Source organism: Ciconia boyciana, unplaced genomic scaffold (assembly GCF_034638445.1).
Source record: "Ciconia boyciana unplaced genomic scaffold, ASM3463844v1 HiC_scaffold_38, whole genome shotgun sequence".
Taxonomy (NCBI): domain Eukaryota; kingdom Metazoa; phylum Chordata; class Aves; order Ciconiiformes; family Ciconiidae; genus Ciconia; species Ciconia boyciana.
In genome coordinates this window covers 415,486-484,090 of record NW_027328406.1, presented here as the reverse complement: position 1 = coordinate 484,090, position 68,605 = coordinate 415,486, and the positions used below count along the sequence as shown (strand labels likewise).

Here is a 68,605-nt window from a genome sequence, read left to right as displayed (position 1 = left end):
CCAGCCCCAGAGCGTCCCCCAGACCCATAGCCATCTCCAGCCCCATAGGCTCCCCCAGCCCCATAGCCACCTCCAGCCCCATAGCCACCTCCAGCCCCATAGACTCCGCCAGCCCCATAGCCATCTCCAGCCCCATAGCCTCCCCCCAGCCCCATAGCCACCTCCAGCCCCATAGACTCCCCCCAGCCCCATAGCCACCTCCAGCCCCATAGCCATCTCCAGCCCCATAGCCTCCCCCAGCCCCATAGCCACCTCCAGCCCCATAGACTCCCCCCCAGCCCCATAGCCACCTCCAGCCCCATAGGCTCCCCCAGCCCCATAGCCACCTCCAGCCCCATAGGCTCCCCCAGCCCCAGAGCGTCCCCAGACCCATAGCCACCTCCAGCCCCATAGACTCCCCAGCCCCATAGGCTCCCCCAGCCCCATAGCCACCTCCAGCCCCAGAGCGTCCCCCAGACCCATAGCCATCTCCAGCCCCATAGGCTCCCCAGCCCCAGAGCCACCTCCAGCCCCATAGCCACCTCCAGCCCCATAGACTCCCCAGCCCCATAGCCATCTCCAGCCCCATAGCCTCCCCCAGCCCCATAGCCACCTCCAGCCCCATAGACTCCCCCAGCCCCATAGACTCCCCAGCCCCATAGCCATCTCCAGCCCCATAGCCTCCCCAGCCCCATAGCCACCTCCAGCCCCATAGACTCCCCCAGCCCCATAGCCACCTCCAGACCCATAGGCTCCCCAGCCCCATAGCCATCTCCAGCCCCATAGGCTCCCCCAGCCCCATAGCCACCTCCAGCCCCATAGCCGCCGGCGGGCCCATAGACTCCCCCAGCCCCATAGCCATCTCCAGCCCCATAGCCACCTCCAGACCCATAGCCTCCCCCCAACCCCATAGCCACCTCCAGCCCCATAGGCTCCCCCAGCCCCATAGCCACCTCCAGCCCCATAGACTCCTTCCAGCTCCATAGCCACCTCCAGCCCCATAGCCACCTCCAGCCCCATAGACTCCCCCAGCCCCATAGCCACCTCCAGACCCATAGACTTCCCCAGCCCCATAGGCTCCCCCAGCCCCATAGCCACCTCCAGCCCCATAGCCACCTCCAGCCCCATAGACTCCCCCAGCCCCATAGCCATCTCCAGCCCCATAGCCTCCCCCCAGCCCCATAGCCACCTCCAGACCCATAGCCTCCCCCAGCCCCATAGCCCCCACCAGCCCCAGAGCGTCCCCCAGCCCCATAGACTCCCTCCAGCCCCATAGCCACATCCAGACCCATAGACTCATTCCAGCCCCATAGCCACCTCCAGCCCCATAGCCACCTCCAGCCCCATAGCCTCCCCCCAACCCCATAGCCACCTCCAGCCCCAGAGCATCCCCCAGCCCCATAGACTCCCTCCAGCCCCATAGCCACTTCCAGCCCCATAGACTCCTTCCAGCCCCATAATGCCCTCCGGCCCCATAGCCACCTCCAGCCCCATAGCGTGTTCCAGCCCCATAGCCACCTTCAGCCCCATAGTCACCTCCAGCCCCATAGTGTCCCCCAGCCCCACCTCCCAGCCCCATAGCCACCTCCAGCCCCATAGCCTCCCCCAGCCCCACAGACCCACAGCCGCATATCTCCCCCAGCCCCACAACCACCCCAGCCCCACAACCTCCCCAACCTCATAGCCCCCCCACAGCCCCACAACCCCCCAGCCCCATAACCAGCTCCAGCCCCCCAGCTCCCCCGCCCCACAACCTCCCAGCCCCATAGCCACCCCCTAACCCCATAGCCCCCCACAGCCCCATAGCTCCCCCGCCCCACCCCCCAGCCCCATAAGCACCTCCAGCCCCCAGCCCCACAGCCACCCCCTAACCCCATTACCCTCCCCAGCCCCATAGCTCCCCCAGCCCCACAACCACCCCCAGCCCCCTAACAACCTCCAGCCCCATAGCTCCCCCAGCCCCACAGACCCGCAGCCCCGTATCTCCCCAGCCCCACAACCACCCCAGCCCCATAACCACCTCCAGCCCCCAGCTCCCCCAGCCCCACAGCCACCCCCGAACCCCATAGCCCCCCAGCCCCACAACCCCTGCTTCCCCACAAGCCCCACAGCCCCCCAGCCCCACAACCACCCCAACCCCATAACCACCCCTCCAGCCCCATAGCCCCCTTCTCCGCAACCCCCAGCCCCATAACCACCTCCAGCCCCCCAGCCCCACAAGCACCCCCGAACCCCATATCTGCCCCCTTCCCCACAACCCCCCAGCCCCACATCCACCCCCAGCCCCATAACCACCTCCAGCCCCACAGCCCCCCAGCCCCATATCTCCCCCAGCCCCCCACCCCCTTTCCCACAACCCCCAGCCCCATAACCACCTCCAGTCCCCCCAGATCCCCCAGCCCCACAGCCACCCCCGAACCCCATAGCCCCCCCAGCCCCACAACGCCCCCAGCCCCATATCTCCCCAGCCCCACAGCCACCCCTGAAACCCCCCAGCCCCATATCGCCCCCAGCCCCGCAACCACCCCCGAACCACCCCAGCCCCATATCTCCCCAACCCCACCCCCCCGCAGCCCCCAGCCCCCCAGCCCCACAACCCCCCAGCCCCACAGCTCCCCCCCAGCCCCACTCACGCCTCCAGCAGGTTATGGGGCGAGGCCAGCAGGCTGTGGGGGTCGGCTCGGGCCCGCAGGACGGGTCCCAGCCCCACAAGTACGGCCAGGACCAAGGCGTGGGCCCGGGGGAAAGCGGGGGACCCCAGGACGGCGGCCGCCCCACGGCTCAGGGCCTGCACGGCTGCCCCACACCACCCCATGGCCGCCCCACGGCCGCCCCACGGCCGCCCCACGGCCTCCTGGGAGAGCGGCGGTGGGGACAGGTGGCGGGGAGGGGACAAGGACACGGGGAGGACACGGGGGGGGAGGGGGACCCTGAGGGACGGGGACGGGGGACGGGGGTGGGGGGAGATGTGGGGCACGGGGGACAGGGGACATCAGATGTGGGGCACGGGGGACACAGGACGTGGGGACACAGGGGATGTGGGGCACATGGAGATGTGGGGCACGGGGGACGTGGGGACATGGGATGTGGGGCAGGCGGGGACACAGGTGGTGGGGACGTGGGGACACGGAGATGTGGGGCACGGGGGACGTGGGGACACAGAGATGTGGGGCACGGGGGATGTGGGGCAGGTGGGGTCATGGAGATGTGGGGCACGGGGGACGTGGGGACATCAGATGTGGGGCAGGCGGGGACATGGAGATGTGGGGCAGCGGGGCACACAGGCCACGGGGACTTGGCAGATGTGGGGCAGGTGGGGATGTGCGGCACATGGGGACATGGGATGTCGGGCACGTGGAGACGTGGGGCACGTGGGGACATGGGGATGTGGGGTGTGGGGCACGTGGGGACGTTGGGGACAGAGGCCATGGGGACGTGGGGACATGAGCGGACATCAGCTGTGGGGACTTGGGGTCACGGTGAGACTTGGGGTCACGTAGGACTTGGGGTCACAGGGGACTTGGGGTCACGGGGGACTTGGGGGCCACGGTGAGACTTGGGGTCACAGGGGACTTGGGGTCACGGTGAGACTTGGGGGTCACAGTGGGACTTACTTGGGGGTCACGGGGGACTTAGGGGTCATGGGGGACTTGGGGGTCACGGTGGCACTTGGGGGTCACAGGAGGACTTGGGGTCACGGGGACTTCGGGGTCACAGTGGGACTTGGGGGTCACAGCGGGTCTTACTTGGGGGTCACAGGGGACTTACTTGGGGGTCAGGGGGACTTGGGGTCACGGTGGCACTTGGGGTCACAGGAGGACTTGGGGGTCACAGGGGACTTCGGGGTCACAGTGGGACTTGGGGGTCACAGGGGACTCACTTGGGGGTCACGGGGACTTGGGGGCCGTGGGGAGCCCAGGGTGTCTCGGGGCCGCCCCCCCCGTCCCATCCCCCCCAGTGACCACCCCGGCGGCACTTGGGGGTCCCAGCGGTTTTATTGGGGGGCGACGCCGTGGGGCTGGGCGGGGCTCCCCCCGCGTCCTCGTCCTCGTCCTCGTCCCGCGGCTCCCGGTAGCCCCACAGGCGGACGCTGCCGTCCCACTGCCGGGGGGGGGGGGGGGGCAGCCCGCCCCATAGCGACCCCCAGCCCCACAGATAACCCCAGCCCCATAGATAACCCCAGTCCCATAGAGACACCACCAGCCCCATAGATAACCCCAGCCCCATAGATAACCCCAGAACCATAGAAAACCCCAGACCCATAGCGACCCCCAGCCCCACAGATAACCCCAGCCCCATAGATAACCCCAGACCCATAGATAATGCCAGCCCCATAGCGACACCCCCAGCCCCATAGCGACCCCCAGCCCCATAGAGACCCCCAGCCCCATAGATAACCCCAGCCCCATAGCGACCCCAGCCCCATAGCGACGGCCCCAGCCCCATAGAGACCCCCCAGCCCCACAGAGGCCCCCCAGACCCCATAGGCACCCCACAGACCAGCCCCATAGGGAACCCCCAGCCCCATAGCCCCACCCTGGCCCCATGGCTCCCGCCCAGCCCCACAGCGCCCGCCCCCGAGGCCCCGCCCCTCCCCCAAGCCCTGCCCACCGAGGCGCTGGCCAGCGTCCCGTCGTGCGGGTGCCAGCAGACGTCACGCACGCAGGCGCTGTGATTGGTCAGCCGCCGCACCGGCCGACCAGTCAGCACGTCGTACACTGCCGGGGGGCGGTGGGGGGGGGGGGCAGGCCACGCCCACCGCCCGCGGGCCACGCCCCTCCCGCGAAAACCGCCCACTCCCCCTGCCCCTTACAGCCTCTGGCCACGCCCCCTCGGCCGAAGCCACGCCCCCACCTCCCAGCCACGCCCCCCCATCGCGTCCCTATCCACGAGCCACGCCCCCGCCCGCGCCTCCGGCCCTCAAGCCCCGCCCCCGGGCGTGAAGCCACGCCCCAGCCCTTCCCCAGCCCCGCCTGCCTCAAGCCCCGCCCCCACCCAGCCCTTCCTCCGGCCCTCAAGCCCCGCCTCCCGGCCTGAAGCCACGCCCCCAAGCCCTTTCCCCAGCCCTGCCTCCCGGCCTGAAGCCACGCCCCGAAGCCCTTTCCCGAGCCCCGCCTCCCGGCCTGAAGCCCCGCCCCCAAGCCCTTTCCCCAGCCCCGCCTCCCGGCCTGAAGCCACGCCCCGAAGCCCTTTCCCGAGCCCCGCCCCCCGGCCTGAAGCCCCGCCCCAAGCCCTTTCCCAGCCCCGCCCCACCCCTTTCCCCAGCCCCGCCTCCCGCCCTCCCCCGAGGCCCCGCCCCTCCCCCGAGGCCCTCCCCGAGGCCCCGCCCCCCGGCCCCGCCCCTCACCGAGCACCGCCCCCGAGGCGCACCCCGCCCCCAGGTAGAGGCCGCCGCCCCGCGGGGGGAGAGGCGGCAGCGCAGGAGCGTGTGCAGCACCGCGTGACCGCGGTACGTCATCAGCGAGCTGTCGCCCGGCAACGGCGCCGTCGCCATGGCTGCGGGACGGGACACGCCCACCGTCGCCATGGCGACCGCGGGAGGGCGGCGCCACCCCCCCCGCCGCCCGGATGCGCCTGCCCCCCCCCCCCGTCGCCATGGCGACCGCGGGAGAGGCCTTCCCTACAGCCCTGCCCCTTTTCCTTGTGACCCCGCCCTTTTCCCCTTCCCCACGACCCTGCCCCTTTTCCCCGTGACCCTGCCCCCTCTCCCCTGACCTCGCCCCTTCCCCCCCACAGCCCCGCCCCTTCTCCCTGTGACCCCGCCCCCTTTCCCCTCCCCTCCCCACAGCCCCACCCCTTCTCCCTGTGACCCTGCCCCTTTTTCCCTTCCCTCTCCACAGCCCTGCCCCTCTCCCCTGGCCCTGCCCCCCTTTTTCCTTCCCCTCCACACAGCCCCACCCCCTTTCCCCACGACCCCACCCCTTCCCCTCCCTCCCCACAGCCCCGCCCCTCTCCCCTTCCCCTCCCTCCCCACAGCTCCACCCCCTCTCCCCATGACCCCTGCCCCTTCTCCCTGTGACCCCGCCCCTTTCCCCTCCCCACGACCCCACCCCTCTCCCCACGACCCCCCTTCCCCTCCCCTCCCTCCCCTCCCCTCCCCCGGCCCCGCCCCTCCCCCTGCCCCTTTCCCCCGGCCCCGCCCTCACCCCGCCCCGGGGCCGGCTGCCAGCGGTAGTCCCAGGCCTGCTGGGCCACGGCGCGGCGGGCGGCGGCCAGCGCGGGGGGGCCGCTGGGCCGGCGCAGGTCCCACAGCTTGGCCGTCTGGTCCTTGGAGTTGGACACCAGGTAGCGGCCGTCGCCCTGGGGGCGGGGCCGGGGCGGGGTCGGGGCGGGGCCGGACCACGGCCCCGCCCACCCGCGGGCCTCTGCGGACCGGCCCAGGTGGCCCGGCTGCACCGCAGGGCCGGCCCAGCTCTCCCCAGTTGCTCCCAGTTGCTCCCAGTTGAGCCCAGTTGAGCCCAGTTGAGCCCAGTTGCTCCCAGTTGAGCCCAGTTGCGCCCAGTTGACCCCAGTTGACCCCAGTTGCTCCCAGTTGACCCCAGTTGCTCCCAGTTGCACCCAGTTGAGCCCAGTTGCGCCCAGTTGACCCCAGTTGACCCCAGTTGACCCCAGTTGCTCCCAGTTGAGCCCAGTTGAGCCCAGTTGCTCCCAGTTGAGCCCAGTTGCGCCCAGTTGACCCCAGTTGACCCCAGTTGCTCCCAGTTGACCCCAGTTGCTCCCAGTTGCACCCAGTTGAGCCCAGTTGCGCCCAGTTGACCCCAGTTGACCCCAGTTGACCCCAGTTGCTCCCAGTTGAGCCCAGTTGAGCCCAGTTGCGCCCAGTTGACCCCAGTTGAGCCCAGTTGACCCCAGTTGCTCCCAGTTGCTCCCAGTTGAACCCAGTTGACCCCAGTTGCTCCCAGTTGACCCCAGTTGCTCCCAGTTGAGCCCAGTTGAGCCCAGTTGAGCCCAGTTGACCCCAGTTGCTCCCAGTTGACCCCAGTTGCTCCCAGTTGACCCCAGTTGCTCCCAGTTGAGCCCAGTTGAGCCCAGTTGACCCCAGTTGACCCCAGTTGACCCCAGTTGCTCCCAGTTGAGCCCAGTTGAGCCCAGTTGACCCCAGTTGCTCCCAGTTGAGCCCAGTTGAGCCCAGTTGCTCCCAGTTGCTCCCAGTTGAACCCAGTTGACCCCAGTTGCGCCCAGTTGAGCCCAGTTGACCCCAGTTGACCCCAGTTGCTCCCAGTTGACCCCAGTTGACCCCAGTTCTCCCCAATTGCTCCCAGTTGAGCCCAGTTGAGCCCAGTTGACCCCAGTTCTCCCCAATTGCTCCCAGTTGAGCCCAGTTGAGCCCAGTTGACCCCAGTTGCTCCCAGTTGAGCCCAGTTGAGCCCAGTTGACCCCAGTTGCTCCCAGTTGACCCCAGTTGCTCCCAGTTGAGCCCAGTTGAGCCCAGTTGAGCCCAGTTGCTCCCAGTTGAGCCCAGTTGAGCCCAGTTGAGCCCAGTTGACCCCAGTTGCGCCCAGTGCCCCCCCAGTTCCAGCCCTGTTGACCCCAGTGCTCCCAGTGCCACCCACGGCATCTCCAGGGCTTCTGCAGACCGGCCCAGTTGGACCAGTTCCACCGCAAGCCCATCCCAGTTTCTCCCAGTTGAGCCCAGTTGAGCCCAGTGCCTCCCAGTGCCCCATAGACACCCCATACCCCCTCCCCAGTCCCCTCCCAGTGCCCCCAGTCCCTCCCAGTGCCCCCGTATCCGCTCCCAGTCCGCCATATCCCCTCCCCAGCCCCTCCCAGTCCCTCCCAGTGCCCCCTTATCCCCTCCCAGTCCCTCCCAGTCCCTCCCAGTGCCCCTGTATCCCCCTCTCCCCAGTCCCTCCCCACCCCTCCCAGTGCCTCCCAGTCCCTCCCAGTGCCCCCGTATCCCCTCCCAGTCCCCCCAGTGCCCCTGTATCTCCTCCCCAGCCCCTCCCAGTGCCTCCCAGCCCCTCCCAGTGCCCCCCAGTCCCCTCCCAGTCCCCCCCAGTGCCCCTGTAACCCCTCCCCAGCCCCTCCCAGTGCCTCCCAGTCCCTCCCAGTGCCCCCCAGTCCCCTCCCAGTCCCCCCCAGTGCTCCTGTATCTCCTCCCCAGCCCCTCCCAGTCCCTCCCAGTCCCTCCCAGTACGCGGGGGTGCAGGAAGGTGAGGCCGTCGCGGTGGCCGGCCAGGAGGCCGACGGGGCGGGGCCGCCCCTCCCCCAGGCAGCGGCGGTCCCAGGCGCGGCAGACGCCGTCGTCGCCCCCCGAGAGCAGCAGCTGCCCCGCCCCCTCCCCCAGCGCCACCGCGTTGACGTCGTCCTCGTGCGCCCGCACCTGCGCCGGGGGCAAAGGGCAGAGGGCAAAGGCTGAGCGCCCCGCCCCGCCCTGCCCCCCACGGGACCCGCCCCTCCCCCCTATGGGACCCGCCCCTCCCCCACGGGACCCGCCCCTCCCCTATAGGACCCGACCTTCCCCCACGGGACCCGCCCCTCCCCCCTTATGGGACCCACCCTTCCCCCATGGGACCTGCCCCTCCCCCCATGGGATCCGCCCCTCCCCCTTATGAGACCTGCCCCTCCCCCACGACACCCGCCCCTCCCCCTATGGGACCCGCCCCTCCCCTCTATAGGATCCGCCCCTCCCCCCATGGGATCCGCCCCTCCCCCTATGGGACCCGCCCCTCCCCCACGACACCCGCCCCTCCCCCTTATGGGACCCGCCCCTCCCCTCTATAGGATCCGCCCCTCCCCCCATGGGATCCGCCCCTCCCCCCCATGGGACCCGCCCCTCCCCCTATGGGACCCGCCCCTCCCCTATAGGACCCGACCTTCCCCCCACGGGACCCGCCCCTCCCCCTATGGGACCCGCCCTCCCCCATGGGACCCGCCCCTCCCCTCTATAGGATCCGCCCCTCCCCCATGGGATCCGCCCCTCCCCCACGACACCCGCCCCTCCCCCTTATGGGACCCGCCCCTCCCCCACGGGACCCGCCCCTCCCCCCTTATGGGACCCGCCCCTCCCCCACCACGGCACCCACCCCTCCCCCATAGGACCCGCCCCTCCCCCCTTATGGGACCCACCCCTCCCCCACAACACCCGCCCCTCCCCCCCACGACACCCGCCCCTCCCCCTATGGGACCCGCCCCTCCCCTCACCACGACACCCGCCCCTCCCCCTATGGGACCCGCCCCTCCCCCTATGGGACCCGCCTCTTCCCCCATGGGACCCGCCCCTCCCCGGAGCCCTGCCCCCCGGAGCCCCGCCCCCTCCGCTGACCCGCAGGGTGCGGCGCTGAACCTCGCGGTCGTAGAGGTAGAGGCAGCCGTCGTTGGCCCCGCCCACCACCTCCCGCCCGTCCGGCCCCACGGCCAATGAGAAGACGGCAAAGCGGCGCTCTTCCGGCCTGGGGGGAGGGGAGGGGAGGGGAGGGCGGGGCTGCACCCACGCTGCCCCATAGACACCCCCGACCTGCCCCACAGAGCCCAGAGCCTGCCCCATAGAGGCCTACTCTGCCCCACAGACACCCAAAACCTGCCCCACAGGTCATCACTGTGCCCCATAGAACCCCACTCTGCCCCATAGAGCCCCACTCTGCCCCATAGAGCCCCAAGTCTGCCCCATAGACACCTACTCTGCCCCACAGAACCCAAAACCTGCCCCATAGAGCTCACAGCCTGCCCCATAGCTCACCATTCTGCCCCACAGACACCCAGAACCCACCCCATAGGTCACCACTCTGCCCCACAGAGCCCACAACCTGCCCCACAGGTCACCACTCTGCCCCATAGAGCCTCGCTCTGCCCCATAGAGCCCCAAGTCTGCCCCACAGGCCACCACTCTGCCCCACAGACACCCAAAACCTGCCCCATAGAGCCCAGAGCCTGCCCCACAGAGCCCAAAGTCTGCCCCATAGGTCACCACTCTGCCCCACAGACACCTACTCTGCCCCACAGAACCCAAAACCTGCCCCATAGAGCTCACAGCCTGCCCCATAGGTCACCATTCTGCCCCACAGACACCCAGAACCCACCCCATAGGTCATCACTCTGCCCCACAGAGCCCCAGTCTGCCCCATAGACACCCAAAACCTGCCCCATACGGCATCACTCTGCCCCATAGAGCCCCGCTCTGCCCCATAGAGCCCCAAGTCTGCCCCACAGGCCACCACTCTGCCCCACAGACGCCCCAAACCTGCCCCATAGAGCCCCGCTCTGCCCCACAGCCCGCCCCACGGCCGGGCCCTACCGCAGGTCGAGGGCCGTGTGATTGTCCCCGTCCCCGTAGATGTCGTACACGTGGACTGGGCGGGGCCGGGAGGGGAGGGGCTTCGTCAGGTCACGCCCCCTCGGCCACGCCCCCTTCTCATAAACCCCGCCCCTTCCACGCCCACCTCGCTGTAGCCACACACGGGGGGGGTGTGGCTCAGGCTCCGCCCCCAGCGTTCAAGCTCCACCCCCTTGAGCCAAGCCCCGCCTACCGCACCGGGACACGCCCCCCGTGCAACAAGCCACACCCCCGTGTCACAAGCCACGCCCCCAGGGCCATACCCTACAGCCACAATGGAGACATGGGGGGGTGGGGTGGTGTGCGCTCAGGCCCCTCCCCACCACTTTAGCCCCACCCCCGGCATGACCACGCCCCCAGGGCATAAGACACGCCCCAATCTTTAAGCCACGCCCCCACAGCATAAGCCACGCCCCAGGGCCATACCCTACAGCCAGAACAGAGGCGGGGGGGGGTGTGCCCTCAAGCCCCACCCCACCTCATAAGTCCCACCCCCGGGCATGACCACGCCCCCAGAGCCCAAGCCACGCCCCCAAAGCGCCAAACCACGCCCCCAGGGAATAAGCCACGTCCCCAGAACCATACCCCATAGCTGCAATAGAAGAATATGGGGGAGGGGGGTGTGCCCTCAAGCCCCACCCCGCCCCATAAGCCCCACCCCCGGGCATGACCACGCCCCCAGGGCATGACCACGCCCCCACGGCATAAACCACGCCCCCAGGACCATACCCCGCAGACGGAATAGAGGCATGGGGGGTGTGTCTGTGCTCAAGCCCCACCCCCGCCCCATAAGCCCCACCCCCGGCATGACCACGCCCCCAGGGCATAAGCCACGCCCCCACGGCATAAGCCACGCCCCCAGGACCATACCCCGCAGATGGAATAGAAGCATTTTGGGGGGTGTGTCTGTGCTCAAGCCCCACCCCCACCCCATAAGCCCCACCCCGGCATGACCACGCCCCCAGGGCATAAGCCACGCCCCACGGCATAAGCCACGCCCCCAGGACCATACCCCGCAGATGGAATAGAAGCATTTTGGGGGGGGTGTCTGTGCTCAAGCCCCACCCCCACCCCACAAGCCCCACCCCCGGCATGACCACGCCCCCATCCATAAGCCCCGCCCCCTCGCCCCCGAGGGGGCGTGGCCACTGACTGTAGTCCGACCAGCTGGAGTAGAGGCACTGGGAGGCGTCGGGACTGAAGACGACGTCGAGGACGCTCCAGCCCACGTCGCGGGCGCGGGCGGCGCGGAGCAGGCGCAGCCCCTCCCCCCGCCGCTCGTACAGCCGCAGCGTCTGGTCTGGGGAGCTCGCTTAGGGGGCTGCCCCATAGAGCCGGCCCCTTGCCCGCTCTTCCCCTGCCCCACAAGTACCCGGGCAGGCGGAGCTCCCTTAGGGGCCCTGCCCCACACATCCGCCCCCTTCCCTGCCCCACAAGTACCTGGGCAGGTGGAGCTCCTTTAGGAGCCCTGCCCCACACATCCGCCCCCTTCCCTGCCCCACAAGTACCCGGGCAGGCGGAGCTCCCTTAGGGGCCCTGCCCCATAGATCCACCCCCTTCCCTGCCCCACAAGTACCTGGGCAGGTGGAGCTCCCTTAGAGGCCCTGCTCCATAGATCCGGCCCCTTTTCTCCTTCCCTGCCCCACAAGTACCCGGGCAGGCGGAGCTCCCTTAGGGGCCCTGCCCCATAGATCCGGCCCCTTTCCCCCCTTCCCTGCCCCACAAGTACCTGGGCAAGCAGAGCTCCCTTAGGGGCCCTGCCCCACACATCCGCCCCCTTCCCTGCCCCACAAGTACCTTGGCAGGCGGAGACGAAGAGGGAGCCGTCGTCGGAGAAGAGCCCGCAGAACGCCTTCTGGGGGTAGGAGTCGGCGAAGGCGACGTGGTTGGGGAGGAAACTTGGGGGGCAGAGGCAAGGGGGGTGGGTGTGGGGCAGGCGGACTTCGGGGGCTGCCCCATAGCGGGGTGGGGGTTGGTTTTATCCCCCTCCCCCCCGGACTTACTGGGAGCCCAGGCGGGATTTCTCTCCCGGGGAGAAGCTGCCGTGGCGGCACCGGCCCCACTCGCGCTGCAACGGGGGGGCGCGACCCATGGAAGAGCCCTGGACCCATAGCGGCCGCCCCAGCCCCATAGGAACCCTCCCAGACCCATAGGAACCTTCCCAGACCCATAGGAACCTCCCCAGCCCCATAGGAAGCCCCAGACCCATATGCACCCCCAGACCCATAGGAACCCCCCCAGACCCATAGGAACCCCCCAGCCCCATAGGAAGCCCCAGCCCCATAGGAACCTCCCCAGCCCCATAGGAACCTCCCCAGACCCATAGGAAGCCCCAGACCCATAGGAACCCCCCAGCCCCATAGGAAGCCCCAGACCCACAGGAACTTCCCCAGCCCCATAGAAAGCTCCCAGACCCATAGGCACCCCCAGACCCATAGGAACCTCCCCAGCCCCACAGGAACCTCCCCAGCCCCATAGGAAGCCCCAGACCCATAGGCACCCCCAGACCCATAGGAACCCCCAGCCCCATAGGAACCTCCCCAGCCCCATAGGAAGCCCCAGACCCATAGGCACCCCCAGACCCATAGGAAACCCCCAGTCCCATAGGCACCCCCAGCCCCACAGGAACCTCCCCAGACCCACAGGAACCTCCCCATCCCCTAGGAAGCCTCCGGCCCCATAGGCACCCCCAGACCCACAGGAACCCCCAGCCCCATAGCAGCCCTATAGTCCCCCAGCCCCACAACTCCCCCAACCCCATAGCAGCCCCATGGCAGCCCCATAGCTCCCCAGCCTTGTAGCTCACCCCCAGCCCCATAGCAGCCTCACAGCCCCTCCCCAACCCCTAAACTCTCCACAGCCCCTCCCCAGCCCCACAGCCCCTCCCCAGCCCTCAGCCCCTCCCCACAGCCCCTCCCACAGCCCCACCCCAGGCCCTCAGCCCCTCCCCAGACCCATAGCAGCCCCTCAGCCCCTCCCACAGCCCCACAGCCCCTCCCCCGCCCCATAGCGGCCCCTCCAGCCCCTCCCCAGCCCCATAGCCCCTCCCCCAGCCCCACAGCCCCTCCCCGACCCCCACAGACCCTCCCCAGCCCTCAGCCCCTCCCACAGCCCCTCCCCTGCCCCATAGCGGCCCCTCCAGCCCCTCCCCAGCCCCACAACCCTCCCCCAGCCCTCAGCCCTCCCCACAACCCCTCCCCCGCCCCATACCGGGCCCCCAGCCCCCAGCCCCTCCCCCAGCCCTCCCCCAGCCCCCCAGCCCCTCCCCTCCCTCCCCGTGCCCCGCCCACCTGCCGCAGGAGGCGGGGCAGATTCTCCTCGGTGGGGCCGGCCCCTGCCCCCCCGCCCCCCACAGCTCCAGCTGCGCCTGCAGCTCGTGCGCGTCCAGCACCCGCGTGTCGGGGGGAGGGCTGGGGCGGGGGGCGGGTCAGCGGGGACCCCCACCCCACCCCCGGCACCGGGGGAACCCCATTTCCCCTCCCCCATTTCCCTCCTCTCCCCCACTTCTCTCCTCTCCCCCATTTCCCCCATTTCCCTCCCCTCCCCACTTCCCTCCCCCATTTCCCCCATTTCCCCTCCCCCATTCTTCCCCCACTCCCCTCCCCCCATTTCCCTACCCCCATTTCCCTCCCCCTTCCCCCTCCCCCATTTCCCCATTCCCCTCCCCCTATTTCCCCCATTCCCCCCATTTCCTTCCCCTCCCCCATTCCTCCCCCATTTCCCCTCTCCCATTTCCCCTCCCCCCATTTCCTCCTCCCTCCCCCATTCTTCCCCCACTCCCCCTCCCCCCATTTCCCTACCACCATTTCCCCCTCCCCTTCCCCCTACCCCCATTTCCCCCATTTCCCTCCCCCATTCCCTCCCCTATTTCCTCCCCATTCCTCCCCATTTCCCTCCCCCATTTCCCCATTTCCTTCCTCCTCCCCCATTTCCTCCCCATTCCCCCTCCCCTATTCCCCCATTTCCCCTCCCCTTCCCCCCTCCCCCATTCCCCCATTTCCCTTCCCTCCCCCCATTCCTCCCCCATTTCCTCCCCCCATTTCCTCCCCTCCCCCATTCCTCCCCCATTTCCCCCTCCATTTCCGCCCCTCCCCCCGGTGCCCCTCCCCACCTACCCGGCGGGGGTGGCTCCGCCCCTCCCCCATCCCACAGCTCCTCCTCGGCCTCGGGGGGCTCCTGCTGCCCCCCCGGCGCCGCCCGCCCCCGGCTCCTGGGGCCAACGGCAGGGGGCGCCCTTTCAGGGGGAGGGGCACCCCACACCTCCCCTCCCCATAGGGCACCCCGTAACCTATAGGGCACCCTACAGCCCCCCGGGGCACCCCAGAGCCCCCTAGGGACCCCCTCTAGGGACCCCAGCGCCATGGGGCGCCCCATAGGGCACCCCAATACTCTGTGGGGCACCCCGAGGGCCTCCAGGGACCCCCAACCGCCCCGGGTGCCCCATAGGGCACCCCAACACCCCATAGGGCTCCCCCCACACCCCCATAGAACCCCCTATAGGCCCCCCAAGCCCCATAGAGGCCCCCAACCCCACAGGGCCCCCCAAACCTCGTAGGGCCCCCACACCCCCATAGGACACCCCATAGGGTCCCCGCAAGCCCCATAGAGGCCCCCACACCCCATAGGGCCCCCCAAACCCCCATAGAACCCCCTATAGACCCCCCCACACCCCATAGAAGCCCCCACACTCCATAGAGCCCCCCAAACCCCCATAGAACCCCCTATAGACCCCCACACACCCCATAGGGCCTCCCCCACCCCACAGAGCCCCCCAACCCCCATAGAACCCCTATAGGCCCGCCCCAAGCCCCATAGGGCCCCCAACACCCCCATAGGACACCCCATAGGGCCCCCCTGCCCCATAGGGCCCCCTGCCCCATAGGCGGCCCGGACCTGCGCAGGAGGTAGGCCAGGACCTGGGCCAGGTCGACGTCGTCTTCCTCCCCTCCCCCTCCTCCTCTTCCTCCTCCTCCTCCTCCTCCTCCTCCTCCTCCTCCTCTTCCTCTTCCTCTTCCTCGCCCCCCCTGGGGTCTCCCCGCGGCGGGGGAGGGGGCCTTGCCCTCCCCACCCCTTCCCCGAACCCCTCCCCCCGCGCTGCTGCTGTGGGAGCCCATCGGCACCTGTGGGGGAGGGAGACTCAGGGACCCCACTCCCCCTCCCCCTCCAGTGCCATGGGCAGGGGCCGGCAGCCCCTCCCCACCCCCTGCCCCATCCCCCACCTCTATCACCCCTCCCCCGCTTACACGGCCCCACCCCCGCTTACGTGGCCCCTCCCCTGCCTCCAAGACCCTCCCCCACCTCTATCTCCCTCCCCTCCTCCAAGACCCCTCCCCTCCTGCATCACCCTTCCCCCACCCCAATTTATCACCCCTCCCCACTTTCATGCCCCCTCCCCACCTATATAACCCCTCCCCACCTCTATGACTCCTCCCCACCTCCGTGACCCCTCCCCCTCGGCTATGCCCCCTCCCCCACCTCTATGCCCCTCCCCCGCTTCTATCTCCTCCCCCTCTCCTGTGCCCCTCCCCCACCCTATATGACCCCTGCCCTGCTTCTATCACCCTCCCCCACCTCCATGCCCCCTCCCCCACCCCTATACCCCCTCCTCCCGCCTCTGTGACCCCTCCTCCCAAGACCCCTCCCCGCTTCTGTGACCCCTCCCCACCTCTACCGCCCCCTCCCCCACCTCCATGCCCCCTCTCCCTCCGCTCGGCCCCTCCCCCACCTCCACGACCCCACCCCTGCCTCCGTGACCCCTCCCCTCCTCCAAGACCCCTCCCCGCCTTCAAGACCCCTCCCCGCATCTATCGCCCCTCCCCACCTCCATGACCCGTCCCCGCCTGTGACCCCTCCCCACCTCCGTGCCCCCTCCCCACCTCTGTGATCCCCTCCCCGCCTCTATCGCCCTCCCCACCTCCGTGACCCCTCCCTCGTCTCCGTGCCCCCTCCCCCACCTCCATCGCCCCCCTCCCCCCCGTCCCCATGGCAACCACTGGGGTCAATCCTCCCTCCTCCCCCTCCCCGGCAACCCGCGGCCCCTCCCCCGCCCCGCCGTGTTTCAGCCAATCAGAAACCGAGGGGCCGCCGCCCCCCCCCCCAGCGCCCACCATGGGGAGCCCCCTCCTTACCCCGGCGCTGACCAATCAGGAGCGGCGGTGCCCTCCGCCCGCCGCCGATTGTTTACGTCTCCGCCGCGCGCCGGCGGGGGGCGGGGCCTGGGGGCAGGGAGGGGAGCGGGGGCGGGGCGAGCGCGGATTGGACGCGGCGTTACCACGTGGCCGCACCTCCCCTCCCCTCCCCGTGCCGGGGGCGGCGGATTGGCTCGAGCGAGAGCGGGGGGGGGCGGGACGCGGGCGGGCGCTTCCTGATTGGCTGCGGGGCGTTCGGGGGGAGGTGGGGAGGCGCGCTGGCCACGCCCCGGCGGCCTTTGACCCCGCGCGCGCGGCCAATGAGCGCCGGCGGCGCCTGGCGGCAGCGCCTGACTCCTCCCCCACGAACTTTGACCCCCTCCACGTGACCCTTGACCCCCCCAATGACGACACGAGACCCCCAGTTTCATCCAAGCCCCACCCCCCACCGAGGGGCTTTTTTTATTGGTCCATGCGAAGCCCACCCCCCCAGGCACGTGGGCGAGGCCCCGCCCACCCCGGGGCGGTCCCTGAGGGTGCTGGAGCAGCCAATGAGGGCCGGGGAAGTTCATCTTCGGCCAATAGGAGGCCACGGGGTCCCGCGCCGGCCAATGGGACGCAGCAGTCGAGGAAGGGGGCGGAGCTCTTTGGTCGACGACGGGATTGGTCAAGGGGAGCAGGCGGGCAGCCAATGGGAAAAGGCCGGCCGAGGGGGCGGGGTCATTGCTCAACAGGCACCAGCCATTGGCTGAGGGCAGTGGAGGGGGCGTGGCCACAGGGGGCACTGAAGGTGGGCTGAGGGGGCGGGGCCACCAGCCAACGGGAGGCAGTCATTGGTCACTGGAGGCCACCAATGGGAGGGCACCAACAGGCAGCAAGGTCCAATCAGAGGGGGCAGCCAGGGAGAGGGCGGCCAATCAGGGGCAGCCACCAGCTGGGGGGGGGTCACATGACCCTCTGGCCAATGGGAGCGGTGGCCAAGATGGCAGCCACGGACAAGATGGCGGCCACAGACAAGATGGCGGCCACCAGCGGTCAAGGGGCAACCAGGGGATGGCCACCAGCCCCCGGTGGGCAACCAAGATGGTGGCAACCGTGGTCACCTGACCCAGATGGTGGCCACCAACCCATGGTGGTCACCCAAGGAAGCCGGTGGCCACCAACCCATGGTGGTCACCAACCCATGGTGGTCACCAACCCATGGTGGTCACCCAAGGAAGCCGGTGGCCACCAGCCCCTGATGGTCACCCAAAGCTTGATGGCCACCAGCCCCCGATGGTCACCCAAGGAAGCTGATGGCCACCAACCCATGGTGATCACCCAAAGCTTGATGGCCACCAGCCCCCGATGGTCACCCAAGGAAGCCGGTGGCCACCAACCCATGGTGATCACCCAAAGCTTGATGGCCACCAGCCCCCAATGGTCACCCAAGGAAGCCGGTGGCCACCAACCCATGGTGGTCACCCAAAGCTTGATGTCCACCAGCCCCCGATGGTCACCCAAGGAAGCTGATGGCCACCAACCCATGGTGGTCACCAACCCATGGTGGTCACCCAAAGCTTGACGTCCACCAGCCCCTGATGGTCACTCAAGGAAGCTGGTGGCCACCAACCCATGGTGGTCACCAACCCATGGTGGTCACCCAAAGCTTGATGACCACCAGCCCATGATGGTCACCCAAGGAAGCTGATGGCCACCAGCCCCTGATGGTCACCCAAGGAAGCTGGTGGCCACCAACCCATGGTGGTCACCCAAGGAAGCTGATGGCCACCAACCCATGGTGGTCACCAACCCATGGTGGTCACCCAAAGCTTGACGTCCACCAGCCCCTGATGGTCACTCAAGGAAGCTGATGGCCACCAACCCATGGTGGTCACCCAAAGCTTGAGGGCCACCAACCCATGGTGGTCACCAACCCATGGTGGTCACCCAAAGCTTGAGGGCCACCAACCCATGGTGGTCACCCAAGGAAGCCGGTGGTCACCAACCCATGGTGGTCGCCCAAAGCTTGACGTCCACCAGCCCCCGATGGTCACCCAAGGAAGCTGATGGCCACCAACCCATGGTGATCACCCAAAGCTTGATGGCCACCAGCCCCCGATGGTCACCCAAGGAAGCCGGTGGCCACCAACCCATGGTGATCACCCAAAGCTTGATGGCCACCAGCCCCCGATGGTCACCCAAGGAAGCTGATGACCACCAACCCATGGTGGTCACCCAAAGCTTGATGTCCACCAGCCCCCGATGGTCACCCAAGGAAGCTGATGGCCACCAACCCATGGTGGTCACCAACCCATGGTGGTCACCCAAAGCTTGACGTCCACCAGCCCCTGATGGTCACTCAAGGAAGCTGGTGGCCACCAACCCATGGTGGTCACCAACCCATGGTGGTCACCCAAAGCTTGATGACCACCAGCCCATGATGGTCACCCAAGGAAGCTGATGGCCACCAGCCCCTGATGGTCACCCAAGGAAGCTGGTGGCCACCAACCCATGGTGGTCACCCAAGGAAGCTGGTGGCCACCAACCCATGGTGGTCACCCAAAGCTTGATGGCCACCAACCCATGGTGGTCACCAACCCATGGTGGTCACCCAAGGAAGCTGGTGGACACCAACCCATGGTGGTCACCCAAAGCTTGACGTCCACCAGCCCCTGATGGTCACCCAAGGAAGCTGGTGGCCACCAACCCATGGTGGTCACCCAAAGCTTGATGGCCACCAACCCATGGTGGTCACCAACCCATGGTGGTCACCCAAGGAAGCTGGTGGACACCAACCCATGGTGGTCACCCAAAGCTTGATGACCACCAGCCCATGATGGTCACCCAAGGAAGCTGATGGCCACCAGCCCCTGATGGTCACCCAAGGAAGCTGGTGGCCACCAACCCATGGTGGTCACCCAAAGCTTGATGGCCACCAACCCATGGTGGTCACCCAAGGAAGCTGATGGCCACCAACCCATGGTGGTCACCAACCCATGGTGATCACCCAAGGAAGCTGATGGCCACCAGCCCCCGATGGTCACCCAAGGAAGCCGGTGGCCACCAGCTCCTGATGGTCACCCAAGGAAGCTGATGGCCACCAACCCATGGTGGTCACCAACCCACGGTGGTCACCCAAAGCTTGACGTCCACCAGCCCCCGACGGTCGCCAACACCACGGCGCTTGTCTGACCCAGCCGGCGGCCCCCAGCCCCCCGCGGCCACCCAAGGAAGCCGGCGGCCACCACGCCCCTCACATCTTCTTGAGACGCTGCTCCAGGGCCTCCAGCTCGCCCAGCACCTCCTTGGGCAGGTCCTCCCCGAAGTTCTCCTCGTAGTACTGCCGCAGCTCCCGCGCCTCCTTCTCCCAGAAGCTCCTGGAGATGGGGAAGAGCTCGGCGTAGGAGACACCGGGAAGCCCCCCGAGATCCAGAGCGTCTTCTCGAGGTATCAACCCCACCGGGGTGGGCTTGGCGTTGTCTTCTCCTTCCACCCGACTACAAATCCAGGCCAGGACGCGGGCGTTGTGACCGAAGCCCGGCCACAGGAAGCGGCCGGCGGCGTCCTTGAGGAACCAGTTGACGTGGAAGATGCGGGGGAGGCGGGCGCCTTCTCGCTCGCCGATGGACAACCAGTGGGCCAGGTAGGCGCCGGCGTTGTAGCCGAAGAACGGTCGCATGGCGAAGGGGTCGTGCATCAGGCGGCGGCCTGCAAGGGGGAGGGAGGGGAGGAGGTGAGGTCCTGGGGGTGGTGGGACGTCGTTATGGGGTGGTGGGACGTGGTTATGGGGTGGTGGGACGTGGGGGTTAATGGGGATGAAGTTATGGGGCATTGGGGTGGTGGGACGTGGTTATGGGGCATTGGGGTAGTAGGACGTGGTTATGGGGTGGTGGGACGTGGTTATGGGGGTGGTGGGATGTTGGGGTCAAGAGTGGATGAAGTTATGGGGCATTGGGGTGGTGGGACGTGGTTATGGGGTGGTGCGACGTGGGGGTTAATGGGGGATGAAGTTATGGGGTGCTGGGGGTGGTGGGACGTGGTTATGGGGTGGTGGGACGTGGGGGTTAATGGGGATGAAGTTATGGGGCATTGGGGTAGTAGGACGTGGTTATGGGGTGGTGGGACGTGGTTATGGGGGTGGTGGGATGTTGGGGTCAAGAGTGGATGAAGTTATGGGGCATTGGGGTGGTGGGACGTGGTTATGGGGTGGTGGGACGTGGGGTTAATGGGGATGAAGTTATGGGGTGCTGGGGGTGGTGGGACGTGGTTATGGGGTGGTGGGACGTGGGGGTTAATGGGGATGAAGTTATGGGGCATTGGGGTAGTAGGACGTGGTTATGGGGTGGTGGGACGTGGTTATGGGGGTGGTGGGATGTTGGGGTCAAGAGTGGATGAAGTTATGGGGCATTGGGGTGGTGGGACGTGGTTATGGGGTGGTGGGACGTGGGGGTTAATGGGGGATGAAGTTATGGGGCATTGGGGTGGTGGGACGTGGTTATGGGGTGGTGGGACGTGGGGGTTAATGGGGATGAAGTTACGGGGTGCTGGGGGTGGTGGGACGTGGTTATGGGGTGGTGGGACGTGGGGGTTAATGGGGGATGAAGTTATGGGGCATTGGGGTAGTAGGACGTGGTTATGGGGTGGTGGGACATGGGGGTTAATGGGGATGAAGTTATGGGGTGCTGGGGGTGGTGGGACGTGGTTATGGGGTGGTGGGACGTGGTTATGGGGTGGTGGGACGTGGGGTTAATGGGGATGAAGTTATGGGGTGCTGGGGGTGGTGGGACATGGTTATGGGGTGGTGGGACATGGGTGTTAATGGGGGATGAAGTTATGGGGCACTGGGGTGGTGGGACGTCGTTATGGGGTGGTGGGACGTCGTTATGGGGTGGTGGGACACGGGGTTAATGGGGATGAAGTTATGGGGTGCTAGGGGTGGTGGGACGTTGTTATGGGGTGGTGGGACGTGGTTATGGGGTTGGTGGGACGTGGTTATGGGGTTGGTGGGACGTGGGGGTTAATGGGGATGAAGTTATGGGGCATTGGGGTGGTGGGACGTGGTTATGGGGTGGTGGGACGTGGTTATGGGGTGGTGGGACGTGGGGGTTAATGGGGATGAAGTTATGGGGCATTGGGGTGGTGGGACGTGGTTATGGGGTGGTGGGATGTTGGGGTCAAGAGTGGATGAAGTTATGGGGCATTGGGGTGGTGGGACGTGGTTATGGGGTGGTGGGACGTGGTTATGGGGTGGTGGGACGTGGGGGTTAATGGGGGATGAAGTTATGGGGCATTGGGGTGGTGGGACGTGGTTATGGGGTGGTGGGATGTTGGGGTCAAGAGTGGATGAAGTTATGGGGCATTGGGGTGGTGGGACGTGGTTATGGGGTGGTGGGACGTGGGGGTTAATGGGGGATGAAGTTATGGGGCATTGGGGTAGTAGGACGTGGTTATGGGGGTGGTGGGATGTTGGGGTCAAGAGTGGATGAGGTTATGGGGCACTGGTGTGGTGGGACGTGGTTATGGGGTGGTGGGACGTGGTTATGGGGTGGTGGGACGTGGGGGTTAATGGGGATGAAGTTATGGGGTGCTGGGGTGGTGGGACGTCGTTATGGGGTGGTGGGACGTCGTTATGGGGTGGTGGGACGTGGGGGTTAATGGGGGATGAAGTTATGGGGCATTGGGGTGGTGGGACGTCGTTATGGGGTGGTGGGACGTGGTTATGGGGTGGTGGGACACGGGGTTAATGGGGATGAAGTTATGGGGTGCTGGGGTGGTGGGACGTCGTTATGGGGTGGTGGGACGTCGTTATGGGGTGGTGGGACGTGGGGGTTAATGGGGATGAAGTTATGGGGTGGTGGGACGTGGTTATGGGGCGGTGGGATGTTGGGGCCAAGAGCGGATGAAGTTATGGGGCTGGTGGGGTGTGGTTATGGGGTGGTGGGATGTTGGGGTCAAGAGTGGATGAAGTTATGGGGTGCTGGGGCTGGTGGGATGTGGTTATGGGGCTGGTGGGACGTGGGGGTTAATGGGGATGAAGTTATGGGGTGCTGGGGTGGTGGGACATCGTTATGGGGTGGTGGGACGTGGTTATGGGGGTGGTGGGACATGGGGGTTAATGGGGGCTGAAGTTATGGGGCGGTGGGACGTGGTTATGGGGCTGGTGGGGCGGGGCTCACCGGTGTGCTCGGCGGCGGCGGTGGCCTCGCTCCTCATGGCGCTTCCCACGAAGACGCCGTGGCGCCAGTTGAAGGCCTCGTAGACCAAGGGCACGCCTGCCGCCAAACCACGCCCGTGGGCCCACCTCGGCCAAGACGACGGCAGGCGATTGGCTGAAGACTGGGGGGGGGGGGCTCGGGGTCGTGGCCTTACCTTCGGGTCTCCGCCCCCCAAAAATGATGGCGTCGATGGGGACGCCTTCGGGGTCTTCCCACGCGGGGTCCATGATGGGACACTGCCTCGCCGGGGCGCAGAAACGGGAGTTGGGATGGGCGCAAGGCTGAGGGTCACCTGGAGGGGAGGAGGAGGAGGATGGAGGAGGAGGATGGAGGGGGGAGGAGGAGGAGGAGAGGAGGATGGAGGGGGAGGAGGATGGAGGAAGATGGAGGATGGAGGAGGAAGATGGAGGATGGAGGAGGAAGATGGAGGATGGAGGAGGGGAGGAGGAGGAGGATGGAGGAGGATGGAGGGGAGGAGGATGGAGGATGGAGGAGGATGATGGAGGAGGAGGAGGAGGAGAGGGAGGATGGAGGATGGAGGGGGGGAGGAGGAGGAGGAGGAGGAGGAAGATGGAGGAGGAGGAAGATGGAGGATGGAGGGGGGAGGAAGAGGATGGAGGGGGAGGAAGAGGATGGAGGGGGGGAGGAAGAGGATGGAGGGGGGAGGAAGAGGATGGAGGGGGGAGGAAGAGGATGGAGGGGGGGAGGAAGAGGATGGAGGGGGAGGAAGAGGATGGAGGGGGAGGAAGAGGATGGAGGCGGGAGGAAGAGGATGGAGGGGGGGAGGAAGAGGATGGAGGGGGGGAGGAGGAGGATGGAGGAGGAGGAGGAGGATGGAGGAGGAGGATGGAGGATGTAGGACGATGGAGGGAGGATGAGGGTGAGGAGACGAGATGATGAAGATGAAATGACGAGGATGGAGATGATGAGGATGAAGAGGAGACGGAGACAAGGATGAAGATGACGACAGGACACGACGAGGATGAAGGAGGAGAGGAGACGACGAGGATGAAGACGATGGAGATGATGAAGACAATGGAGATGAGGAGACGAGGAGACAGGGACAAAGAGGAGGAGACCATGGAGACGAAGACGAGGAGGAGATGATGGAGATGGAGATGAAGATGAGGAGGAGGAGACGAGGAGGAGATGAGGAGGAGGTGAGGAGACGACAGAGATGGAGACGAGGAGGAGGAGACAACGGAGACGACGGTGGAGATGAAGATGAGGAGGAGACGACAGAGATGAAGACGAGGAGGAGATGAGGAGGAGGTGAGGAGACAACGGAGATGAGGAGACGACGGAGATGAGGATGAGGAGGAGGAGACAACGGAGATGAAGATGAGGAGGAGATGAGGAGGAGACAACAGAGATGAAGACGAGGAGGAGACGAGGAGGAGGTGAGGAGACGACAGAGATGAAGACGAGGAGGAGGTGAGGAGACGATGGAGGAGGAGACAATGGAGACGATGGAGATGACGATGGAGATGGAGACGATGATGGAGATGACGATGAGGAGGAGACAAGGAGGAGACGACAGATGAAGATGAGGAGATGAGGAGGAGGTGAGGAGACGATGGAGGTGAGGAGACGACGGAGATGAAGATGAGGAGGAGACGAGGAGACGATGGAGGAGATGACGATGGAGATGACGATGGAGATGACGATGGAGATGACGATGGAGATGACGATGGAGATGACGATGGAGATGACGATGAGGAGGAGACAAGGAGGAGACGACAGATGAAGATGAGGAGGAGATGAGGAGGAGACAATGGAGATGACGATGGAGATGGAGATGAAGATGAGGAGGAGGAGACGAGGAGGAGATGACGGAGATGAAGATGAGGAGGAGACGAGGAGGAGGTGAGGAGACGATGGAGATGATGGAGATGAAGACGATGAGGAGGAGACGACGGAGGAGATGAGGAGATGATGGAGGAGACAATGGAGACGACGATGGAGATGAAGATGAGGAGGAGACGACAGAGATGAAGACGAGGAGGAGATGAGGAGACGACGGAGGTGAGGAGATGATGGAGATGAAGACGATGAGGAGGAGACGATGGAGGAGACGAGGAGACGATGAGGAGGAGGAGACGATGGAGATGACGATGGAGATGACGATGGAGATGACGATGGAGATGACGATGGAGATGACGATGGAGATGACGATGGAGATGACGATGAGGAGGAGACGACAGATGAAGATGAGGAGGAGATGAGGAGGAGACAATGGAGATGACGATGGAGATGAAGATGAGGAGGAGGAGACAATGGAGGAGGAGACGACGGAGGTGAGGAGAAGACGAAGAGAAGATGACGAGAAGGTTGCGAGGCAAGGGCGCGGGGCGTGGCGGGAGGGCGTGGCGGGGCGTGGCGGGGCGTGGCCCCTACCGGGCGCCCAGGGCTGGCCGCGCCAGGAGGTGAGGGCGGTGCCGGGCGGCAGGGGCTGGTCCATGCCCTCCCAGTAGACGCCGCCGTCGCTGGTCTGGCCCACGTTGGTGAAGATGGTGTTGCGGCGGATGGTCAGCATGGCGTTGGGGTTGGTGCGCAGGGAGGTCCCCGGGGCCACCCCGAAGAAGCCGCTCTCGGGGTTGATGGCGCGGAGGCGGCCTGGGGAGGAGGAGGAGGAGGAGGAGGAGGAGACGGGGGGCTCGGGGCCACCACGGCCAGGAGAACCCACACCTCCTGGGGCCACCAGGAACAGGGGACATCGGGGCCACCATGGGCAGGAGAACCCATGTGTCTTGGGGCCACCAGGAACAGGGGACATTGGGGCCACCATGGTGAGGAGAACCCATGTGTCCTGTGGCCACCATGGTGAGGAGAACCCACATGTCCTGTGGCCACCAGGAACAGGGGACGTCAGGGCCACTATGGCCACGAGAACCCACGTGTGTTGGGGCCACCACGGGCAGGAGAACCCACACCTCCTGTGGCCACCAGGAACAGAGGACATTGGGGCCACCATGGTGAGGAGAACCCACACCTCCTGTGGCCACCAGGAACATGGGACATCAGGGCCACCACAGTGAGGAGAACCCATGTGTCTTGGGGCCACCATGGCCAGGAGAACCCACACCTCCTGTGGCCACCAGGAACAGGGGACATCGGGGCCACCACGGCCAGGAGAACCCACGTGTGTTGGGGCCACCACGGGCAGGAGAACCCACACCTCCTGTGGCCACCAGGAACAGAGGACATTGGGGCCACCACGGCCAGGAGAACCCACATGTGTTGGGGCCACCACGGTCAGGAGAACCCACACCTCCTGTGGCCACCAGGAACAGGGGACATTGGGGCCACCACAGGCAGGAGAACCCATGTGTCCTGTGGCCACCATGGTGAGGAGAACCCACGTGTCCTGTGGCCACCAGGAACATGGGACATCAGGGCCACCACAGTGAGGAGAACCCATGTGTCTTGGGGCCACCATGGTGAGGAGAACCCACACCTTCTGGGGCCACCAGGAACAGGAGACATTGGGGCCACCATGGTGAGGAGAACCCATGTGTCCTGTGGCCACCACGGCCAGGAGAACCCACGTGTCCTGGGGCCACCAGGAACAGGGGACATTGGGGCCACCACAGTGAGGAGAACCCATGTGTCTTGGGGCCACCATGGTGAGGAGAACCCATGTGTCCTGGGGCCACCATGGTGAGGAGAACCCATGTGTCCTGGGGCCACCAGGAACAGGGGACATTGGGGCCACCATGGGCAGGAGAACCCATGTGTCCTGTGGCCACCATGGTGAGGAGAACCCACGTGTCCTGGGGCCACCAGGAACAGGGGACATCGGGGCCACCACGGTGAGGAGAACCCATGTGTCTTGGGGCCACCATGGTGAGGAGAACCCACACCTCCTGTGGCCACCAGGAACAGGGGACATCAGGGCCACCACAGGCAGGAGAACCCATGTGTCCTGTGGCCACCATGGTGAGGAGAACCCACGTGTCCTGGGGCCACCAGGAACAGGGGACATTGGGGCCACCGTGGTGAGGAGAACCCATGTGTCCTGTGGCCACCATGGCCAGGAGAACCCACGTGTCCTGGGGCCACCAGGAACAGGGGACATCAGGGCCACCACAGTGAGGAGAACCCATGTGTCCTGTGGCCACCATGGGCAGGAGAACCCACACATCCTGGGGCCACCAGGAACAGGGGACATCGGGGCCACCATGGGCAGGAGAACCCATGTGTCTTGGGGCCACCATGGGCAGGAGAACCCATGTGTCCTGTGGCCACCAGGAACAGGGGACATCGGGGCCACCACGGCCAGGAGAACCCACGTGTGTTGGGGCCACCACGGTCAGGAGAACCCACACCTCCTGTGGCCACCAGGAACAGGGGACATTGGGGCCACCACAGGCAGGAGAACCCATGTGTCCTGTGGCCACCATGGTGAGGAGAACCCACGTGTCCTGTGGCCACCAGGAACATGGGACATCAGGGCCACCACAGTGAGGAGAACCCATGTGTCTTGGGGCCACCATGGTGAGGAGAACCCATGTGTCCTGTGGCCACCACGGCCAGGAGAACCCACATGTCCTGGGGCCACCAGGAACAGGGGACATTGGGGCCACCACAGTGAGGAGAACCCATGTGTCCTGGGGCCACCATGGTGAGGAGAACCCATGTGTCCTGTGGCCACCAGGAACACGGGACATTGGGGCCACCATGGGCAGGAGAACCCACGTGTCCTGGGGCCACCAGGAACAGGGGACATTGGGGCCACCATGGGCAGGAGAACCCATGTGTCCTGTGGCCACCATGGTGAGGAGAACCCACGTGTCCTGGGGCCACCAGGAACAGGGGACATTGGGGCCACCACAGGCAGGAAAACCCATGTGTCTTGGGGCCACCATGGTGAGGAGAACCCATGTGTCCTGTGGCCACCAGGAACAGGGAACATTGGGGCCACCATGGCCACGAGAACCCACGTGTGTTGGGGCCACCATGGTCAGGGGAACCCATGTGTCCTGTGGCCACCAGGAACAGAGGACATTGGGGCCACCATGGTGAGGAGAACCCACACCTCCTGTGGCCACCAGGAACAGGGGACATTGGGGCCACCATGGGCAGGAGAACCCATGTGTCCTGTGGCCACCATGGTGAGGAGAACCCACGTGTCCTGGGGCCACCAGGAACAGGGGACGTCAGGGCCACCACAGTGAGGAGAACCCATGTGTCTTTGGGCCACCATGGTGAGGAGAACCCACGTGTCCTGGGGCCACCAGGAACAGGGGACATCGGGGCCACCACAGGCAGGAGAATCCATGTGTCCTGTGGCCACCATGGGCAGGAGAACCCACACCTCCTGTGGCCACCAGGAACAGGGGACATTGGGGCCACCATGGCCACGAGAACCCACATGTGTTGGGGCCACCATGGTCAGGAGAACCCATGTGTCCTGGGGCCACCAGGAACAGGGGACATTGGGGCCACCATGGTGAGGAGAACCCACGTGTCCTGGGGCCACCACGGCCAGGAGAACCCACACCTCCTGTGGCCACCAGGAACAGGGGATGTTGGGGCCACCATGGCCACGAGAACCCACATGTGTTGGGGCCACCATGGTCAGGAGAACCCACACCTCCTGTGGCCACCAGGAACAGGGGATGTTGGGGCCACCATGGCCACAAGAACCCACGTGTCCTGTGGCCACCAGGAACAGAGGACATTGGGGCCACCATGGTGAGGAGAACCCACGTGTCCTGGGGCCACCACGGCCAGGAGCACCCACCCCCTCCCCCCCCCCTCGTCAGCCCCGCCCCACTCCGGGCGTCACCTTCGGCGTCGAACTTCATCCAGGCGATGTCATCGCCGACGCAGTGGACGCGCCAGCCGGGCAGGGCGGGGGTCATCATGGCCAGGTTGGTTTTGCCGCAGGCGCTGGGGAAGGCCCCCGCCAGGTACCGCTTCCGGCCCGCCGGGTCCGTCACCCCCACGATCTGATTTTTGGGGGGAAAACACCACATTTTGGGGCCACGGGGGGGGGGCGGGAGGAACCCCCACGCCCAGCGTGGTACGCCCCAAAAGGGGTGGGGGAGGCCCCCAAAACCCCCTGAGGGCCCCACAACCCCCGAGGGACCCCAATATCTGATGGGGGGCCCCAACCCCTAGCGCACCCCTCTTTCCACACAGGGACCCCCAAAACCCCCCCCAATCCGATTTGGGGTGCCCCAACCCCCAAATCCAATTTGGGGCACCCCAACCCCCCCCAAAACCCTTAAAGGATCCCGGTGTCCACGCAGGGACCCCCAAAACCCCCTGAGGGACCCCAACCCCCCCAATATCTGATGTGGGGCACCCCAAAACCCCTAAGAGACCCCCCGACCCCCCCAATATCTGATGTGGGGCACCCCACAACCCCCAAAATCTCATTCTAGGGCACCCCAAGCCCCCCCGAACCCCTAAAGGACCCTGGTGTCCAGAGGGGCCCCCAAACCCCCCGAGCCCCCAAACCCCACCGAGGACCCCAAAACCCACTGAGGACCCCAAACCCCCCAAGGGACCCCAAAACCTAATTCGGGGGCCCCCCAAACCCCCTCCTCCATCCCCCCGCCCTCCCTTTCCTCCTCCTTCCCCCCAAAACCCAACTCTAAGAGGGGGCCCCCCAAAACCCTGAGCCCCCTCCCCAAAACCCCCCAAGGGACCCCAAAACCTAATTCGGGGCCCCCAAACCCCGACATCCACAGGCCCCCCAAACCCCTCCCTCCATCCCCCGCCCCTCCCGTTCCCCTCCTTCCACCCCAAAACCCAACTCTAAGGGGGGGGGGGCCCCCAAAACCTCCTGAGCCCCCCCCAACCCCCTCCGGGGGGGTCCCCAAAACCCTGGGGGGGGGGTCCCCAAAATCACCAGCATGTGCTCGGCCAGCCAGCCCTCGTCGCGGGCCAGGCGGGAGGCGATGCGCAGGGCGAAGCATTTTTTGCCCAAAAGCGAGTTCCCCCCGTAGCCGCTGCCGAAGGAGACGATGCGGCGCTGGGCCGGGAGGTGGGCTACCAACGTGCGGGAGGGGTCGCAGGGCCACTGGGCTACCAGGGGTTCTGGGGGGGGAAAGGGGGGTCAGAGGGCTGCTCTGGGGGGTGGGGGGTCACAGGGCTACCAGGGGCTCTGGGGGGGGAAAAGGGGGTCGCAGGGCCACTGGGCTACCAGGAAAACGGGGGTTGAAGGGCCACTGGGCTACCAGGGGTTCTGGGGGAAAGGGGGGTCAGAGGGCTGCTCTGGGGGTGAGGGGGTCACAGGGCTACCAGGGGCTCTGGGGGAGGAAAGGGGGGTCGCAGGGCCACTGGGCTACCAGGGGTTCTGGGGGAAGGGGGGTCAGAGGGCTGCTCTGGGGGGTGAGGGGGCCACAGGGCTACCAGGGGCTCTGGGGTGGGGAAGGAGGGGTCACAGGGCCACTGGGCTACCAGGGAAATGGGGGGTTGAAGGGCCACTGGGCTACCAGGGAAACGGGGGGGGGAAACGGGGATCACAGGGCTACCAGGGGCTTGGGGGGGGGGGAAGGGGGTCGCAGGGCCACTGGGCTACCAGGGAAACGGGGGATTGAAGGGCCACTGGGCTACCAGGGGTTCTGGGGGGAAAGGGGGTCAGAGGGCTGCTCTGGGGGGTGGGGGGGTCACAGGGCTACCAGGGGCTCTGGGGGGAAAGGGGTTGCAGGGCCACTGGGCTACCAGGGAAATGGGGGGTTGAAGGGCCACTGGGCTACCAGGGTTCTGGGGGAAAGGGGGGTCAGAGGGCTGCTCTGGGGGAGTGAGGGGGGTCACAGGGCTACCAGGGGCTCGGGGGGGGAAGGGGGTCGCAGGGCCACTGGGCTACCAGGAAAACGGGGGTTGAAGGGCCACTGGGCTACCAGGGGTTCTGGGGGGAAAGGGGGTCAGAGGGCTGCTCTGGGGGGTGGGGGGCCACAGGGCTACCAGGGGCTCTGGGGTGGGGAAGGAGGGGTCACAGGGCCACTGGGCTACCAGGGAAATGGGGGATTGAAGGGCCACTGGGCTACCAGGGAAACGGGGGTTGAAGGGCCACTGGGCTACCAGGGTTCTGGGGGGAAAGGGGGTCAGAGGGCTGCTCCGGGGAGTGAGGGGGGTCACAGGGCTACCAGGGGCTCGGGGGGGAAGGGGTTGCAGGGCCACTGGGCTACCAGGAAAACAGGGGGTTGAAGGGCCACTGGGCTACCAGGGGTTCTGGGGGGAAAGGGGGGTCAGAGGGCTGCTCTGGGGGGTGAGGGGGTCACAGGGCTACCAGGGGCTCTGGGGGGGAAGGGGTCGCAGGGCCACTGGGCTACCAGGAAAACGGGGGGTTGAAGGGCCACTGGGCTACCAGGGGTTCTGGGGGAAAGGGGGGTCAGAGGGCTGCTCTGGGGGGTGGGGGGGTCACAGGGCTACCAGGGGCTCTGGGGTGGGGAAGGAGGGGTCACAGGGCCACTGGGCTACCAGGGAAATGGGGATTGAAGGGCCACTGGGCTACCAGGGAAACGGGGGTTGAAGGGCCACTGGGCTACCAGGGGTTCTGGGGGGAAAGGGGGTCAGAGGGCTGCTCCGGGGGGAGTGAGGGGGTCACAGGGCTACCAGGGGCTCGGGGGGGAAGGGGGTTGCAGGGCCACTGGGCTACCAGGAAAACAGGGGGTTGAAGGGCCACTGGGCTACCAGGGGTTCTGGGGGGGGAAAGGGGGGTCAGAGGGCTGCTCTGGGGGGGGGTGAGGGGGGTCACAGGGCTACCAGGGGCTCGGGGGGGGGGGGGGGGGAAGGGGTCGCAGGGCCACTGGGCTACCAGGAAAACGGGGGTTGAAGGGCCACTGGGCTACCAGGGGTTCTGGGGGGAAAGGGGGGTCAGAGGGCTGCTCTGGGGGGTGGGGGGCCACAGGGCTACCAGGGGCTCTGGGGTGGGGAAGGAGGGGTCACAGGGCCACTGGGCTACCAGGGAAATGGGGATTGAAGGGCCACTGGGCTACCAGGGAAACGGGGGTTGAAGGGCCACTGGGCTACCAGGGGTTCTGGGGGGAAAGGGGGTCAGAGGGCTGCTCTGGGGGAGTGAGGGGGTCACAGGGCTACCAGGGGCTCTGGGGGGGGAAAGGGGGTTGCAGGGCCACTGGGCTACCAGGAAAACAGGGGTTGAAGGGCCACTGGGCTACCAGGGGCTCTGGGGGGGGGGAGGGGGGTCACTGGGCTACCAGGGGTTCTGGGGGGGAAGGGGGGTCAGAGGGCCACTGGGCTACCAGGGAAACAGGGGGGAAAGGGGGTCAGAGGGCTACCAGGGGCTCTGGGGGGGGAAAGGGGTCACAGGGCCACTGGGCTACCAGGGAAACGGGGGGGGGGGGGGGAGAAATCGAGGTGCAGAAAAGGGGATTTTTATTTGGGGGGAATCAGGGTGTGCAAAAAGGGGAATTATTTTTATTTTGGGGTAAATCGGGGGCAGAAAAGATTTTTTTTTAATTTGGGGGATTTTGGGGTTTTTAATTTGGGGTTTTTAATTTGGGGGATTTTTTTAATTTGGGGGATTTTTTTAATTTGGGGGGTTAATTTGGGGTTTTTAATTTGGGGGTTTTAATTTGGGGGTTTTTAATTTGGGGGGGGATTTTTTAATTTGGGGGGTTAAGTCAGGGGCGGAAAAGTACCATTTTTGGTTTTTTGGGGTTAAATGGGGTGCGGAAAAACGGAGTTTTATTATTTTGGGGGTTAAATCGGGGCGGAACAGGGATTTTTATTTTTTTAATTTGGGGGGTTAAGTTGGGGTGCGGAAAAGTGGAATTTGGGGGTTGAATTGGTGGGGAAAAGGGGTTTTTATTATTTTTGGGGGGTTAAATCAGGGTGTGGAAAAAGCGGGGGGTCGGGGGTGGAAAAGGGGGGTTGGGGTCTTACCGCGGAGGGGAGGGGCCGTCCGACGGAGTGGAGGCAGCGGACGAAGTCGTGGGCGGGGGGAGGGCGTGGGCCCCCACCCGCGTCATGATGCGCATGGAGGCGGCGACGTAGGCGGAGTCGGTCAGCTGCACCCCCTTGGCCAGCGGGGAGCCCAGCGGGCCCATGCAGAAGGGGATGACGAACATGGTGCGGCCTGGGGGGAGAGGGGGTGAGGGGGGCTGGGGGGGGAGGGGGAGGGGGGGGAGAGAGGGGGGAGGGAAGGGGGAGAGAGAGGGTTTGGGGAGGGAAGGGGAGAGAGTGGGGAGGGGAAGGGGAGAGAGTGGGGAGGGAAGGGGGAGAGAGTGGGGAGGGGAAGAGAGGGGAAGGGGGAGGGAGTGGGGAGGGGAAGGGGGAGAGAGTGGGGAGGGAAGGGGGAGAGAGTGGGGAGGGGAAGGGGGAGGGATTGGGGAGGGGAAGGGGGAGAGGGATTGGGGAGGCTAAGGGAAGGGGGTTTGGGGAGGGGAAGGGAGGGGGGTTTGGGGAGGAGGGGGAGGGAGTGAGGGGATTTGGGGAGGGAAGGGGGTTTGGGGAGGGAAGGGGGGTTTGGGGAGGGGAAGGGGGAGAGAGTGGGGGAGGGGGGATTGGGGAGGGAAGAGGGGGTTTGGGGAGAGGAGGGGGAGAGTGGGGAGGGAAGGGGGAGGGATTGGGGAGGGGTTTGGGGAGGGGAAGGGGGTTTGGGGGATTGGGGAGGGAGGGGGAGAGAGTTGGGGGGTGAGGGATTGGGGAGGGGAAGGGGGATTGGGGAGGGGAAGGATTTGGGGGAGGGGGAGGGTTTGGGGGGAGGGGAGGGTTTGGGGGGGAGGGGCTGCGGGGCAGAGCGCTGGGGAAGGAGGGGCAGCACTGAAGGGCGCTGGGGAGGGGAGGCGGCGCGGGCGCTAATTAAGGGGTAAGGGGTAATTAGCGGGGAGGGGGGCTCATTAAGGGTGTAATTAAGAGACGAGTATTTACGGGCGGGGCACGGGGGAGGGGAGGGGGGGGCCAATTAGCGAGGGGCAATAATTAGCAGAGCGTTAACGAGCCCTAATTAAGGGAGTAGCAAGCGAGTGTTACGGGGCGGTAATTAAGCGAGCATTAAAGGGCGGTAATTAAGCGAGCATCAACAGAATATTAATGAGCGGTAATTAAGGGAGTGTTAACGGAGCGGTAATGAGCGGTAATTAAGCGAGTATTAATGAGCGGTAATTAGGCGAGTATTAAGACACTGTTAAAAATCGCTAATTAAGAGTATCAAGAGCACTAAACATCATTAATTACGTATTAAACATCATTAATTAATTAACTATTAATGATCAGTAATTAAGCAAGTATTAATGATCAGTAATTAAGCAAGTATTAATGAACAGTAATTAAGCGAGTATTAATGAACAGTAATTAAGCGAGTATTAAGACACTGTTAAAAATCACTAATTAAGAGTATCAAGAGTACGAAAGATCATTAATTATTAATGATCGGTAATTAAGCGAGTATTAATGATCGGTAATTAAGCGAGTATTAAGACACTGTTAAAAATCGCTAATTAAGAGTATCAAAAGCACTAAAGATCATTAATTATTAATGATCAATAATTAAGCTAGTATTAATGATCAGTAATTAAGCTAGTATTAATGATCAGTAATTAAGCGACTATTAAGACACTGTTAAAAATCGCTAATTAAGAGTATCAAGAGTACTAAAGATCATTAATTAAGTATTAATGATCAGTAATTAAGCGAGTATTAATGATCGGTAATTAAGCAAGTATTAAGACACTGTTAAAAATCACTAATTAAGATCATTAAATATTAAACATCATTAATTAAGCGAGTATTAATGATCAGTAATTAAGCGAGTATTAATGATCAGTAATTAAGCGAGTATTAAGACACTGTTAAAAATCACTAATTAAGAGTATCAAGAGCACTAAAGATCATTATTAAACTTCATTAATTATTAAGCATCACTAAGTATTAAGCATCATTAATTATTAAGCATCAAGTATTAAGCATCATTAATTAAATATTAAGCATCATTAATTAAATATTAAGCATCATTAATTAGGCGAGTATTAAAGATCAGTAATTAGGCGAGTATTAAAGATCAGTAATTAGGCGAGTATTAACAGAGTATTAACGAGCGGTAATTAAGTGCGTATTAACAGAGCGTTAACGATCCGTAATTAAGCGAGTACTAAGACACGGTTAAAAATCAGTAATTAAGCGAGTATCAAATACTAAAGATGATTAATTAAGCGAGCGTTAGCAGAGTACTAATGCTCATTAATTAAGCCGGTCTTAAAGCGCAGTAATTAAGCGAGTAGCGCTAACGCTCGTTAATTAAGCCGGTCTTAAAGCGCAGTAATTAAGGGAGTAGCGCTAACGCTCATTAATTAAGCCGGTCTTAAAGCGCAGTAATTAAGGGAGTAGCGCTAACGCTCATTAATTAAGCCGGTCTTAAAGAGCAGTAATTAAGCGAGTAGCGCTAACGCTCGTTAATTAAGCCGGTCTTAAAGCGCAGTAATTAAGGGAGTAGCGCTAACGCTCATTAATTAAGCCGGTCTTAAAGCGCAGTAATTAAGGGAGTAGCAAGCGAGTGTTACGGGGCAGTAATTAAGCGAGTATTAAAGGGCGGTAATTAAGCGACCGTAATTAATTAAGCGAGCGTTAAGGGGCCGCAATTAATTAATTAAGCAGGTGCTCAGGGCTGTAATTAAGAGCAGGAGCGCCTGGGCGGTGACGGGAGCCCCGGGGAGAGATAACGACGGGGGTAATTAACCCTAATTAATTAGCTAATTACCCCCCAATTAACCCCGTAATTAACAACGTAATTAATCCCTAATAAACCCCGTAATTAACAACATAATAAACCCCCTAATTAACAACATAATAAACCCCTAATTAACAACATAATAAACCCCTAATAAACCCCTAATAAACCCCTAATAAACCCCTAATAAACCCCTAATAAACCCCTAATAAACCCCTAATAAACCCCTAATAAACCCCTAATAAACCCCTAATAAACCCCTAATAAACCCCTAATAAACCCCTAATAAGCCACGTAATTAGCCCCTAATAAGCCACGTAATTAGCCCCTAATAAGCCACGTAATAAGCCCCTAATAAGCCACGTAATTAACCCCTAATAAGCCCCTAATAAACCACGTAATTAGCCCCTAATTAGCCCCTAATAAGCCATGTAATAAGCCACGTAATTAACCCCTAATAAGCCACGTAATTAACCATGTAATTAGCTCCTAATAAGCCCCTAATAAGCCACGTAATTAACCCCTAATTAACCCCTAATTAACGGGGGAGCATGTGGGGAGCGTTGGAGTAACTGGGGAGGAGGAGTGGGGAAACGGCGGCGGGGAAACGGCGGGGAAACGGCGGGGAAACGGCGGGGAAACGGCGGGGGAATCTGGAGAACTTGAAGGAAATGGGGAGAAAACAGGAAAAAACGGGGAAAACCCTCCAGAAAAGGTGGGGGAAATAAACAAAGGGGGGGAAAAGGAGGAAGGGTTGGGGAAATGAAAGGGAACGGGAAGAAAGCACAAAGGGGGAAGGGCAGGAAACGGGGGGGAAACGGCAGGAAACGGGGGGGAACGGCAGGAAAAGGGGGGGAAGGGCAGGAAAAGGGGGGAAGAGCAGGAAAAGGGGGAAGAGCAGGAAAGGGGGGAAGAGCAGGAAAGGGGGGGGAAGAGCAGGAAAAGGGGAAGAGCAGGAAAAGGGGGAAGAGCAGGAAAAGGGGAGGGAAGAGCAGGAAAAAGGGGGAGAGCAGGAAAAAGGGGGGAAGCCGGAAAAGGGGGAAGCCGGAAAAGGGGGCCGGAAAAGGGGGGATGCCGGAAAAGGGGGATGCTGGAAAAGGGGAAGCCGGAAAAGGGGGGGGGAAAGCCGGAAAAGGGGAGCCGGAAAAGGGGGAAAGCCGGAAAAGGGGGAGCCGGAGGGGGGAAAGCCGGAAAAGGGGGAAAGCCGGAAAGTGGGGGGGGAAGCCGGAAAAGGGGGAAAGCCGGAAAAGGGGGAATGAAAAGGAAGCCGGAAAGGGGGGGGAAGCGGAAAAGGGGAATGGAGGAAACGGAAAAAAAGGGGAAGCCGGAGGGAAGCCGGAAAGGGGAAAGCCGGAAGGGGGGGAAAGCCGGAAAAGGGGGAAAAGCCGGAAGGGGGGGGAAAAGCCGGAAAATGCAGCCAAGGGGTGGGCAGGAGGGAGAGCCCCCCGCCCGCCCCACCCCGCCCTGCCCCGCCCCCGCCCCGCCCACCCTCCATGCAGGCGGGGAAGCGCTCCTGCAGGGCCCGCTCCAGCGCGGGGGCCCATCCAGTTGCCCAGCTGGCCGGGGGCCGGGGGACGGCGTCCCGCTCCCGCTCCGTCACCAGCACCGTCCGGCTCTCCACCCGCGCCACGTCCCGGGGTCCGTCCGCGCCAGCCAGCTGGGGGGACAGGGCTTTGGGGACCCCCTTCACCCCAGGAGCCCCCAAGGGACCAGGGACCCCCATCACCCCAGGACCCCCCAAGGGACCCAAATGGCCACACCAGGACCCCCCCCCTCACACCAGAACCCCCCAAGGGACCAGGGACCCCCTCACCCCAGGAGCCCCTCAAGGGACCAGGGACCCCCTTCACCCCAGGACCCCCCAAGGGACCAGGGACCCCCATCACCCCAGGACCCCCCCCCAAGGGACCAGGGACCCCCCTTCACCCCAGGACCCCCCCAAAAGGACCAGGGACCCCCCCATCACCCCAGGACCCCCCCAAGGGACCCCAAGGGACCCAAATGGCCACACCAGGACCCCCCCCCAAGGGACCAGGGACCCCCCGTTCACCCCAGGACCCCCCAAAAGGACCAGGGACCCCCATCACCCCAGGACCCCCCAAGGGACCCCAAGGGACCCAAATGGCCACACCAGGACTCCCCTCACACCAGGACCCCCCCCAAGGGACCAGGGACCCCCATCACCCCAGGACCCCCCCCCAAAAAGACCAGGGGCCCCCAAAGACCCAGGTGTCCAGACCGGGACCCCCCTCACCCCATGACCCCCAAAAACACCAGGGACCCCCAAGGGACCCAGGCATCCAGGCTGGGGACCCCCTCACCCCAGGACCCCCCCAAGGGACCAGGGACCCCCCTTCACCCCAGGAGCCCCCCCAAGGGACCAGGGACCCCCATCACCCCAGGACCCCCCCCAAGGGACCAGGGACCCCCCTTCACCCCAGGACCCCCAAAGGACCAGGGACCCCCCATCACCCCAGGACCCCCCCAAGGGACCCCAAGGGACCCAAATGGCCACACCAGGACTCCCCCTCACACCAGGACCCCCCCAAGGGACCAGGGACCCCCCATCACCCCAGGACCCCCCCCAAAAGACCAGGGGCCCCAAAAAGACCCAGGTGTCCAGACCGGGGACCCCCCTCACCCCATGACCCCCAAAAACACCAGGGACCCCCAAGGGACCCAGGCATCCAGGCTGGGGACCCCCCTCACCCCAGGACCCCCCCAAGGGACCAGGGACCCCCTTCACCCCAGGACCCCCCCCAAAAGGACCAGGGACCCCAAGGGACCCAGGCATCCGGGCCAAGGACTCCCCAGGACCCCCCCCCCCCCAAAAAAGACCAGGGACCCCAAAAGAACCCCAATTTCCAGACCAGGGACCCCCATCACCCCATGAGCCCCCCCAAAATCAACCAAGCCCCCCAAATATCGACCAAGCCCCCTCAAAACACAACCCCCCCAAATCAACAGGGCCCCCAAAACACGACCCCCCAAATCAACCAGCCCCCCAAATATCGACCCCCCAAATCAACCGGGCCCCCCAAAACACGACCCCCCAGATCAACTGGGTCCCCCCCAAATCAACCAGCCCCCCAAATATCAACCAGGCCCCCAAAACACGACCCCCCCAAATCAACCAGGCCCCTCCAAAACATGCCCCCCAAATCAACCAGCCCCCCAAATATCAACCAAGCCCCCAAAACACGCCCCAAATATTGACCAAGCCCCCCCAAACACGACCCCCAATATCAACCAGGCCCCCAAAACACGACCCCCCAAATCAACCAGGCCCTCCCCAAAACACAACCCCCCCCAATACCAACCTGGCCCCCAAAACACAACCCCCCAATATCAACCAGCCCCCCAAATATCAACCAGGCCCCCAAATATCAAGCCCCCAAAACACGACCCCCCAAAACACGACCCCCCCAAATCAACCAGGCCCCCCAAATCAACCAGGCCCCCCCCAAAACACAACCCCCCAATATCAACCAAGCCCCCCAAATCAACCAAGCCCCCCAAATCAACCAAGCCCCCCCAAATCAACCAGGCCCCCCAAATCAACCAGGCCCCCCCCAAATCAACTGGGTCCCCCAAAACACGACCCCCCAATATCAACCAAGCCCCCCAAAACACGACCCCCCAAATCAACCAGGCCCCCCAAATCAACCAGGACCCCCCAAAGGGGCCCAAACCCCTTGTTCAGAATAAAAGGGGGGGAGGGGGAATGGGGGTGGGGGATTTTGGGTGCCCTCGCCCCCGGGGGGATTTTGGGGTGCCCCCCCTTACCAGTTGTCGTATTTGGGGAGGGGGTGCAGCAGCCCCTCGGCCTGCAGCTGGGCCAGGAGGGCGGCCCCCTCCTCGGGGGAGCCGTCGCAGAGGCGCAGGGCGCGGGGGCGGCAGAGGCGAGCCCCCTCCTCCACAAAATGGCGGACGGCGGGGGGCAGGGCCCCAGCACCTCCCCCGCCCCGGAGGGAGCCCCCCGCTCAGCCCCCCGCCGGGGGGGCACGGGGGACACAGCTGGGGGGAGGGGGTTAAAGTCACCCCCCCCAACTCGCCTGGCCCTTGGCCTGCCCCAGAGCATGCTGGGAAGGTGTCACCTCCCCCCCCCAGGACAACACAGGGGGCAAAGGGCGCGGTGGCTGGCCCGACCCCCCCCAAAAAGGGGGCCTGGGGCGGGGGTGCCCCTAGCTGCCCCCCAAGTAGCCCCAGGCTCATCCCAAGTAGCCCCCAGGCTGCCCCTTAAGTAGCCCCAGGCTGCCCCATAGCTGCCCCCCAAGTAGCCCCAGGCTGACCCCTAGCTGCCCCCAAGTAGCCCCACAGCTGCCCCCCAAGCAGCCCCCAAGCAGTCCCAGGCTGCCCCCTGCAGCCCCAGGCTCATCCCAAGCAGCCCCAGGCTGCCCCATAGCTGACCCCCAAGTAGCCCCCAAGCAGCCCCAGGCTCATCCTGCGCAGCCCCCAGGCTGCCCCTTGGCAGCCCCAGGCTGCCCCATAGCTGACCCCCAAGTAGCCCCAGGCTGCCCCTAGCTGACCCCAAGTAGCCCCACAGCTGCCCCCTAGCAGCCCCCCAAGTAGTCCCAGGCTGCCCCCCAAGTAGCCCCAGGCTCATCCCAAGTACCCCCAGGCTGCCCCATAGCTGACCCCCAAGTAGCCCCAGGCTGACCCATAGCTGACCCCCAAGTAGCCCCACAGCTGCCCCCAAGCAGCCCCACAGCTGCCCCCAAGCAGCCCCCCAAGCAGTCCCAGGCTGCCCCCAAGCAGCCCCAGGCTCATCCCAAGCAGCCCCAGGCTGCCCCATAGCTGACCCCCAAGCAGCCCCAGGCTGACCCATAGCTGACCCCTCAAGCAGCCCCACAGCTGCCCCCAAGTAGCCCCATAGCTGATCCCCAAGTAGCCCCAGGCTGCCCCCTAAGTAGCCCCCAAGCAGCCCCAGGCTGACCCATAGCTGATCCCCAAGCAGCCCCAGGCTGCCCCCAAGTAGCCCCACAGCTGCCCCCTCAAGTAGCCCCCCAAATAGTCCCAGGCTGCCCCCAAGCAGCCCCACAGCTGCCCCCAAGTAGCCCCACAGCTGCCCCATAGCTGATCCCCAAGTAGCCCCAGGCTCATCCCAAGTAGCCCCAAGCTGCCCCATAGCTGCCCCCCAAGTAGCCCCACAGCTGCCCCATAGCTGAGCCCCAAGTAGCCCCAGGCTGCCCCCTAAGTAGCCCCCCAAGTAGCCCCAGGCTGCCCCCTAGCTGACCCCCAAGTAGCTCCCAGGCTGCCCCCAAGTAGCCCCACAGCTGCCCCCAAGTAGCCCCCAAGTAGTCCCAGGCTGCCCCCAAGTAGCCCCAGGCTGCCCCATAGCTGCCCCCTGCCAGCCCCACAGCTGCCCCCCAAGTAGCCCCACAGCTGCCCCCCACCCCCAAATAACCCTAAGCTGCCCCAGAGCCGCCCCCAAGTGTCCCCAAGCCACCCGCCCGCCCCATAACCGCCCCTCAAGTAACCCCAGCCTGCCCCACAGCAACCCTAGCACCCCAGCCCACTTCCCAGGCCCCCAAACCCAACCCCAGGCTGCCCCACAGCCCCCAAGCCCCCTAAGCTGCCCCACAGCCGCCCCAAGTAACCCCAGCCTGCCCTAAAGCGACCCCAGCAGCCCAGCCCCCCAAACCCTCCCTAGGCCCCCCAAAACCAACCCCAGCCCCCCAAACCAACCCCCGGCTGCCCCACAGCCCCCAAGCTGCCCCACAGCCGCCCCCAAGTAACCCCAGCCTGCCCTAAAGCGACCCCAGCAGCCCAGCCCTCCCCCCCACACCCAACCCCAGCCCCCAAACCCTCCCTAGGCCCCCCAAAACCAACCCCAGGCTGCCCCCAGCCCCCCGGCTGCCCCACAGCCCCCCAGGCTGCCCCACAGCCCCCCAGGCTGCCCCACTCACCCCCCAGCCGTCCGATGGCTTTCAGCATCCCCGCCGCTGCTCTCCTCCGCCCTGGGGTCCCCCCCGGCGGCGGACGCCTTATACCCCCTAAAAAGGGGGCAAAGGGGGGTGGGCAAACACACCAGGACCCAGCATCCGGCTGTCCAAACACCACCCCCCGTGGGGGCGTGGTTTGGGGAGCCCTGCCCCCAGGATGATGTAACCCCCGTTGGCCTTGCCCCTTTGTTTGTGTAGGGTCGCTTGGAAAAGGAAAAAGGGGGGGTGTCCTCCTCCCTAAAAATTAGGGGGCCTGGGTGCCCCCCTGCCGTATGGGACCCCCCCAATAATTAAGGAGGTCCCTGAGGCTTAGGACCCCCCCCCCCAAATGTTTGGGGGGGTCCCTGAGGCTTAGCACCCTCCCCCAAATATTTTGGGGGGGGGGACCTTGGGCAGGCAGGACCCCTCCCAATATTGGGGTGGGGGTCCCTGAGGCCTAGGACCCCCCCACAAGTGGTTTGGGGGGGGTCCCCATGCTATGAGACCCCCATCTAATTAATTAGGGGGGTCCCCGAGGTCTGGGACCCCCCCACAAGCGATTTTGGCATCCAGCCCTTCCCTGTGCCCATTGGGGGGGGGTCCCCAAGGCTTGGGACCCTGCTGAGAGTTAAGGGGGGGGGGTCCCCAACGCTTGGGACCCCCCTGAGTAATTGCGGGGAGGGGTCTCCCTGAGGCCTGGACCCCCTGGGTGTTAAGGGGGGGGTCCCCATGGCATATGCCCCCCCCCCCACAATTAAAGAGGGGTCCCTATGGCATATTGGCCCCTCTTTAAGTACTGGGGGCGGGGGGGATTCCTCAGGCCTGCCCCTCCCCCCCCATCAGGAAGGGCCCACCAGCACCCTGAGGTAAAACCTGAAGCTCCCAGCACCCCCCCCCAAAAAAAAAAACCCACCCCGTTTCGAGCCGTTTTTACCTCATCCCACCGCCTCCATCCCCCGCCGTGGCTTCGCAGCTCCGACGGTGTCCGCCGCCATTTTCTCTCTCACTCCCAGGGCTGGAAACCTCCCCCCAAGCGCTGCCACAGGCCCTGAGAGGGTCGCCGAGGGCTTCCCCCGCCGGGTTAATTAACGGCGGAAGGGTTAATTAGCTGGGGGGGGTTAATTAAGAGCCTTAAATGGCGCTTTCCCCCCCTCCGGGCCTCCCTCTGTGGCCGCTGCGGCGCGGTAATGGCGGCTCCCCCCCACGGTTAGAAAATGGCGGGAAGTCGCCACGCATGCGCAACGTGGCGCTAAACGCCGGCGGCGCATGCGCGGGGTCCGTCCCTCCCCGCTGGCGCATGCGCCGAGGGCGGCAGTGAGGGCGGAGAGGCGGGGCGGAAGGAAGGGCAGGCGTCGCGCATGCGCAGAGGGACGGAGTGAAGGCAGGGCGGCGGCGGGGAAGGGCGGGCAAGCGCCGCGCATGCGCGGGGGGCGAAGCCGGGCAGCCGCCGTTCGGAGCGGGGCGGGGCGGGGCGGGGCTGTGAATATTAATTAGCGGCTATGAATATTAATTACCAGCCACCGGATCAATGGCTATTGGTGCGTAGGATGGCTATTAGTGAGCGCCGGTGAATATTAATGAGCATCGCTGACTCTCACTGGGCGCTGCGGGCCATTAATGACCCCCTGTTCATTAATATTAATGAATATTAATGAGCATCTGGCTACCAATGCGCGTAGCGCCTATTAGCGGCCGTGAATATTAATGAGCGTCAGCGTTGAGGGCTCTTAATGAGCATTGCCACGCGCTAATGGGCATTTATCGCTGCCCCTTGAATAATATTAATGATTATGAGCGGCTATTAGTGGCCTTTAATTAATGCCAGGGGCTATAATTACGCCTTTAATTAGGGGGCATTAATATTAATGAGCCCTGCTTGATATTAATGAGCGCCCGCGTGCGGTTAACGGCGCCTTTAATTAAGACAGTTCATTAATTTGAAGGAATTCTCTTGATCGTTTCCTCAGAGAGCGGGGACTTTTCTTAATTACCTCATTAGCATAATGAGGGGGCGGGCAAAGGCGGAGAAGCGGGGACACTGCGGGCGAATGGGGGAATTGGGGCTAAAAAAGCCGAAATTGGGAAAAATTGAGAAATGGGGAGAATGGGGGAATTGGGGCTAAAAGCCGAAATTGGGAAAAATTGGGAAATGGGGAGAGAATGGGGGAATTGGGGCTAAAAAAGCCGAAATTGGGAAATGTGGAGAATGGGGGAATTGGGGTTAAAAAAGCCGAAATTGGGAAAAAGGGGAACTGGGGAGAGAATGGGGGAATTGGGGCTAAAAAAGCCGAAATTGGGAAAAATTGGGAACTGGGGAGAGAATGGGGGAATTGGGGAAATTTGGGGGTAAAATGGCGGAGTAGGGGAAATTGGGGAGAGATTCGGGAAATTGGGGCTAAAAAGCCGAAATCGGGGAAAATTGGGAAATGGGGAGAGAATGGGGGATTGGGGCTAAAAAGCCGAAATCGGGGAAAATTGGGAACTGGGGAGAGAATGGGGGAAATTGGGGCTAAAAAAGCCGAAATTAGGAAATGTGGAGAATGGGGGAATTGGGGTTAAAAAGCCGAAATTGGGAAAAATTGGGAACTGGGGAGAGAATGGGGGAATTGGGGGAATTTGGGGGTAAAATGGCGGAGTAGGGGAAATTGGGGAGGATTCGGGGAAATTGGGGCTAAAAAGCCGAAAGTAGGGAGATGGAGGGGAACTGGGGGAAAAGGGCAGATGAGGGGAAACGGGGGAAATGAGGGGAAATGCGGGGAAATAAGGACAGTTGGGGAAATATCAGGGAAAACGAGGGGAAATTGGGGAACTTGTGAGGAAACGAAGGGAAAATTGGGGAAACGGGGAAAATTCCGGGAGATGAGGGGGAAAAAGGGGAATGAGGGGAAATTGGGGGGAAATGAGGGGAAATCGGGGGAAACGAGGGGAAATCGGGGGAAATGAGGGGAAATTGGGGGAAATGAGGGGAAATTGGGGGAAATTCAGGAAATCGGGGGAAATTTGGGGAAATGAGGGGAAATTGGGGGAATTGGGGAAATTGGGGGAAATGAGGGGAAATTGGGGGAATGAGGGGAAATTGGGGGGAATGAGGGGAAATTGGGGGAAATGAGGGGAAATTGGGGGGAATGAGGGGAAATCGGGGGAAATGAGGGGAAATCGGGGGAAATTTGGGGAAATTTGGGGAAACGAGGGGAAATCGGGGGAAATGAGGGGAAATTGGGGGGAAATGAGGGGAAATTGGGGGAAATTCAGGGAAATCGGGGGAAATTTGGGGGAAATGAGGGGAAATTGGGGGAATTCGGGGAAATTGGGGGGGAAATGAGGGGAAATCGGGGGAATGAGGGGAAATTGGGGGAATGAGGGGAAATTGGGGGAAATGAGGGGAAATTGGGGGGAATGAGGGGAAATCGGGGGAAATGAGGGGAAATCGGGGGAAATTTGGGGAAATTTGGGGGAAACGAGGGGAAATCGGGGGAAATGAGGGGAAATTGGGGGAAATGAGGGGAAATTGGGGGAAATTCAGGGAAATCGGGGGAAATTTGGGGGAAATGAGGGGAAATTGGGGGGAATTCAGGGAAATTGGGGGAAATGAGGGGAAATCGGGGGGAATGAGGGGAAATTGGGGGGAATGAGGGGAAATTGGGGGAAATGAGGGGAAATTGGGGAAATTCAGGAAATCAGGGGAAATGAGGGAAATTGGGGGGAATTGGGAAATTGGGGGAAATGAGGGGAAATTGGGGGGAAATGAGGGGAAATCGGGGGGAATGAGGGGAAATCGGGGGGAATGAGGGGAAATTGGGGGAATGAGGGGAAATTGGGGAGAAATGAGGGGAAATTGGGGAAATTCAGGGAAATCAGGGGAAATGAGGGGAAATTGGGGGAAATGAGGGGAAATCGGGGAAATGAGGGGAAATTGGGGGGAAATGAGGGGAAATTGGGGGAAATTCAGGGAAATAAGGGGAAATTTGGGGAAATTTGGGGGAAATGAGGGGAAATCGGGGGAAATGAGGGGAAATTGGGGGAAATTCGGGAAATTGGGGGAAATTCAGGAAATCAGGGGGAAATTTGGGGAAATTTGGGGGAAATGAGGGGAAATTGGGGGAAATGAGGGGAAATTTGGGGGAAATGAGGGGAAATTGGGGGAAATGAGGGGAAATTGGGGGGAATGAGGGGAAATTGGGGAAATTTGGGGAAATTTGGGGGAATGAGGGGAAATTCAGGGAAAATTAGGGGGAAATTGGGGGAATGAGGGGAAATTGGGGGAATTGGGGAAATTGGGGGAAATGAGGGGAATTTGGGGGGAAATGAGGGGAATTTGGGGGAAATGAGGGGAAATTGGGGGGAAATGAGGGGAAATTGGGGGAAATTGGGAAATTGGGGGAATGAGGGGAAATTGGGGGAAATGAGGGGAAATTTGGGGGAAATTAGGGAAATCAGGGGGAAATTGGGAAATCAGGGGAAATTTGGGGAAATTTGGGGGAAATGAGGGGAAATTGGGGGAAATAGAGGGGGAATTGGGGAAATTCAGGGAAAATTAGGGGAATTCAGGATAAATTCCGGGGAAATTAGGAGAAATTGGGGAAATTTGGGGCAAATTAGGGAGAATCGGGGCAAATTTGGGGAAACTGGGGGAAAATGAGACGCTCCAGGAGGAAGTAGGGGAAGTTAGGGAAATTGAGGGGAAAATCGGGGAACTGGGGCAAATTTGGGGAGATCAGGGAAAATTCAGGGAGAGAGGGGAAATGTGGGGGGGAAAGGGCGGAGTGGGGGAAATTGGGGGAGAATTAAGGGAAATTGGGGGAAATACAGGGAAAAGCGGGAAAGTTGGGGAAAATTAGGGGGAAGTTAGGTGGGGAAATTGAGGGGAAAGTAGCAACACCGAGTAAAACTGGGGGAAATGGAGAGGAAATAAGGGGCAACCCTGAGGAAATTGGGGAAAAACAGGAAAATGGGGGAAAATAAGGCAAGCGAGGGGGAAATTAGGGGAAATGAGGGGAAACCAGGAAAATGGGGGAAATTGGGGAAATCAGGGGGAAATTCAGGGAAATCGGGGAAATTTGGGGAAATCCGAGGAAAGTGGGGGAAATTTGGGGAAATCCTTGGGAAATTGGGGCAAATTGAGGGAAATTTGGGGGAATTCAGGGCAAACCCGAGGAAAAGCGGGGGAAATTGGGAGAAATTTGGGGAACTCGGGGGAAAATTGGGGAAATCAGAGGAAATTTGGGGCAAATTGGGGAACTTCGGGGAATTCAGGGGGAAACCGAGGACAATGGGGACAACTTGGGGGAAATGTGGGGAAATCAAGGGGAAACTGAGGAAATTCGGGAAACTGGAGGAAATTTGAGGAAAATTGGGGGAAATCTGGGGAAATCAGAGGAAATTTGGGGCCATTTGGGCAGAAATTGGGGGAAATTTGGGGAAATCGGAGGCAGTTTGGGGCAAATTGGGGGAACTTTGGAGAAATCAAGGGAAAGGGAGGAAATTGGGAAACTGGGGGAAATCGGGGGAAACTGAGGAAAATTGGGGGAAATGGGGGAATCAGAGGAAATTTAAATAATTGGGCAGAAATGGGGCAAATTTGGGGAATTCAGGGGGAAATTGAGGAAAATCGGGGAAATTGGGGGAAATCAGAGCAAATTTGGGGCAAATTGGGGTGAAATTTGGGGAATCCGGGTGGAAATTGGGGCAAATGTGGGGAAATCAGGGGGCAACTGAGGAATTTGGGGGAAATCGGGGGAAATCCCGGGGAAAGCGAGGACATTCGGGGCAAACTGGGAGAAAATTGGGGAAATCAGAGGAAAGTTGGGGCAAATTGGGGAGAAATGTGGGGAAATGAGGGGGAAACTGAGGAAATTCGGGGAAGCTGGGGGAAATTGGGGAAACCGGAGGAAATTTGGGGAAATTGGGGGAAATCAGAAGAAACCCGGGCCAAAATGGGGGGAAACTTGGGGCAAATGGGGGAAATTTGGGGAAATCGGGGGGAAACTGAGAAAAATTGGGGCAAATTGAGGTGGAATTTGGGGAAATCGGTGGAAAATCGGGGAAACCTGGGAGAAACCGAGGAAAATTGGGGCAAGGTCAGGGGAAATCAGGGGGAAACTGAGGAAAATGGAAGGAGCCTGGGGAACTTTGGGGAAACCAGAGGAAATTCGGGGCAAAGGGGTGGAAATGGGGGAAATATGGGGAAACTGAGGGAAATCGGGGCGCATGGAGGGGAAACTTGGGGAAATCAGGGGGAAACTGAGGAAATCCGGGGCAAATTGGAGCAAATTTGGGGAATTCAGGGGAAACTGAGGAAAACTGGGGAAAATTGGGGGAAATCAGGGGGAAACCAAGCAAAATTGTGGCAAACTGGGGGAAGTTTGGGGAAACCAGAGGAAATTGGGCAAACTGGTGGAAATTTGGGGAAATAGGGGGAAAACTGAGGAAAAGTGGGGGAAATGGGGGAAATATGGGGAAACTGAGGGAAATTGGGGCAAATGGAGGGGAAATTTGGGCAAATCGGGGGAAACTGAGGAAATTCAGGGCAAATTCGGGAAATCAGAGGACATTTGGGACAAATTGGGGGAAGTTAGGGAAATTTGGGGAAATCAAGGGGAAACTGAGGAAATTCGGGCCAAATTGGGGGATATTTGGGGAAATCAGAGGGAAACGGAGGAAATTTGGGGCAAATTGGAGGAAATTTGGGGAATGAGGGGAGAAAAGGGGGAAATTTGGGGCGAATTGGGGAAATCCGAGGAAATTTGGGGCAAATTGGGGGAAATGGGGAAAATTTGGGGAACTTGAGAGGAAACTGAGGAAATTTGGGGCAAATTGGGGGAAATTTGGGAAAAAATCAGGAGATTTGGGCCAAAGTGGGGGAAATATGGGGAAAGAGGGGGAAAGCGGGAAAATTTGGGGCAAAGTGGGGGAAATTGGGGGAAATTTGGGGAAACTGAGAGGAAACTGAGGAACCGGGAGAATTGGGCCAAATTGTGGGAAATTTGGGGAAATAGGAGGAAATTGGGGGAAATTTGGGGCCAACTGGGGGAAATCAGAGGAAATTTGGGGAAAGAGGGGGAAAGCGGGAAAATTTGGGGCAAATTGGGGAAATGCGAGGCAATTCGGTGCAAATTGAGGGCAACTTTGGGGAAACTGGGGGAAACTGAGGAAATCCGGGGCAAATGGGGGAAATTTGGGCAAATCCGGGGGAAACCTGAGGAAATTGGGGCGCCTGACTCTCGGGGGGATGGGATGGGGCCGTGGGGCGGGATCTATGGGGCAGCCCCACAGATGGGGCGCGGGGGCCCCGCTGGCGTCACGAGGTGATCGGGTGTCGGGGGGAGGGGAGGGGAGGGGGTTCCCAAAATATCCCCTTGTGGGGGAGGGGAGGGGGAAGAATGGGGTGGGGAGGGGCCCGGCGGCCTGGGTGCCCGCTGGGGTGGGGGAGGGGGTCCCACCTGTCCTTTGTCTGTCGGCCCTCCCCCCCGGGCGCGCCTTGGGTCTTGCCTCATCCATCCCATAACAGACCCGGGGGGAGGGGGGCTATAGGGGCTCCTATAGGGCCGGGGGGTTTCTATGGGGCTGGGGGAGGTATAGGGGTTCTAAGGGGGGATATGGGGGGTCCTATGGGGCTGGGGGGGTCCTATGGGGCTCCTATAGGGCTGGGAGTGGGTCCTATAGGGCTGGGAGGAGCTATAGGGGTCCTATGGGGCTGGGGGTCCCATGGGGGTCCCATAGGGCTGGGAGGAGCTATAGGGGTCCTATGGGGCTGGGAGTGGGTCCTATGGGGCTGGGGGAGGTATAGGGGTCCTATGGGGGGATATGGGGGTCCTATGGGGCTGGGAGTGGATCCTATGGGGGTCCTATGGGGCTGGGGGGTCCTATGGGGCTGGGAGGAGCTATGGGGGTCCTATGGGGCTGGGACTGGGTCCTATGGGGGTCCTATGGGGCTGGGGGGTCCTATGGGGCTGGGAGGAGCTATGGGGGTCCTATGGGGCTGGGGGGGTCCTATGGGGCTGGGAGGAGCTATAGAGGTCCCATGGGGCTGGGGGGTCCTATGGGCATCTTATAGGGCTGAGAGTGGGTCCTAGGGGGTTCTATGGGGCTGGGGGGGGTCCTATGGGGGTCCCATAGGGCTGGGAGTGGGTCCTATGGGGCTCGGTGGATCTACAGGGGTCCTATAGGGCTGGGGGGGAGGTATAGGGGTCCTATGGGGGGATATGGGGGTCCTATAGGGCTGGGAATGGGTCCTAGGGGGCTGGGGGAGCTATAGGGGTCTTATGGGGGAGAGATGGGAGGTCCTGTGGGGCTGGGGGTTCCTATAGGGCTGGCAGTGGGTCCTATGGGGTCCTATAGGGCTGAGGGGAGGGTCCTATGGGGCTGGGGGAGCTATAGGGGTCTTATGGGGGAGAGATGGGGGTCCTATGGGGCTGGGGGAGGTCCTATGGGGCTGGGGGCCCTACGGGGCAGGGGGGCCCCTATGGGGCGGGGGGCCCCTATAGATCCATAGGGGTCCCCGTGTCCCCAGGGGGTGGGGTGGCCTTGAGGTGCCCCCTCGCCCCTCCCCAGTGACGCGGCTGGGGGGGGGGAGGGGGATAAAACGGGGGGCCCTGGCCGCACCCGCAGACCCACGGGCAGGTGGGGCAGGGGGCACTGGGAGCACTGGGAGGGTCTGGGAGGGACTGGGGGGAACTGGGAGGGACTGGGAGGGTCTATGGGGGGACTGGGAGGGACTGGGAGGGACTGGGAGGGAACTGGGAGGGACTGGGAGGGTCTGTGGGGGGACTGGGAGGGACTGGGGGACTGGGAGGGACTGGGAGGGAACTGGGAGGGACTGGGAGGGTCTATGGGGGACTGGGAGGGACTGGGGGAACTGGGAGGGAACTGGGAGGGACTGGGAGGGTCTATGGGGGCACTGGGAGCACTGGGAGGGACTGGGAAGGACTGGGAGGGTCTATGGGGGACTGGGAGGGACTGGGGGAACTGGGAGGGAACTGGGAGGGGTCTATGGGGGGACTGGGAGGGACTGGGGGGAACTGGGAGGGACTGGGAGGGACTGGGAGGGGTCTATGGGGGAACTGGGAGGGACTGGGAGGGACTGGGTGGAACTGTGAGGGACTGGGAGGGCACGGGGGGGTCTGGGGGGAACTGGGAGGGACTGGGGGAACTGGGAGGGACTGGGAGGGGTCTATGGGGAACTGGGAGGGACTGGGAGGGTCTATGGGGAACTGGGAGGGACTGGGGGAACTGGGAGGGAACTGGGAGGGGTCTATGGGGGACTGGGAGGGACTGGGAGGGACTGGGAGGGTCTATGAGGGAACTGGGAGGGAACTGGGAGGGACTGGGAGGGACTGGGAGGGCACGCGGGGGGGTCTGGGGGGGAACTGGGAGGGACTGGGGGAACTGGGGAAAACTGGGAGGGACTGGGGGAACTGGGGAAAACTGGGAGGGAACTGGGAGGGGTCTATGGGGGGACTGGGAGGGACTGGGAGGGTCTATGAGGGAACTGGGAGGGACTGGGAGGGACTGGGGGGAACTGGGAGGGGTCTATGAGGGAACTGGGAGGAACTGGGAGGGACTGGGAGGGCACGGGGGGGCTGGGGGGAACTGGGGAAAACTGGGAGGGAACTGGGAGGGGTCTATGGGGGACTGGGAGGGTCTATGAGGGAACTGGGAGGGACTGGGAGGGAACTGGGAGGGGTCTATGGGGGACTGGGGGAACTGGGAGGGACTGGGAGGGTCTATGGGGAACTGGGAGGGATCGGGAGGGGTCTGGGGGAACTGGGAGCACTGGGAGGCAACTGGGAGGGGTCTATAGGGGAACTGGGACGGACTGGGGTGAGACTGACAGGGACTGGGAGGGGTCTGGGGGGGAACTGGGAGGGACTGGGAGGGACTGGGAGGGTCTATGGGGGAACTGGGAGGGACTAGGGGGAACTGGGAGGCACTGGGAGGGACTGGGAGGGACTGAGGGGTAAATGGGGAACTGGGATGGACTGGGGAGGGACTGGGAGGGTGTATGGGGAAACTGGGAGGGACTGGGAGGGACTGGGATGTGCCTGGGAGGGCATTGGAGAAATCCTGGGCCATACTGGGACATACTGGGCAGTAGCAGGGGGGTACTGGGGAAGTACTGGGATGCTGGCCCATACTGGCCCATACTGGGCCATACTGGGCCATACTGGGGGTCTTCGTGTCCCAGACCGAGCGGAGCCCCCAAGTCAGCACCGTCCCCCCCAGCCTGAGACCAGAGAGAGGTGGGGCTGGGTACTGGGAGGCACTGGGAGGGAACTGGGAGGCACTGGGAGGGAACTGGGAGCACAGGGAGGGGTCTGCAAGGGGACTGGGATGAGACTGGGAGGGCACTGGGAGGGACTGAGGGGTGTCTGGGGGGACTGGGGGGGACTGGGAAGGACTGGGATGAGACTGGGAGACACTGGGAGGGACTGGGATGAGACTGGGAGGGTCTGTGGGGGAACTGGGAGGCACTGGGAGGGTCTATGGGGAACTGGGAGGGACTGGGAGGGTCTATATGGAAACTGGGATGAGACTGGGAGGGTCTATGGGGGAACTGGGAGGGACTGGGAGGCACTGGGAGGGTCTAGGGGGGAACTGGGAGGGACTGGGATGACACTGGGAGGCACTGGGAGGCACTGGGAGGGAGGGGGTGGTACTGGGGGGTACTGGGAGCACTGGGGAGGAACCGGGAGCACCAAGGAGGGACTTGGGATGGAGATAGGGCCAACTGGGAGGAACTGGGAAGGAACTGGGAGCACTGGAAAGGAACTGGAGATGATGGGACCACCATGGAAGGACCTGGCATGGGGTCAACTGGGAGGAACTGGGAGGAACTGGGAGGAACTGGGAGCACTGGGGAGGAACAGAGGAGGGTTGAGGACCACCAAGGAAGGACTTGGGATGGAGATGGGTCAACCAGGAGGAACTGGGAGCACTGGGAGCACTGGGAAGGAACTGGAGATGATGGGACCACCATGGAAGGACCCGGGATGGGGTCAACTGGGAGGAACTGGGAGGAACTGGGAGCACTGGGGAGGAACAGGGGAGGGTTGAGGACCGCCAAGGAAGGACTTGGGTCGGAGATGGGTCAACCAGGAGGAACTGGGAGCACTGGGAGCACTGGGAAGGAACTGGAGATGATAGGACCACCATGGAAGGACTTGGCATGGGGTCAACTGGGAGGAACTGGGAGGAACTGGGAGGAACTGGGAGCACTGGGGAGGAACAGAGGAGGGTTGAGGACCGCCAAGGAAGGACTTGGGATGGAGATGGGTCAACCAGGAGGAACTTGGAGCACTGGGAGCACTGGGAAGGAACTGGAGATGATGGGACCACCATGGAAGGACCTGGGATGGGGTCAACTGGGAGGAACTGGGAGGAACTGGGAGCACTGGGGAGGAACAGAGGAGGGTTGAGGACCGCCAAGGAAGGACTTGGGATGGAGATGGGTCAACCAGGAGGAACTTGGAGCACTGGGAGCACTGGGAAGGAACTGGAGATGATGGGACCACCATGGAAGGACCTGGGATGGGGTCAACTGGGAGGAACTGGGAGGAACTGGGAGCACTGGGGAGGAACAGAGGAGGGTTGAGGACCGCCAAGGAAGGACTTGGGTTGGAGATGGGTCAACCAGGAGGAACTTGGAGCACTGGGAGCACTGGGAAGGAACTGGAGATGATGGGACCACCATGGAAGGACCTGGCATGGGGTCAACTGGGAGGAACTGGGAGGAACTGGGAGGAACTGGGAGCACTGGGGAGGAACAGAAGAGGGTTGAGGACCGCCAAGGAAGGACTTGGGTCGGAGATGGGTCAACCAGGAGGAACTGGGAGCACTGGGAGCACTGGAGAAGAACGGGAGATGATGGGACCGCCATGGAAGGACCTGGCATGGGGTCAACTGGGAGGACCTGGGAGGAACTGGGAGGAACTGGGAGGGTGTGAGCGCCCGCTGCCCCGCCCAGCGCCGCCATGCCCAACGTGGAGATGGCCGAATTCGGGGAGGCCGCCCCCTACCTCCGCAAGTCGGAGAAGGAGCGGGTGGCGGCCCAGACCCGCCCCTTCGACCTGAAGAAGGACATCTTCGTCCCCGACGAGAAGGAGGAGTTCGTCAAGGCCACCATCGTCACCCGCGAGGGCGCCAAGATCACCGCCGAGACCGAGCACGGCAAGGTGGGGCAGGGCGGGGCGGGGCGCGGCCACCACCGGGACACCTGGAACCCAAAAGAGGGTCTCCGTCACCCATGGGACACCTAGAACCCAGCCCACCTGCTCTAGAACCTAAGGAACCCCGGCCCAACTTCAGCACCATCCATGGGGCACCCAGACCCCAGCCCACCTTCTCCTGCAGCCAAGGGACACCTAGAACCCAGCCCACCTTCTCCAGCACCCAAGGGACACCTAGAACCCAGCCCACCTTCCCTATCACTTGAGGGACACCCAGACCTTCTCCTGCACCCAAGGGACACCTAGAACCCAGCCCACCTTCCCTATCACTTGAGGGGCACCCGGACCTTCTCCAGCACCCAAGGGACACCTAGAACCCACCCCACCTGCTCTAGAACCTAAGCAACCCCAGCCCACCTTCAGCACCATCCATGGGGCACCCAGACCCCAGCCCACCTTCTCCTGCAGCCAAGGGACACCTAGAACCCAGCCCACCTTCCCTATCACTTGAGGGACACCCAGACCTTCTCCAGCACCCAAGGGACACCTAGAACCCAGCCCACCTTCTCCAGCACCCAAGGGACACCTAGAACCCAACCCTCCTTCTATATCACTTGAGGGACACCCAGACCTTCTCCAGCACCCAAGGGACACCTAGAACCCAGCCCACCTTCCCTATCACTTGAGGGACACCCAGACCTTCTCCTGCAGCCAAGGGACACCTAGAACCCAGCCCACCTTCTATATCACTTGAGGGACACCCAGACCTTCTCCAGCACCCAAGGGACACCTAGAACCCAGCCCACCTTCTCTGTCACTTGAGGGACACCCAGACCTTCTCCAGCACCCAAGGGACACCTAGAACCCAGCCCACCTTCCCTATCACTTGAGGGACACCCAGACCTTCTCCAGCACCCAAGGGACACCTAGAACCCCAGCTCCCAGCTCTATGGGAGGGGACACTGGGGCAACTCCTTGCCCTGTCCCCCCCACCCCATGGTGTCCTCCTCACCTCGAGCAGACGGTGACGGTCAAGGAGGACCAGATCATGCAGCAGAACCCCCCCAAGTTCGACAAGATCGAGGACATGGCCATGCTGACCTTCCTCCACGAGCCCGCCGTCCTCTACAACCTCAAGGAGCGCTACGCCGCCTGGATGATCTACGTGAGTCGGGAACCCATGAGGTTCTCCAGACCCCACCTGGAACTGGGACAAGCCTTCTCCAGACCCCTTGGGTCACCTAGAGCCAAGATGTCCCTTCTCCAGATGCCACAGGCCACCCAGACCCAAGATGTCCCATCCCCGGACCTCTTGGGCCAACCTAGATCCAAGATGTCCCCATCCCTAGACCCAGGATGTCGCATCCCTGGACCCCTTGGGCCACCTAGATCCAGGACATCCCATCTCCAGGCCCCATGGACCACCCAGACCCCAGATGTCCCATCCCTGGACCACTTGGGGCCACCCAGACCCCAGATGTCCCACCCCTGGACCCAAGATGTCCCATTCTTGGACCTCCTGGGGCCACCTAAACCCAAGATGTCCCATCCCTGGACCCCTTGGGCCACCCAGATCCAGGACATCCCATCTCCAGACCCCTTGGGCCACCCAGATCCAGGACATCCCTTCTCCAGACCCCCTGGGCCACCTAGATGTCCCATCTCCAGACCCTTTGGGCCACCTAGAACCTCGATGTTCCTTCACCCGACCCCTCGGGCCACCCAGACCTGGGATGTCCCCTCCTGGGGGGGTGGGACCTCATGGCTCTGACCCACCTGCCCCTCCTCCAGACCTACTCGGGGCTCTTCTGCGTGACCGTCAACCCCTACAAGTGGTTGCCCGTCTACAACGCCGAGGTGGTGGCTGCCTACCGGGGCAAGAAGCGGAGCGAAGCTCCACCCCACATCTTCTCCATCTCCGACAACGCCTACCAGAACATGCTGACGGGTAGGGACCTCCCGCGGGGACCCCGACCTAGGAGACCGCACCCCGAAACCTGGGGTCTCACCTGACCCGGTCCTCACCTGGGAGGGTGGAGAACCCCAACCCCATCGCCAAGACCCCAAACATCTCCTCTGTCTTCATCCCACCTCACCTGGAACTCACCTGGGGTCTGGAGAACCCCAAGACCCCAACATCTCCCCTAACTTCGTCCCACCTGACCCGGTCCTCACCTGGGAGGGTGGAGAACCCCAACCCCAACCCCAACCAAGGCCCCAAACATCTCCCCCAGCTTCACCCCACCTCACCTGGTCCTCACCTGGCTGGATGGAGAACCCCAAAATCTCCCCTAACTTTGTCCTACCTGACCTGGTCCTCACCTGGGAGGGTGGAGAACCCCAAGACCCCAAACATCTCCCCCAACTTCGTCCCACCTCACCTGGTCCTCACCTGAGAGGGCGGAGAACCCCAACCCCAAGACCCCAAACATCTCCCCCAGGTTCGTCCCACGTGACCCGGTCCTCACCTGGGAGGGTGGAGAACCCCAACCCCATCCCCAAGACCCCAAACATCTCCTCTGTCTTCATCCCACCTCACCTGGAACTCACCTGGGGTCTGGAGAACCCCAAGACCCCAACATCTCCCCCAACTTCATCCCACCTCACCTGGTCCTCACCTGGGAGGGTGGAGAACCCCAACCCCAACCCCAAGAACCCAGACATCTCCTCTGTCTTCATCCCACCTCACCTGGAACTCACCTGGGGTCTGGAGAACCTCAAGACCCCAACATCTCCCCCAATTTCGTCCCACCTCACCTGGTCCTCACCTGGGGGGCTGGAGAACCCCAAGATCTCCCCCAACTTCATCCCACCTGACCTGGTCCTCCTTTGGGGACCCCATAACCACATCCCCTGACCCTTTTTTGGGGGTGCAAGGGGTGGGTTTGGGGGGGGGAGCAGGAGACGTGGGGCGGGAGACGTGGGGCGGGAGATGTGGGGTGGGAGATGTGGGGCAGCGCCAAGGTGGGCTTCAGAACCTCATGCTTCTCCTCCTCGCCCCACCAGATCGGGAGAACCAGTCCATCCTCATCACGTGAGTGACGCCCACCCCCAATTAACACCTTAGCCCCGCCCACAGCCAAGCCCCTCCTACTCGCTGCATAGCCCCTCCCCTTCCCCCTCCGGAGCCACGCCCACCGGCACGGCCAACCCTTTCTCACCACCTGGACTTGCCCGCGGAGGTCCATAGTCCACCCGCTGCAAGCCCCGCCCCCTTCCCAGTGAGGCCCCGCCCCTAGCCCCATAGCCCCACCCCCGCCCCCCCCAACCCTCGCTCTCATTGGCTGCCCCCAGCGGAGAATCCGGGGCGGGGAAGACGGTGAACACCAAGAGGGTCATCCAGTACTTCGCTGTCATCGCCGCCATCGGCGACCGCGGCAAGAAGGAGACGGGGACCCCGGGCAAGGTGAGGGCACGGGGGGACACCCGGGTCTGGCCACCGCCCTTCCACCCACTGTCACCCACCCACCCACCCACCCAAGCACCCAAACACCCACCCAAGCACCCACCCAACCAACCACCCAACCATCAAACCACCCACCCAACCACCCAACCACCAACCCACCCAACCACCCATCCAAGCACCCAACTACCCAAGCACCCACCCAACCAACCACCCAACCACCCACCCAACCACCCATCCAAGCACCCAACCACCCACCCAGCCATCTAACCAACCATCCACCCACCCAACCACCCACCCAACCACCCAACCAACCAACCCCCTACCCATCTAACCACCCATCCAAGCACCCAACTACCCAACTACCCACCTGTCCAACCACCCAACCACGCAACCACCCACCCATCAAACCACCCAAGCACCCAAACACCCACCCAAGCACCCAACCAACCACCCACCCATCCACCCACCCATCCAAGCACCCAACTACCCAACTACCCACCTGTCCAACCACCCAACCACTCATCCAACCACCCAACCACCAACCCAACCACCCACCCATCCACCCACCCATCCAAACACCCACCCACCCACCCAACCACCCGCCCATCCAACCACCCCACCACCCAACCACCCACCCAACCACCCACCCACCCATCAAACCACCCAACCACCCACCCAACCACCCACCCAACCACCCAACCAACCACCCACCCATCCACCCACCCATCCAAGCACCCAACTACCCAACTACCCACCTGTCCAACCACCCAACCACCCAACCACTCATCCAACCACCCAACCACCAACCCAACCACCCACCCATCCACCCACCCATCCAAACACCCACCCACCCACCCAACCACCCGCCCATCCAACCACCCCACCACCCAACCACCCAACCAACCATCCACCCACCCATCAAACCACCCAACCACCCACCCAACCACCCACCCAAGCACCCAACCAACCACCCACCCATCCACCCCACCAACCACCCACCCACCCATCCAAGCACCCAACCACCCACCCAACCACCAACCCAACCACCCACCCACCCACCCAACCAACCACCAACCCACCCAACCACCCATCCAAGCACCCAACTACCCAACTACCCACCTGTCCAACCACCCAACCACTCATCCAACCACACAACCACCAACCCAACCACCCACCCACCCACCCAACCACCCAACCAACCAACCAACCAACCATCCACCCACCCATCAAACCACCCAACCACCCACCCAACCACCCACCCAAGCACCCAACCAACCAACCACCCACCCAACCACCCACCCATCCACCCCACCAACCACCCACCCATCCAAGCACCCACCCATCCACCCCACCAACCACCCACCCACCCACCCAAGCACCCACCCAAGCACCCACCCACCCCCGTCCCTCCATCCACCCCTGGCACCGACCCCACCTCTCCGTCCAACCAACCCGACCACCCACGTAGACCTTCCTGGACCACCGTGTCCACCCGCCCCCACCGCGACAGCCCCCCACCGCCCCGCCGTGTCCCTCCGGCCACGCCCCGCCCCACCCCGGCGGTGAGCTTCCTCCAGGGGTGTCCCCCCCGCCCCACCGCCGTGTCCCCCCCCAGGGCACCCTGGAGGACCAGATCATCCAGGCCAACCCCGCCCTGGAGGCCTTCGGCAACGCCAAGACCGTCCGCAACGACAACTCCTCCCGCTTCGTGAGTGGGGGGCGGGGCCGGGGCCGGGGGCGGGGCCAAGGGGCGGGGCCGGCCTCGCCTCCACCTCCCGCCGCCGCTCTCCCAGGGGAAGTTCATCCGGATCCATTTCGGGGCCACCGGGAAGTTGGCGTCGGCCGACATCGAGACCTGTGAGTGGGCCAGGGACCCGGGAGAGGCCGCCTGGTGTCCACCCCCTCCCCCGCACGGCCACCCCTCCTCCCATCGCCCCCTGGCTCCTCCCATCGCCCCCTGGCTCCTCCCATCGCCCCCTGGCTCCTCCCATCTCGTCCTGGCTCCTCCCATCACCTCCTGGCTCCTTCCATCTCCTCCTGGCTCCATCCATCTCCTCCTGGCTCCTCCCATCACCTCCTGGCTCCTCCCATCGCCTCCTGGCTCCACCCATCTCCTCCTGGCTCCATCCATCTCCTCCTGGCTCCTCCCATCGCCTCCTGGCTCCACCCATCACCTCCTGGCTCCACCCATCTCCTCCTGGCTCCTCACATTGCCTCCTGGCTCCTCCCATCACCTCCTGGCTCCTCCCATCGCCTCCTGGCTCCACCCATCACCTCCTGGCTCCTCCCATCGCCCCCTGGCTCCTCCCATCACCTCCTGGCTCCTCCCATCTCCTCCTGGCTCCTCCCATCTCCTCGTCCCCCCATCCATCCATCCCTACCTCCTTCTCCAGCTCTTGGTGTCTCCAGCCCTTGGTGTCCCCATCTCCTCAGGTCTCCCTCCATCTCCTCGTCCCACCGTCCATCTGACCCTCCTTCTCCATCTCTTGGTGTCTCCATCTCCTCGTGTCTCCACCACCTCATCCCTCCATCTCTTCATCCGTCCATCCTTCCCCATGTCCATCCCTCCATCTCCATCTCCTCACCCCACCGTCCATCTGACTCCCCATCTCTTGGTTCCTCCATCTCTTGGTGTCTCCATCTCCTCAGGTCTCCATCCATCTCTTCATCCACCCATCCCTGCTTCTCCATCTCCTCGTCCCACCGTCCATCTGACCCTCCTTCTCCATCTCCTCGTGTCTCCATCTCCTCGTGTCTCCATCTCCTCGTGTCTCCGTCTCCTCGTGTCTCCGTCTCCTTGTGTCTCCATCTCCTCATCCCTCCATCCATCTCCTCATATCTCCATCCATCTCCTCACCCATCCATCTCTTCATCCACCTCCTCACCCTACCATCCATCTGCCCCTCTGTCTTCCTCCATCTTCTCATCCCTCCATCTCCTCAAGCCTTCATCCATCTCCCCGCCCCACCGCCCATCTCTCCGTGTCTCCATCCCTCTCCCCATCCCAACCTCCACCCACCTTCTTCTCTCCACCCTCCCAGACCTCCTGGAGAAGTCCCGCGTCATCTTCCAGCTGAAGGCCGAGAGGAACTACCACATCTTCTACCAGATCCTCTCCAACAAGAAGCCGGAGCTGCTGGGTGAGCCATGGACACCTCACCCCACCGCCTTTCCCACCCCGGACCGGGCAGGTTCCTGCCTGTCCCAACCCCGTCTTCTCCTCGCAGACATGATGCTGGTGACCAACAACCCCTACGACTACGCCTTCATCTCCCAAGGAGAGACCACCGTGCCGTCCATCGACGACGCAGAGGAGCTCCTGGCCACGGACGTGAGATGGGGGGCCACCAGGAGGGGTGGGGGGCACCGGGGAGGACCTTGACCCACATTTTTGTCCCCTCCAGAGCGCTTTCGACGTCCTGGGCTTCACCCAAGAGGAGAAGAACTCCATCTACAAGCTGACGGGCGCCATCATGCACTTCGGCAACATGAAGTTCAAGCAGAAGCAACGGGAGGAGCAGGCGGAGCCGGACGGCACCGAAGGTGGGGTCCAACCAGGGTGGAGGGGTGGGAATGGGGGCGAACCCCATGGTCCTCCAGGTTCATGGCTTCTCCTCTGCGTCCTCAGAGGCGGACAAGTCGGCCTACCTGATGGGGCTGAACTCGGCCGATCTCCTCAAGGGGTTGTGTCACCCCCGCGTGAAGGTGGGCAACGAGTACGTCACCAAGGGGCAGAATGTCCAGCAGGTGAGGAGGACGCCCCCAGAACCTCCTCCTTTCGGGGGGCCAGGCGGCCATGGAGATCCCCCCTCTCACCGGTGGGCCGTCCCTCTCCCAGGTGATTTACGCCGTCGGGGCTTTGGCCAAGGCCGTCTACGAGAAGATGTTCAACTGGATGGTGACCAGGATCAACAACTCGCTGGAGACCAAGCAGCCGCGTCAGTACTTCATCGGCGTGCTGGACATCGCCGGCTTCGAGATCTTCGACGTGAGGCCTGGTTGACCCCGTTGTGTTGACCCCCTTGGGCGTTGAGTTGACCCTGTTGGGTGTTGAGTTGATCCCATTGACCCCATTGGGTGTCCAGGTGACCCCGTTGATCCCATTGGGTGTTCAGTTGATCCCATTGACCCCATTGGGTGTTGAGTTGACCCCGTTGATCCCATTGGGCGTTGTGTTGACCCCGTTGGGCGTTGAGTTGATCCCATTGACACCATTGGGTGTTCAGGTGACCCCATTGGGTGTTGAGTTGACCCCATTGGGTGTTCAGTTGACCCCGTTGATCCCATTGGACGTTGCATTGACCCCGTTGGGTGTTGAGTTGATCCCATTGACCCCATTGGGTGTTCAGGTGACCCCATTGATCCCATTGGGTGTTGAGTTGATCCCATTGACCCCATTGGGTGTTCAGGTGACCCCGTTGATCCCATTGGGTGTTGAGTTGATCCCATTGACCCCATTGGGTGTTCAGGTGACCCCGTTGGGTGTTGAGTTGACCCCATTGGGTGTTCAGTTGACCCCGTTGATCCCATTGGGTGTTGAGTTGACCCCATTGACCCCATTGGGTGTTGAGTTGACCCCGTTGATCCCATTGGGCGTTGTGTTGACCCCGTTGGGCGTTGAGTTGATCCCATTGACCCCATTGGGTGTTCGGGTGACCCCGTTGGGTGTTGAGTTGACCCCATTGGGTGTTCAGTTGACCCCATTGATCCCATTGGGTGTTGAGTTGACCCCGTTGATCCCATTGGGTGTTCAGTTGATCCCATTGACCCCATTGGGTGTTGAGTTGACCCCGTTGATCCCATTGGGCGTTGTGTTGACCCCGTTGGGCATTGAGTTGATCCCATTGACCCCATTGGGTGTTCGGGTGACCCCATTGGGTGTTGAGTTGACCCCATCGGGTGCTGAGTTGACCCCATTGGGTGCTGAGTTGACCCTGTCAATCCCATTGGGCGTTGCGTTGACCCCATTGGCCGTCCTCCCCCAGTTCAACAGCTTCGAGCAGCTCTGCATCAACTTCACCAACGAGAAGCTGCAGCAGTTCTTCAACCACCACATGTTCGTGCTGGAGCAGGAGGAGTACAAGAAGGAGGGGATCGAGTGGGAGTTCATCGACTTCGGCATGGACCTCCAGGCCTGCATCGACCTCATCGAGAAGGTACCGCCTCCCCCAGGGCCTCCTGGAGCAGGAGCCTTCCCCTTGGACCTTCCCACGGAGCCCACAGGCGCCCGGTTGGCTTGCGCCTGGTGGCCTCCACGAGGTCTTCTCCTCCGCAGCCCATGGGGATCATGTCCATCCTGGAGGAGGAGTGCATGTTCCCCAAGGCCACGGACATGACCTTCAAGGCCAAGCTCTTCGACAATCACCTGGGCAAGTCGGCCAACTTTGGGAAGCCGCGAAACATCAAAGGGAAGCCCGAGGCCCACTTTGCCCTCATCCACTACGCCGGCACGGTGGACTACAACATCCTGGGCTGGCTACAGAAGAACAAGGACCCCCTCAACGAGACGGTGGTGGGGCTCTACCAGAAGTCGGCCCTCAAGCTCTTGGCCAACCTCTTCGCCAACTACGCCGGGGCTGATGCACGTAAGGGGCACCCCCTTCCCAAGCGTCCGGGGTTGTCCCCACCCCGTCCTTCCCCTGGCTCATCCTTTCTTCTTCTCCAACAGCCGTGGAGAAAGGGAAAGGGGCCAAGAAGAAAGGTTCCTCCTTCCAGACGGTCTCTGCCCTGCACCGGGTGAGGGTCCGGGGGTTAATGGTGGACCCCAGGGTGTGGTGGGGGTGGAGAACATGTCCTAGGGCAGGTGGTAACCCTGGGCGGGGCAGGTTGGGGTCTTCGTTCCCTCCATCATCTCCTCCTCCATCCCCCAGGAGAACCTCAACAAGCTGATGACCAACCTGCGCTCCACCCACCCCCACTTCGTCCGCTGCATCATCCCCAACGAGACCAAGTCTCCCGGTGAGCCAATCCCCAGGGTTTGATCCGAGGAGGTGGGGCCAAACCCAGGGACCGCGGTGGTCCTTGGCCAAAGGTGGTGGTGGGGAGCAGTGCCGTGGGGCGGGCCTTGACCCACCGGTCACGACGTCCCACCAGGCGTGATGAACAACCCCCTGGTGATGCACCAGCTCCGCTGCAACGGGGTGCTGGAGGGCATCCGCATCTGCCGCAAGGGCTTCCCCAACCGCATCCTCTACGGGGACTTCCGCCAGCGGTAGGCACGGAGGAGAAGAGGTGGCGAGGGGGCGGGCGACCCCACCGGGGCTCATCTCGGGCTGTCCCGTCCTCTCCGGCCGCCAGGTACCGCATCCTGAACCCGGCGGCCATCCCCGAGGGGCAGTTCATCGACAGCCGCAAGGGCGCCGAGAAGCTCCTGGGGTCCCTTGACATCGACCACAACCAGTACAAGTTCGGGCACACCAAGGTGTGGTCTCTGTTCCCCACGATCCCACCGTCCACGTGGTCACGTGGACCTCACGCTCCCACCACCCCCGTGTCCACCTGCCCATCTGAGCTCCCTCCATCCACCCCACCACCCGTCCCTCCGCCGACCCACCACACCTCACCCCCTGCAGCACTGACCTTCATCTCTCCTCGAAGGTCTTCTTCAAGGCCGGGCTGCTGGGGCTGCTGGAGGAGATGCGGGACGAGCGCCTGGCCCGGATCATGACCCGCTTGCAGGCCCAAGTCCGTGGTTTCCTCTCCCGGCAAGAGTTCAAGAAGATCCTGGAGCGCCGGTGGGTGGTGGGGTAGGAGGTGGTGGGTCCACGTTGGGTGGAGGTCCCTGGTCACCCACGCCCTGCTTTGCCCCACCCAGGGACTCGCTGCTGGTGATCCAGTGGAACGTCAGGGCCTTCATGGGGGTGAAGAACTGGCCTTGGATGAAGCTCTACTTCAAGATCAAGCCCTTGCTGAAGAGCGCCGAGACGGAGAAGGAGATGCAGGTGGGGCAGGGATGGAGAGGACGGGATGAACGGTGGGTGGAGAGGTGGAGGGGTACGGGGGGAGCTGGAGGAAGAGGTGAGACTTACAGAGGACCTTCGTGCCACCCACAGACCATGAAGGAGGAGTTTGGGCGGCTGAAGGAGGCCCTGGAGAAGTCGGAGGCCCGGCGGAAGGAGCTGGAGGAGAAGATGGTCTCCATGCTGCAGGAGAAGAACGACCTTCAGCTCCAAGTGCAGGCCGTGAGTGAGGCCGCCCCCCAAAACCACGCCGAGGGGGTGACCACCACCCCCCCCGGGGACACCCCGCTTCACCCCCTGCCCCACCACAGGAGCAGGACAACCTCGCCGACGCCGAGGAGCGCTGCGACCAGCTGATCAAGAACAAGATCCAGCTGGAGGCCAAGGTGAAGGAGCTGACGGAGCGGCTGGAGGACGAGGAGGAGATGAACGCCGAGCTGACGGCCAAGAAGAGGAAGCTGGAGGACGAGTGCTCGGAGCTGAAGAAGGACATCGACGACCTGGAGTTGTCTTTGTCCAAGGTGGAGAAGGAGAAACACGCCACCGAGAACAAGGTGAGGGCGAGGAGAGGCCTTAACCCAAAGCCGATTGACTCAAGCCAACGTGAATAGGTTTTGAGAAGACCCAAGGCTGGTTGGGTTGGGTCACCAAGAGCTGAAGCTGGTTGGGTTGGGTCACCAAGACTCAAGGCTGGTTGGGTTGGGTCACCAAGACCAAGGCTGGTTGGGTCAACAAGACCAAGGCTGGTTGGGTTGGGTGGAGAAGACCCAAGGCTGGTTGGGTTGGGTGGAGAAGACCGAAGGCAGGTTGGGTTGGGTCACCAAGACCCAAGGCTGGTTGGGTTGGGTCACCAAGACCCGAGGGTGGGTTGGGTTGGGTCACTGAGACCCGAGGGTGGTTGGGTTGGGTGGAGAAGACCCAAGGCTGGTTGGGTCACCAAGAGCTGAAGCTGGTTGGGTTGGGTCACCAAGACTCAAGGCTGGTTGGGTTGGGTCACCAAGACCAAGGCTGGTTGGGTCACCAAGACCAAGGCTGGTTGGGTTGGGTCACCAAGACCCAAGGCTGGTCGGGTTGGGTCACCAAGACCCAAGGCTGGTTGGGTCACCAAGAGCTGAAGCTGGTTGGGTTGGGTCACCAAGACTCAAGGCTGGTTGGGTTGGGTCACCAAGACCAAGGCTGGTTGGGTCACCAAGACCAAGGCTGGTTGGGTTGGGTGGAGAAGACCCAAGGCTGGTTGGGTTGGGTCACCGAGACCCAAGGCTGGTTGGGTTGGGTGGAGAAGACCGAAGGCAGGTTGGGTTGGGTCACCAAGACCCAAGGCTGGTTGGGTTGGGTCACCAAGACCCGAGGGTGGGTTGGGTTGGGTCACTGAGACCCGAGGGTGGTTGGGTTGGGTGGAGAAGACCCAAGGCTGGTTGGGTCACCAAGAGCTGAAGCTGGTTGGGTTGGGTCACCAAGACTCAAGGCTGGTTGGGTTGGGTCACCAAGACCAAGGCTGGTTGGGTCACCAAGACCAAGGCTGGTTGGGTTGGGTGGAAAAGACCCAAGGCTGGTTGGGTTGGGTCACCAAGACCCAAGGCTGGTTGGGTTGGGTCACCGAGACCCGAGGCTGGTTGGGTTCTCCTGCATCTCCTGACTTCAGCCCAGCTCAATCAAGAGCAAGAACAACCTCCTGTCTCTTGCCCCACCTCTGGCACCACGCCGCAGGCCTGATGTTTCTCCTCCTGCAGGTCAAGAACCTCACAGAGGAGATGGCCGGGCTGGACGAGATCATCGCCAAGCTGACGAAGGAGAAGAAGGCCCTGCAAGAAGCTCACCAGCAAGCGCTGGATGACCTGCAGGCGGAGGAAGACAAGGTCAACACCTTGACGAAGGCCAAAGTCAAGCTGGAACAGCAAGTGGATGATGTGGGTCCCGTCCCTCCCGTAGCTGGTCCCGTGGGGGATGAAGGTCCTGCTGGGGTGGGACGTTCTGGGGGCTGAGCGGGGGGGGTCTCTGCCTCGCTCGCAGCTGGAGAGCTCGCTGGAGCAGGAGAAGAAGATCCGGATGGACCTGGAACGGGCCAAGAGGAAGCTGGAAGGTGACTTGAAGCTGGCCCAGGAGAACATCATGGACCTGGAGAACGACAAGCAGCAGCTGGAGGAGAAGCTGAAAAAGTAGGCCCCTGCCCACCTCCCCGTCATCCTTCACCCAGAATCCCGCTCTCCACCGGCAGCGTGACGGGCTGGTGTTTCTCCTCCCACCCAGGAAAGACTTTGAGCTCAACGCGCTCAACGCCAGAATTGAGGACGAGCAAGCGGTGGCAGCCCAGCTCCAGAAGAAGCTCAAAGAGCTTCAGGTGAGCTGGGGTCCAGCTTGTGGCTCAACCAGGAGGAGGTCCTCCCCCTTTTTCTTCTTCCCACCTTTTTGAGAAGGACCTAGACCAGCATGCCACCCGCCTGAGGTCTGGAGCTCAGGGCACGTCCCTTGATCTAGAACCTCCCTGGGATTTCTCTCCTAGAAATGACTCCCGGGCAGGTTGTCTTTGGGGTGGGGTGAGATGAAACGATGGGTTTGGAGCACTCAAGGCTGGTGGGGTTGCTTGGGTAGGATGACCTGAGCTGAGCAGACCATCTGGGTTGGACTGAGTGGACTCCAATGTCCTCAGAAAAGGTTGTGGTGAGCCGTCTCCTCCAGGCAGCTCAAGGGTTGGTTGAGCTGAATGTCCTCAAGACCGGTTGAGTTGCAGAGCCTCGAGGTGATTTGATAGGGTGGAGTATCTCCAGAGCAGGTCGGGTGGATCTGGAGAGCTCAAAGCTTGACGGGGTTGAGGAGAGCTGGATGGGCTGCAGACTGGTTGAGCTGAAGGTCTCTAGCTAGCTGGGTTGAGTTGGAGGGTCTCCATCTGGTTGGGCTGGGTTGAGTTGAAGAGTCTCCAGTGGGTTGGGTTGGGTTGAAGGGTCTCCAGTTGGGTGGGTTGGGTTGAGTTGAAGGGTCTCCAGCTGGTTGTGTTGGGTTGAGTTGAAGGGTCTCCACCTGGTTGGGTTGGGTTGAGTTGAAGGGTCTCCAGTTGGGTGGGTTGGGTTGAGTTGAAGGGTCTCCATCTGGTTGGGTTGGGTTGTGTTGAGTTAAAGGGTCTCCAGCTGGTTGGGTTGGGTTGAGTTGAAGAGTCTCCATCTGGTTGGGTTGGGTTGAGTTGAAGGGTCTCCAGTTGGGTGGGTTGGGTTGAGTTGAAGGGTCTCCAGTTGGGTGGGTTGGGTTGAGTTGAAGAGTCTCCAGCGTGTTGGGTTGAGTTGAGTTGAAGGGTCTCCATCTGGTTGGGCTGGGTTGAGTTGAAGAGTCTCCACCTGGTTGGGTTGGGTTGAGTTGGAGGGTCTCCAGCTGCTTGGGTTGGGTTGAGTTGAAGAGCCTCCAGTGGGTTGGGTTGGGTTGAGTTAAAGGGTCTCCAGTTGGGTGGGTTGGGTTGAGTTGAAGGGTCTCCACCTGGTTGGGTTGGGTTGGGTTGGGTTGAGTTAAAGGGTCTCCATCTGGTTGGGTTGGGTTGAGTTGAAGAGCCTCCAGCAGGTTGGGTTGGGTTGAGTTGAAGGGTTTCCATCTGGTTGGGTTGGGTTGAGTTGAAGAGTCTCCAGTGGGCTGGGTTGGGTTGAAGGGTCTCCACCTGGTTGGGTTGGGTTGGGTGGATGAGTTGGGTGGAGTTGAAGACCCTCCAGCGGCTGGGCTGAGATAAGTTGAGGGTCTCTCCCCCGGCCCGCAGGCGCGCATCGAGGAGCTGGAGGAGGAGCTGGAGGCGGAGCGGACGGGCAGGGCCAAGGTGGAGAAGCTGCGCTCGGACCTGTCGCGGGAGCTGGAGGAGATCAGCGAGCGGCTGGAGGAGGCGGGCGGCGCCACCTCGGTGCAGATCGAGCTCAACAAGAAGCGGGAGGCGGAGTTCCAGAAGATGCGGCGGGACCTGGAGGAGGCCACGCTGCAGCACGAGGCCACGGCCGCCGCGCTGCGCAAGAAGCACGCCGACAGCGTGGCCGAGCTCGGCGAGCAGATCGACAACCTGCAGCGCGTCAAGCAGAAGCTGGAGAAGGAGAAGAGCGAGCTCAAGCTGGAGCTGGACGACGTCGGCTCCAACATGGAGCAGCTGCTCAAGGCCAAGGTAGGAGATGGGTCTCCGACCACGGAGGGACAACTCTTCCATCGCTCTCCCTACGTCCCCTTTCATCTTCCTGCCCTTCCTGTCCCCAGGCCAGCCTGGAGAAGATGTGCCGCTCCATGGAAGACCAGATGAACGAGCACCGGACCAAGTCCGAGGAGGCTCAACGCATGGTCAACGACCTCACCACCCAACGGGCCAAGCTCCAGGCGGAGAACGGTGAGGGCCGTGCTCCTCCCCATCGCGACCGCTGCTCCAGCGCCCAGTCGGGGTGGCTTTGGGGTCTCTCCAGCCAGTGATTGTCCACCTTTCCACCCCCCAGGTGAGCTCTCCAGGCAGCTGGAGGAGAAGGAAGCCTTCATCAACCAGCTGACGCGAGGGAAACTCACCTACAGCCAGCAGCTGGAGGACCTCAAGAGGCAGCTAGAAGAAGAGGCCAAGGTAGGGCGGCGTCGGGAGGACATTGGGGGTGAAAGACGCCCCCGAGGTCAAGGGTGAGGTTGGTTTGGGTCTGAGGGGCGCAGCGTGAGCCTGCCCTCCCAGCGGGAGAAGAGGAGTTGAGGGTCCTTCAGGAAGTCTGGTGGGGTTGGTGGGTCTCCAGGTGGTTGGGTTGGTCTATGAAGGTCTAAGGGAGGTTGGGTTGGTCTGGAGGAGGTTGGCTTGGTCTACAGAAGGTCTAAGGAGGGTTGGGTTGGTCTACAGAAGGATAAGGGAGGTTGGGTTGGTCTGGAGGAGGTTGGCTTGGTCTACAGAAGGTCTAAGGAGGGTTGGGTTGGTCTACAGAAGGATAAGGGAGGTTGGGTTGGTCTGGA

The 68,605-nt window shown here is 62.8% G+C and overlaps 3 protein-coding genes across 4 annotated transcripts in view; 1 reads left to right on the top strand and 2 right to left on the bottom strand.

The window, feature by feature from the left end:
• DCAF11 (DDB1 and CUL4 associated factor 11) overlaps positions 1–13,724 on the bottom strand; it is a 16,698-nt gene extending 2,974 nt beyond the window's left edge. The window contains 14 exon segments of the mRNA XM_072849220.1: positions 3,860–4,080; positions 4,591–4,697; positions 5,327–5,386; positions 5,389–5,475; positions 6,126–6,279; positions 8,117–8,302; positions 9,245–9,371; positions 10,214–10,268; positions 11,406–11,552; positions 12,050–12,150; positions 12,256–12,320; positions 13,543–13,604; positions 13,607–13,662; positions 13,711–13,724. Of these exon segments, the coding sequence (XP_072705321.1) occupies positions 3,860–4,080; positions 4,591–4,697; positions 5,327–5,386; positions 5,389–5,475; positions 6,126–6,279; positions 8,117–8,302; positions 9,245–9,371; positions 10,214–10,268; positions 11,406–11,552; positions 12,050–12,150; positions 12,256–12,320; positions 13,543–13,604; positions 13,607–13,662; positions 13,711–13,724 (1,442 nt within the window).
• Positions 13,725–19,458: 5,734 nt separating this feature from the next.
• On the bottom strand, positions 19,459–41,157 carry LOC140645764 (phosphoenolpyruvate carboxykinase [GTP], mitochondrial-like). Its single transcript, XM_072849219.1, is given in 12 exon segments — positions 19,459–20,070; positions 22,539–22,634; positions 22,732–22,869; positions 24,975–25,193; positions 28,369–28,531; positions 29,440–29,640; positions 32,439–32,491; positions 32,494–32,631; positions 36,709–36,855; positions 36,858–36,877; positions 39,007–39,202; positions 41,130–41,157. Coding segments are annotated over 12 exon segments (1,854 nt in total). The 3' UTR covers positions 19,459–19,615.
• Positions 41,158–53,113: 11,956 nt separating this feature from the next.
• LOC140645786 (myosin-7) overlaps positions 53,114–68,605 on the top strand; it is a 28,788-nt gene continuing 13,296 nt past the window's right edge. For both annotated transcript variants that reach the window (XM_072849232.1, XM_072849231.1), the window contains exons 1-28: positions 53,114–53,314; positions 54,330–54,473; positions 55,100–55,256; positions 56,315–56,342; positions 56,603–56,714; positions 58,330–58,422; positions 58,508–58,571; positions 59,756–59,854; positions 59,942–60,045; positions 60,119–60,257; positions 60,343–60,461; positions 60,553–60,702; positions 61,700–61,870; positions 61,990–62,299; positions 62,383–62,450; positions 62,585–62,672; positions 62,808–62,925; positions 63,012–63,135; positions 63,312–63,448; positions 63,529–63,655; positions 63,767–63,895; positions 63,985–64,227; positions 65,404–65,580; positions 65,684–65,829; positions 65,921–66,011; positions 67,407–67,796; positions 67,886–68,012; positions 68,116–68,234. In XM_072849232.1, the coding sequence (XP_072705333.1) occupies positions 53,114–53,314; positions 54,330–54,473; positions 55,100–55,256; positions 56,315–56,342; positions 56,603–56,714; positions 58,330–58,422; positions 58,508–58,571; positions 59,756–59,854; positions 59,942–60,045; positions 60,119–60,257; positions 60,343–60,461; positions 60,553–60,702; positions 61,700–61,870; positions 61,990–62,299; positions 62,383–62,450; positions 62,585–62,672; positions 62,808–62,925; positions 63,012–63,135; positions 63,312–63,448; positions 63,529–63,655; positions 63,767–63,895; positions 63,985–64,227; positions 65,404–65,580; positions 65,684–65,829; positions 65,921–66,011; positions 67,407–67,796; positions 67,886–68,012; positions 68,116–68,234 (3,975 nt within the window). The remainder of the gene's footprint in view (positions 53,315–54,329; positions 54,474–55,099; positions 55,257–56,314; positions 56,343–56,602; positions 56,715–58,329; positions 58,423–58,507; positions 58,572–59,755; positions 59,855–59,941; positions 60,046–60,118; positions 60,258–60,342; positions 60,462–60,552; positions 60,703–61,699; positions 61,871–61,989; positions 62,300–62,382; positions 62,451–62,584; positions 62,673–62,807; positions 62,926–63,011; positions 63,136–63,311; positions 63,449–63,528; positions 63,656–63,766; positions 63,896–63,984; positions 64,228–65,403; positions 65,581–65,683; positions 65,830–65,920; positions 66,012–67,406; positions 67,797–67,885; positions 68,013–68,115; positions 68,235–68,605) is intronic.